Here is a 72,089-nt window from a genome sequence, read left to right on the forward strand (position 1 = left end):
CATACAATATGCTAACAGTAACAAAGTTTCCCCGTTCGCAGAATTCCTATTTTGTTTGAGTGCAAGCTGAGATTACGGATACATTCTGAAATTGATTTTTCTCTTGTTTTGCGAGGTTTGAATATGAAACTGAACGACGAATAAAAGCAACACTGCAATAGCTAATATTGTTATTGAATATGAAATCATGAATTCATTAATTTTACATACTATTGTTTACGCTGTCATATTATTATATGTTATTATTATTTTTTAAAGTCTATTTTCTTTGTCTAATTCGTGTTGCACAACATATTTGAAAGAAGAGCCAATTTATATATTTTCTAATTTTTCATGAATCGCAAAGGGTAAAAGGTGTTGAAAAATAATGATAGTAGGTATATAATATTAAACGAGACATACATTTTATTATTTAAAATTTTATAGTGACATATCTGGTACTCCAATCATTCTCCACCCTGCATTACGTGCATATTATGCATAATTTGCACGATATAACTGTTATAATTGGTGATGAAGTAGTACTTGTTACTATGTTGTTTGTGCATAACTGGTGTAACTGATCAAGGCAATATCTTATTTTTTTCAATTGAATGTATAATATTATCATTGTTATATAATATTATAAAAATATTTATATAAATCTCAATTGTTTAAGTTTTGATATCTGAATCTTTTTGGGTTCACTATTACTATACTTAGGCTTACCATTTTTTTTCCAAACCTAGATAAAATAAATTAAAAATGCTTACAAATATAGAAATATTTTTTAAATAAAAAAAGACAAAATCAAAATTGGATACGACGATGAATGGTCTAAATCAGAAATTAATCATTTTATTTTGACCATTTATTAAAAAAATCAGTATAAGATAGTTATATTTTGATTTTACAACAAACGTTGACTGTTAATTAACTATTCAACTTTCTATCTTCACACCAAAAATATTGCTATGATTTATAATCCACGTTGTTTATTTATTATTGTCCACGTGTTACATTTCGAAGATCAGAATTCCTTCGCATACATGACTTTATCAAACAATTCATCGATATTATTTATTTCTTCCTCATTGAGAATCCTTCGAGAATCTTATATGGAATGCGGGAGTCCGTCAACTGTTGCAGGCTTCAGCATTTTTTATATATGAAGTGTAACTGATTCTGATATAGGTTATACCATGGTCCTCACATCCTGAAGCAGACCCCCAGGCTAGGATCTTTGACGGGCCCCCTACCTATCGCTAAAGATAAAGGCAGTGTGACGCTCTACAGTAGCGTTTTCCAAATGGTGTACGCGGTAAAATTAATGTGTATATTTAGTGTTTTTTTTAATATTTGAATTTTGGAGTAGTCGAGTATCGATGCAAAATTAAAAATTGTATCGGAATTCTTTTTACGAGAGAATTTGTGATGTGTTTAAATCACTTATCTGCTCGATTCCTTTCTGAGGCCGGGCCCCCAGGCTAGATCCCTGTCAGCCCACCCTTTGTGGGGGCCATGGGTTATACAGTTCATCATTGAGCCAAATCCTTAATATTAATTTATCATCTACTCCTTCATATGTGCGTCATTTGATTTTACTTTCGAATCTTACCTGATTCGAATTACTCGAGTATTCGGTATTCGAATTACCCGAGGTCGGCATTCGACATCAATATGGTCTAGGATTAATCTTAAGAGGGGGCTGAAGAGGCGATGTTCAATTATAATTTAGTATAAAAAGGACCTCGGTGTCGTTACCACGTTAATTTAAATCGAACTTTTCGCAAAAATCACTAATCATCGGAGATTTTATTTCAAGAAACATTATTATTATTATTATTGATATTGTCGGCCGCCAAACATTATTATTATTTGATAAACACCAGCACGTTGTCTGCCGATCAAAAAACAGGGAATGTCAAAATATTATAAGTAATATTTTTAAAATGTTAATTTCGTCATAGTTTTTAATAAAACCTGTGCAAGTACATACTGATAACTTGGGTGGATTTTGTAGCAAACATACTATTGATATATCTACGGGTATATTATTATTATAACCAAATTCAAATTAATCTAAAATTAATCAATTTATTGACACAAACAACTTTGACGCGACCTTTTTATATTAACCAGATATTATGGACCACATGTAAAAAAATCATATTTTCAATTCTCAAGGCCAATTCTGTAGAACGTCCCTTAATGTGGTACTATTTTTTTCTTATTATTAAGTTACGAAGTCTCAGCTATGGCTTATTTAGCACTGTTGTTACATTTATATGAGATAAATGATTGTAAAAACAAAAACAAATATAATTCACAGTGGGTAGGTACATAACATAAGTAATACTTTATTCTTGCAGGTACATAACTGAAACAGAAAATACGTTAAAAAAACAGGGTATATAAGGAAAGGTGAAATCAATATTATTCAATCATATTAAAGTAGTAAAACCAAACCTTGGTACTCCAATAAAAAGCTCAATATGGAAACAATTATTGTAATAATATTTATCGCCGCAGAGTTGATTTGATCACTACAATGTTGCAGCATCGCCTAGGTAAAATAAATGATCCTAAATGTCCATGCGGAAGCATCAAGGCTATACCTCAGTTGAGGCATGGTCTAAAAAGATCGTGGCTAGGCGATGCGCGGATTGCGGGTCGCGGGTGCAAATGACGCATACCGACTGAAATATAATTTGTCATATAAATCCAACATGCGTCCATTTAGTGTTATGTTTATTAGCAGATCCAGTCCAAAAAAACAAAAAAATTCTTTCTTAACTTTCTTCTTTAAGCACTACGGTGCATGGTTGCAGCATCAGTCCCGTGCGGCTCCGTCTCGGGACGGAATGAGCACTTAAAATCACTTCTTTCAGACACGTTTAAAGCGTCATAGAAAGCGGCCGTGCATATCCACGGCTGTGCATATATGACGGGTGGTGGTGGGCACTTTAACGTATGTTCTATTAGTAACAATAATAATATATTCATCGACATGTTTTCTTTTTCAAGTAAATAGGTAACGTTTTTAGTCATCTTTACACGATTTAAGAATTAATACCCCCGTCGCCATCACGAAACAAATTGACGTATTCACACCTCGACGTTCGTTCTCCGAATGCCAGTGAGTCCAAAATTTCGTCGCGCCTATAGTTGAAAATTATTTGCCGTTTCACTGATGTATCGTCTTAATGAAAATATAGATCACGTTTGTTTGGCAATGTCCGCTTCGACAAAGGCGTTTTTGTGTATCCAAATGTTTCTGAGAGAATTTTATCTACAAATATATGATACTACTGTTTGTAAATCGGTAGGTACCTTAGTTTTCTGTGTATATTTCTATATAGTATAACGGAGAAGTTGATTCTGTTTCTTGTGGCTATTCGGTTTGTGACTTCGATGGATTATTCGTTTTTTTAATAGAGGCGATTTGAATGATACCACTGCATTCACCCCATTGAAATAAATAACTACTATAATGCAAATGTTTTATTATTATAATTGAATATTTAATTCGGAATAAATTTGAAAAAATAAGTCGCTGTCAGAGCGGGCATCAAGTTAAAAATCGTTTCGCATTGGGACGCCGCGTTTAAAATGCCATTACCCCTTTAGTGAGCGAGAGAGACATCGCCTTTATTACTCCGACTATCAAACCATCTGTTACATATTAAATGCCCTGGGGGTTGATCGGGGCACTTACTCTGCACTCACTCTTTATAAAATTAACACTATGGCCGACACCTTCGCTTGGGGGTGAAAATGAGCTTGGATTGTTTATTATAATTGTCGATATTCATCAGTGGAGATGGACACTTATAAATATATTATATAATATATACTCAGCGGTCATTTATCGTTTACTTCTTCTTGGAAAAATGTCTATTATGAGAAATTGTTTAACACAAAATCATTATCATTATTGTCTCTTCTTCTTCTTTCACGGCGGTACATCCCGTTGTGGGATTTGGCCTCCTCCACAATCGCTCTCCACTCACTCCGGTCTCTCGCCACACTTCTCTTGTTACCGGGTCTTCCTATATGAAGCCAGTCCACTTCTACGGCGTCAGCCCATCTCTTTCTTGGACGGCCTCTGGGTCTCTTCCGTTGTGGTAGCCACTTCGTCATGATCCTTGGCGCTATAACTTCAGGCATTCTCTCCACATGTCCCGCCCATCGTAGTCTTTGGGACTTACAGTATCTTATAATTGTTTGCTGTTCAATCAGCTCTTCCAACTCGTGGTTCATTTTTATTTTGTAGTTCCCATTTTCCAACGTAGGTCCAAAGATTTTTCGGAGTATTTTGCGCTCGAAGACAGCTAATTTATTTTCCTCGTTTTGAGTTAAGCACCAAGTCTCACAGCCATAAGTGACCACTGGCCTTATAATTGTTTTATACATCATTGTCTCTACAATTATATATTATAGAAGCCAACTGTGAGGCATTATTCACCGTCATATGGAGAGTAAATTAAACGGGTTGATCCGATTCTGTATGCTGATATTCAGTATGCGTATATAGAGGAGAAATCAAGATGACCCAGTCGAACTCTCTTCTTTTCTCTCTAAATTCTATAATTAGGTACCATGGCGCATAGTTTTACATCAGTACTGTGCGGCTTCAGATACGTTTTATGCGTCATGTAAGGCGGCCCTGCATATCCACGGTTGTAAATGCATGGCGGGTGGAGATCGGGAATCTACAATCAATCCTATATTGTAATAAAAATATTTCTTGATGTATCTCTGTTAAGTTTTTATAATTATAATAAACCTATACAAAATATACCTATATTATTTCACTATCCGTGCAGCCCAATGACAGTAGTGTAATAATAGAAGTGAAGTATCCACAAACACCCAAGATTTGAGAAAATCATATATTTATATTATTATTATACAAAATATATTGTGACCACAGAACAGATTAATAAATAAATATACCTAATTCCGATAGCCTATTCCTCAATCCACTACATTTTGATGCAAGGGTTTGAATGTGTCCTACGAAAATGAATCACACATTATAGACATGCCATAGTGTGTGTTGCAACTTTTAAATACAACAATAATGAATGAATGTCAGTGCATAAAACGAAAGCAGTTGTCAGAACGAAAAACAACCGTATTATTTACATATGTTTAAGTTTATCCCATATTCTTCCCCAATCGAGATCGGTTGCCCGTTTCTCCACAGCCGTTCGGTATTTCAGTTCCCATTCTTTCTGAGTTCCCTGATTGTGACCTTGCCGGAAATCGAACGCGAAACCTCCGGATGAAAGTCCAGTATCTTACGCAATAGACTATGATGGTTATATTCATACAGTCAAGCTATTAATCCAGTTTTCGTTGAAAAAATTTATTTGTCTTTGATGTTATTAATATTTTTTAAAGGTGCGTTTCCTCAATCCTTGCGACTTGTTCATCCATTGTAAGTTTTCTACTTTGATGTCGTATTGTTGGCTCTACAAACATGTAATAAAGCTTTTATGTAAGTATTGAGAAGCATACAACGCTGACGGAATGTAGGCACTCCTAGAAAAAATACCAATTCGATAAACAGCTACTCACAATTACATGACTGTACAATAATAGTTATGTTATCAATATGTTTTACACTTTTTGGATACTTTCTAACCAAACGGACGCCTTATTTTCATCAAGAAAAACCATTGACTCTGAGTGGTATCTACTCCGTTTGCCAGTCGCTATTTTCTTGTATGGCTGGAAAACATCTTCGCAAGCTTTCATATTAAATTTTATGAGTGGAACAGTCTAAGCTCTGAGAAGCTGGAATAGGTGTGTTGATGGTCTTGTATAGTCGACAAAAAAAAATTTGCAATACAGTCAACGGTTAGCAATGCTTTCATAGCACCCAAAAAACGTTATCATGAATGAAACCAATTTGCAGTAATAAAAGCAATTTAATTCTCCAATATGTCGAAGCTGATTACAATTCGAAAGAATGTTCTATTTGAAGATTCCTACCTGAGGGGTCAAAACGTCATACTATGTATTTGTTGATTTTTCATTTCTGGAGATTCGAAAATTCTTGGATCCGAGAATTTATTTTTCTCGAGAATTAATTATAATCAATTATAATCAAATAAAATTACCTCTTCTTAACGAAAATTTTTAAGCTTGTTCGGTGAAAATTTTTATTTTTATTTTATAACGACGACTTTATAAAATTTCGATTGCGATTGGCATAGTTTTCCGTTTCAATTTTTCCCTTTGTTATTTTTACAATAGTCAGTAACAATTGGACATACAGATTTTTCGATCACAACCTCTAATTATTGCTTACTGAAAACGATCGTTTTTAAATGCTAACATATCCATATTCGGTGTAAAAACATTATATTATTCAATACAATAAAATAAATAGGTATAGGGTTTTTAAATATACACAAAATACATTTTTACTACTATTTCTAGATAACTTAATTATTCAAAGGGTACGGTACGGTTACTATCCTTTTTTGAACAGATTTAAACGCTCGTTATATTAAAGGTGTACATCGACTAATATTCATTTATTCCATTTTTTAATTTTTATATTATACTTGCTTATATAATATTATTTAAATATTACTGTAGGTATGGTGTAATCAACATATCAGCGTAATATGACAAATTATTAATCATTGAATCAATAGTTTATTAATAATGCTCTTGAGCAGAGACTACGCATTGCGTCCCAGCCACGACCGACGCGACGGTCGTCCGTTAGAACCCCCCTTGTTGTGCAAACTTATGTAGCTTTTTTTTAATAAATTTCAAATTAATTCATTAATTTTAATTCAAGGCATAAATTTAGCAAAATATTAAGAACAATTCGTTGCGTAAGAGTCTGTGTAGTTCGTCTTTGAGCGGATATGATGATTTGTCTACCTATTTAAATACATAAACGTAAACAAATAATTAATTCTTAACTAACAATTAGTAATGCACGCTCATTCTGCTAAGACACGAAGTCATTGTAGTATAATGAGTTAAAATTTATGTAAATCACATACAGTTTGATTGTTCTCCCAAAACAAAATTTTAATCCGATGTATTTTGCCGAAACTTGAATATTCTGGTATTCCATTGCGTCGATTATGAAAACAAGCCTGGTTTCAGTTTGAAAACAAATCTTTCCAAGAGTTTCAAAGAAGGGTGTGGAAAGAGGGGGCTTAACGGGGGGGACTTCTCAAAGAGAAGAGAGAAAGGGGGGAACAAACTGCCGGTACAAACTCAACTCATAAATAAACAATAATTTCCAACATCCTCAAGAATATTCCGACTTATTAAACTTAAACACATTTCTGATTTGCTTTTGAGATTTCGCCCCGCCTATAAAGTGCCAGCATTTTGGCGCGTCGGCAGAGGAAACGGAAATCGGCGACTTTTTGCGGCCACCAAACTTGATTATTTCTCCCGCCAGATGTCACCGCGCGATGCAAGCTCAGTTCACAGTTTTCATTGTAAAATTAGGAATTTTGAATTGTTAGTTTAATGAATCTCGCCACCGTTATATCATATATTGCCGTCTTCGGGATATAAGGGGTTATTTCAGTGATATTGCATTAATATTTGTTTTTAAATCACGGGTTTATTCATATAAATTAATATCAAATGCCTAACGTAGATACCATAATCATTAATCGTGTAATATAGTTGACTGATAAAAAAATCAGACAGGCAATTATGGTGTCGATAATATATCATGCAAATAAATATCGACACTCAGGTGCCGCTGGATTTCAAAATCAGCCAAGTCCACCTTCAGGAATTTTTTAAAAACTTTTTTGTGAATTTCTGAAGAACTAGGTACCTACTTCTTTCTAACAATTCTGGATTATCGAAATGTGAAACTTATTTATTTAAAATATTCTTTAATCGAAATAATATAAACTTTCACCCTCGTGACTGTGTACCTACTTGAGAAAACAAAAATCTTTTTTTCTCCTGGTTATCCATTATTGACTTGGCTGATTTTGAAATCCAGCGACACTGATAATATTATCAGATGTTCAATGACCATATAAAATCTCCAAAAATATTACATGCCCTATTTTTTCTCGTAAAATATTTATACCTAATCAATATGTATACATTTACTATTTCAAACTTAATTGCCATTGACCCTTGCCTAAATTTAGCGTAAATCCAGCCGTGGATGAATATTGAAATTGACAGTCATATTGATTTTATAACAAAATATGTTCATTTGGATGACTTCTTTAAAGATGATGTAAGTGGTGGAATTATCTAGGACTTGCTTACATAGGTACGACTATTGTGTTTTGGTCTTTTTCATTATTCAGATTTAGGCTGTATTTATCACATGCTTCCGTTAACATATTTCTGAGTACATTCTTGCAAACCTTTTCGACTTGTGAAATATTATAATACACGTAAAAAACGAGGTAGGTATATTAAGAATAATACTTTTTTGAATTGTTGTTAGTAACCGCGCACTGTCAAATTCCCGTGTATTTTCTAAAAATGCTAATGATCCTTATTATTACAGAGAATCACTTTTAAGAAAACAGCGTTTCGATAAAAATATGAGATCTGATATTACACGTTTCTCGGTTTAAGTAAAGATCGGCATATTTCAAATCTCTGTGAGAATATTCCGAACAATGTTATAAGTTGTACCTGTTGTAAGTAAAACGTTCAAAAAGCAAAGGAAAACACTTGGACTGGAATAATTATCACAGATAACATGATACTATTTTTACAGACATATAACGCCACTTTTTATACTCGCGATTGAAATAAAACCACCATGTTAGATTCACATAGGTTTATGTTAATTTTAAATGGTGTGATACAGATCTCGCTTTCCAAAAAACAGAATAATATTTAAATTCGATTCTTATCCGTACAAAGAACAGCATAAATTAATTTTTAATTAAAATTAAATCTATTAACTGGTGCAAATAACAAACGCACTGTAGTTCTCTTACAATATATTTGCAATTAAACAACATATTTTCAATAGGTATGTATGTACCTATATATGATTTTCGAGCTAATAAATATTAATACGCTATATCTAATTATTCACTTATTTGTTTTCTACAAAATTTGTGTGTTAATTATTTTTATCAACGATAGTATTATACTGCCTACTTCAAAATATTGCCCACGGTGGCCTGGTTGGTAGAACGGCCAAAGGCCCACCTATCTATCGCTAGGGTTAAAAGAAGTGTGACGCTATGTGACGCGTTATCCAAATGGTGTTCCAGGTAAAATTGAAGATATTCAGTGTATTTTTAGCGATGTTTTGTATTTTTGTATAAATCTACTTGAATTATGGAGTTTTTTGAATATCAATAATATGAATTTATCATTAAAGCGAATTTTTGTGCAAATCTCACTTGTTAGGTCGACCCGCCACGCCGGGCCTCCCTAGACCTCCTGGCCCGCAGGCTAGAGTCCTGTTAGCCCCCCTTGTGGGGGCCATGGATAAAGTTATATATTTGACGAAAATAGTCAATGTCTCGAGGGCGCGAAGACTCCGAAGGGCCGGTCACGTTGTCAGATGTGTCGAATCCAGAGCTCTCTATAAAGTTTATGAAGGAATCCCTATAGGCACTCGGTCCAAGGGCTACTCCCGGAGGAGATGGGCGGATAACGTGAGGAGGGATGCAGAGTGACCAACTGGAAAGACAGAGAGCTCGGGATAAAGCAGTCAGCCATAGACCTGAATGGGTTGTAGCGGCAGCTTAAGTAAGTATAATAATACTAAAGTCTGTAAGATATCATCTCTACTTATTATAATATTTTTATTCCATGATTAATATCATCAACAAAAGTCAGTTCAATTATATTCTAGAATAATCATAGACTTACACACGGAACGTACCTACTAACATGTAGTAATTCATATTTTGAGCATTTACGTCCATTATTCCAGTCTCATGTACTTACATATTTCATCTGTGAGTGCCAACCCATACGGCGCTGCAAATTGCGGTGCCACAGCGCAGTTTGCATCAAATTTCGGTACCGTGTGACTTTCCCCTAAGACCTGAGATTATTAATTCAATCTTGAAATAATTTGAAATGAAACTAGAAAAGACATGCTAATGAAAATGAAAGCAACAAAAAAGTACAATCAAACGTCAAAACGATAAATTCGAAATTTTAAAATATTATATTTCGATTTATGAACATATGAGTGTTCCATTCTAATGCTGCAATTACATACGTAGTAATTAGTACGGCGGAAAATTTAGCCTATAGTTTCGTCATTATGCAGAATATTTTGAATGATCACCATATTTATAAATCCAATGATGAAGAGTGCCAACTCTAATGTATTGGTATTTTGAATTATTATTCATTATTCGTGCTAATTTCAATTAGTTTGCGTACGTGTGCGTACATTAAAATTACTTGCGATATTGCATCCATAGATAATATTTTGAACATAAACCAACCTGCAGACCATAGATAATAGATAATAATTTAATAGAAAATCCATAGCGAAAACCACTAAAAACAAAGATCACGCGATTTTGACATGAGTCGAAAATAATAAAAAACGTTCATTGAGTTATGCGGATGTCGATGCAGCACGGTACGCGTGAGGTGACCTCATTGTTGTTCTGGTGATTTCAGCAGATTTTGCTAACTGACAATGTTCGTTTAAAGTTTAAATGTTCAAAATGTGCTACGGGGTGGGAGGGAGCACCAGTCTGATGATATTTTAAATACCAAGAGAAACGACATTACACACTTTTTTCTCGAAGCGGAATCATATTGTGACAGCACGTGACTGCACATAACGTGATCATAATAGTATATTTGAACCTTTATTGGTAAACATCTCACATGAGTCATCGCTCTAACATAACAATCTCTCTATGGAAATAGCGCAATGTTCGTTCAATAAAAAAGTTTCTGTCACAATAAACGATGTGAGTCCTTTACGACATTGAATGGAACATTTTTAATACAGAAATGGCGCTCGCACCGCAAAATAGGCATTACAAACCAAAAACAACCTACCGCACCGCATGTGAAAATGACCAGACGTCGCATCCTTTTCTACTTATTTAATTGAAATTAGATAGATGCCAGTGCCGTACGAAAAATATAACATAAATACAGTTAAACTTGGTTATTACGAAGAAGATGGGACTGACTGAATTTGCTCGTTATAAGCGTTACTCGTTATATCAGAGAATAGGTATTTTTAAATGAGCGGTCACATAACACAAAAAGTCGAAAATAAGAAATCTGAAAACCATCGTAAAAATCCCCGAAAAAAGCATGGTATTCATAAACTACAAATAAAAAAAGTTATTTATTGTAATGAACGCTGATACCTAGGTACCAACTGACTTGACACAAACCTTGGATTTTTTACTTATTTTAACCATATGCGTGGATACTTATATTGGAAACACCAATTAGGTAAGTACTTAGACACTAAACATAATGCGATCCCGGCGGCATCCTGCCTGGTCGGATTTTATTGCTTGGGTTCAAAATGTTTTTAAACGATCAACACATTAACAGATTTAAGAAAATTTTTGACGATATTTTAGCTCGATATATCCGACAAAATGTCGTTATAGCAGTGAATAAATGTATAGAGAAAATCATAAACTAAAATCACAACGAATGTTTCCTCATTATATCCGAGATATCACAATATCCGTGATCGTAATAACTGAGTTTGACTGTATTGATAAAATAATTAAAAATTAGACACATGGTTTTGTCGCAGATGACAGTCCATTATGTAGCAATCATACCATGTCTATGTCAGCATGACAGGCGTGACACACTTCTTTGTTCATGTTTTGTTATCACAACAAATCGTAGTTGCGATGAGCAGTTGTCAGCAGATTTCTCAATCATAACCTAGATCAACAATGACTTTTTTTATGATTTATAAAATTCCAACCTAGATATCTATGAATGTATTAGATATTCATGTGTATATACTAATATAGCGAAGCACGGTGATAGTCACTTCACTCATGATTCTTCACTCGGCACTCGATCTCAGTACATTGCTGTCCTTTCGATTCCTTTCGATTGAGGTCAGTAATACCAGTATACTATCAGTCATAACTTCGTCACTGTCATTTTAACCATTGAATTCTTTTATTATTGTATCAGTAAATAAACTCTCTCCTCGATTTATCCGAGAAACTCCGAACAGACTTTCTCTCTACACTCATCATGCCCTCACATAATAATTATGTTAAAACATGGCAATGCATACTGAAGGTGATACTGAAACTACACATATTTTTTGACTAAAAATGAGAATTCAAAAATGTACTGTTTTCACCCCGAAAATGTTAAAAACCTGACGAATATTATGTGTAAGTATGTAATATTAAAAATACGAACGAGAACACACCGAATTAACATTAATTGTTACCCAAGTAAATGATTTTAATTGTCTGTCAAGTACACCGGGTTCCAATTTTATTTCGAACTCAGCCATTTCAAAATAATTTAATGTTTGAATAATACGCTAAGTAACTATTTTTGAATTAAAAACAAATCTAAATGATAAAGCGCTTATATAAATGACGTATGGTCACCATATCGTTAAGAGAAGAGCAGTTTATATTATTTAACGACTGGAAAAAACAACCGTCACTGAGGCATATGAATCAATCACTGTGATCGTGCATCAGTGCATTGAATTAAGATTGTTTAGAATTGTTGCTTCCAACAGCCTGCGGCCATCCAATAGAACATAGGCACATACTTTTAATACTACTGACCTACAGAGACGGGCTTAGGAACGTGGGTGCCCGAGGTAGGTACTGGCCAATTTTGGGGCCCTCGACGATGAAAAATAATAAATTCAAAATACCAATGTAGCTAGTAAAACTGTCAATGTATCTATTTGCTAGAAACAAATCCTGTAGGTAACTAAAAATGAGTATTATTGAAGATGACATTAGTGTATTGACATTATTAATGGACAACGCACTCAATACAGTAGCTAGCAAGTAAATTCGCGCATAGCGACATTCGCACATGTATAGGTAGACGTCACGCAATTTCCATTATGCGATATCACGTATCGGGAATTTATTGAAAGATCACCTTTATTGTAATGGCGTTAGAACAGTGTTTCTAGTGCCAATGTTCATTTGAGCGAACCCGTTTGAACCGATCCATTCGGCAGACCCGACAAAAAGCATCGGGAATTTATAGCAATATCACCTTTATTGTAATGGCGTTAGAACAGATTATGCCATTCGGCAGATCCCACAAAAAAGTGAGTGTCATTTTTTTCCAGATGCTTCGTCCATATTAATGTCATTGCATTGGTGTCATAAAAGTGTGTATTGTGTACATATACATGTGTGTTTATATGCTATATAGATAGACCTCTTCAGTGTTAGTTGTAGGGATATTGTTATGTTTTGTTAAATGTTTTATACTCAATCTGTGAGAGCTAGGTACGCATCTTTTTAATAATATGGTCGTATAATTTAATATTTGTATCGGTGGTTTGAACTGTTTCGACCTATAGAATTCTTTGTCAGACACTAAAAAATGAATAACAACGTAATAATTGATATAAGCACACCACTGCCAGCCAACCCTTTAAAATTAAACCGTCAGAGATGCAGGGACACTTTTGCAATATTCTTTCATCCCCCCGGGCCAAGGGTTCAATTAAAAACTTTTCAATAAAAAAATAACTGAAATGCGGAGGGCTCGCACTTCCTCCGTTTTGTTTTATCCATTTTAAACTTTTAACATTGATATTTTTCGCCGCTGTTACAAGTATTTTAAAAGAACTTCTTTCACCCCTTTTGGACGATTCTTCATTAAAAGATTTAAATTACCCTACCTACCCTTTATTAATGGATATTATTGAACACTTATTTATTATCGCTTTTTCAATATATCGAAACCAATCAGGACAAAGGTGCTTTATAACTAGGCTTAGGATTTTTAGGTGCTAAAAAATGAACAACAGGTACCTAAAATATGTAGATATAATTGGAAAATATGTAATTGGAAAAAAATTCATATCTATGTGCTAAAAAACAAAAAAATCGGTGTGTGCACTTATGTAAGCGTGTTAGAAGTTATACTTCTTTGGCGTAACAAAACAAAAATAAAACTTGTGATAAACTAGATTCTTCGTCTAGCTCTTAATTATCTTGTTAAATTACACACTCAAGAAAAAGGACGGCTTATTGGAACGCCGTTGGTTTATTTCTATATAGGTACTTTAATTTATATTACTAAATTATATAATGGTTTCTCGTTGTCTTTATTTTTATAGTACCAACTGTCACTATGACGTTTAATAGTTTGTTTTAGTAAGGAATTGCAAATGGCCGACAATAATAAATTCGCTGCCTAGGCAACAAAACAATTCTAAACTATAATATTATACTGTATAATCGTCACGATTGTAGTATGATACTGTGGCGTAATGGCAGTGCGTTCGGCTGATAACCGAACAATCGGTGGTTCGAATACAATCGAGTGCATTTATTTTTGTGTGAAAAAATAAATTATGTGTCACATGTCACACGCCAAAAATACACTCCGATCTGATTTTCCAAACAGGCTTAAAGAAGTATAACTTCAAAAATAGGTGCTAAAATTTTAAGCAAGTATTACTTACATCATATATACCTATTTCAACAGTTTAATTTATTATTTATTCACAAACAGAAAATGCTTTATTACAATAAATAATAAAATAATGCTTCAAATTTTCGAAAGTGAATCTTTGACAATTTGTTCTTAGCAATTTTTTATACAATATGGAAATACTTCTTTCCAATTCTATCGATGTTATTATTGCTTATGTAAATGAAACTATTTCTGAAGTAGAAAAAAATTGAAACATTCGAGGCATCTGATGGATTTTCCAAAACAGCTTTAATATTCTGCAGCATTTGAAGTCCAGTATTTTTTATTTAAAACACTATTTAATTTTGTACTTATTTTTATTCCAATTGGTCCAGGAACATTTTCTTATTTTAGCAGCAGTATTCTTTAAAATATTAATTTGCTCAACTAGTGACTTTGTAGATGATTTTAGCATTTCAATTGTGTTTACTAGTGTTATTGTGTTAATGAATTTTGTGTTTATTGTGAAAATATGTGCTTAAACCTAAAATATGTAATTATCTAAAAATATTTAAAAACAGGTGCTAACAAATAGGGCTTAAACCGCTTAAATGTTTCAAAATTGTCTGAAACAGATATATATTTTGTTGTGGGGCCACTCAAAAAAAAAAATTAAATATCTAACTTATAATATATAAGAATCCTAAGTCTATTTATAACTCAACGACTGTGAAAAAATCTATTTGTACGTGATTGGTAAATAATAATATATCATCGTTTAGCTGTTAAAACCTCCGATGGTATCAGCGCCAATTTTATTTAGTGCAAATGGCGCAATCGAGTCGTTAGAATGTTTAAAAGTAGGATTCGAAACAGTTCAAACCAGTCATATAACAATTAAATTGTAATAACATCTTAAAATATGCGTTTATATCATCATTAGCCCAACGGATTGATTAGTAAACATATATATATAGAGGGTTATACTAAAAAAGCGTTCTGATATAAATAAACAGGAAATTAAAATATGATTTTTGAGGACCATTAGTCCCATTGTCTTCCCATTACGGATCTCTGGTGCTTTCAGTTACGGGTTGGAAGCATTGCCGTATACTAGGACAGGGGTCGGCAAACCGCGGCTCGCGAGCCGCATGTGGCTCTTTGGGTATTGGCGTGCGGCTCTTTGCCAAATTCCCAATTTTTACAAAAACTTATGCAAAATTCAAAATTTTTATTTTTTGTCATTTTGTCAATATATAATGACTTTATCGAGAGAGTAATTTTTCCTCCGTGATGGTCGATGCCAAAAGGTATGATTGTTGTTGTTTTAATATGGCTCTTGAAATTTTTTTAACCGTTGTGCTACTGATATTTGGCTCTTTTGGTTCAAGAGTTTGCCGACCCCTGTACTAGGACACTCTCTCTGTTAGTAAATCGAATACGTTCGGAATTCACACGTGAATGTGAATTCCCAAATCTAGATACAAAACTATTAATTTTTCAACTACTAATAATATATTGTATGTATCTAAAAAAACTAAGTGGAGATCTATGGAGTTTTGTCAAACAGTAAAAAAGTGTTGTATGTATACGTATCCGGAAACTTGGACGTATGCAGTTCGCCGTATCATACTTCACCGTCAAATGTTGTATCGGAAGTATATGGCCTTATATTAAAGACTGTCCAACCTCTTTGGGTCGTATAGAACTGACATAAATTTCATATCTAAATAAAATACGGTTCTTGTTGGTTTACAGTTTACAGGAAGCCAGCAGCAAACGAATTTTGAAAATAGCCGATATATTGGATTATTTATTAAGTTAGGTTAGGTTTTCATTCTTGAATAATTCATGAATTTTTCCAAAATCAGCTATGAAAATTGAATTAATGTTCATATTGAGACCGTATAGTATAGTATAGGGGGAAGGAGGGGAGTAGTAAGTAATTAAATTAATAATTAATCCCCTCCAAACCCATTTTTTGTGTGCGCGACTGATAATCAAAATGTTAGCATGGCATTATCGGTTTATTGGAATTCGCTCATACATATTGACGAAATTTGCGGTAACGCGGGGTATTATTTGTAGCTCGAGTAAACATTGAATCGATATGAACGAAACCGTCATCGACACAACAGGCTTTTGTTGTACAATATTCGCTTATCCGCAATAACTATGATTTAACACTTACCGGGTGTGTCCACACGCTGCTGACTCCACCCTAGCGTGGGTGGGTGGAACGAATATTGCATCTGTTCGAAAATAGACTTACAACTAACACTAACTATTTTAATATTGTGACCATATAAAAATTACCTTTGATAGAATATATAAAAAAGATATCAAGTTACATTTAATATATATATATATATATTTTTTAAATAATATTAAAAAAAAACATGACCATAAAATAATATGTACTTATATAATATAATACAATGGGATCCATTAACAAATTCACAATTTATAACTTTTTTTTTATTGTCTAAGTTTATCTTTGACTTTATTAATTAAAATACCTTACGTAATAAATGTTTCAATTTGCTAGCTTCGTATTTTTTCGCTAGGTGCCTCTGGTAGGTGAAGTATTTATTGACCTTTACACGTGAGTCCCAAAAAAGTGAAACTGAGAAAAAAAGGTTTTTGAGTAAGTTAAAATTTTTCCAATTTATTTTAAAACAAAAATTGTAATTGATTGGTTGGCAACGATCACAGCTCTCAATGAATCGACTTTCGCCATCAGCCATTATCATACAGACCCTTGTTGTGATGGGGCACAACATAGTACTTTCAATAAAAAAAAACAACACATATGTACTGAACTTGAAGAACGATCTCGTCAATAATATTTTTATGTCCGTTGGTCCCAGGCATTTTTATGGCATATTGAAAATATCTAAATTAATTTGACGTTTGATTTTCGATTTTGTTCAGGTACTTATTCAAGTCGTCATCATCGATTCGATTCATTATTGGATGAAAGCCTCCCTTTCCTATCTCCTCCCACTCGTCTCGGTCTCTAGTTTTTCGCTGCCACGTAAGTGCATCAACCAGACTTGATGAGATCGTCGACGCAGCGGGTTTTGAATGCCATACATTTATGAACGTTATAATATTAAATTATATAGTGATTAACGCTATCTGACGTGCCATTAGATCTGGAGAAGAGCAGCGGTCTCAGGAAGTACGTATTGGTCCACATAGTTTTCTTTCACCGTCTGCCACGTCTACATGCTATTTGGGCATATATATCGGAGTAACAAACGACATGTTGTGCTGGAAGTTTATCACAAACTGCAATAATCACACTTGTGAATGGATGAAATTAGAGTAAGTATGTAGAAATCTATGTTTTTGTAAATATTCCCAATGTGGTCTAGCCTATATGAGAAGACACTTTATCTTGAGACCTATTAATAATTTTATTGTTCTAGGAAGTGAATTCGCATGTTTTTGCGGTACTATTTCGATCGTTGTGCGGATGGTTTCACAATAATTAATTAAATGAAACTCAATAGTCAGCGTGTAGTTTTATTGACGTATAAGCGTGACATGTCTGACAGGAAATATCCGCCAGTATTCGAGAGCCGTGAGTTGTTGGGACTTTGATTGAGAGTCCGATTTTCTTGTCAGTTTTTGTGTTACACTGAATCCGCATTCACTCTATATCTCGTGACATAGTTTCGCTTAAAAATAGGTAGGTACTGCATATAAGTATAATTTAATATTATCATGGTGGCGGTGCCCTTAATATTCGGATCGTTTTTAAAGAGTTCTTAATAAATGGGTGTCATAAATTAAGTATCAAAAACATTTTTTTTACCAATGATTAAATTATTCAATAACTGAATTGACCCACCTTCCCCTATTGAGTTGCCATATTGATCGTGGTTACAGAGCAAGACAAAGACATTGTGTTGTGCGTGTGTATGACACGTGTACATGCATATTGTAGTACAATCAATGAAAAGTGTGCGATTTCGAAAAAAAATATTATATATACAATATAATTATCAATAATTATAAAAGTCATGAAATCCGTGTCAAAAATTTATCATGTTGTGAGTATACGTCTTCACCAGTGACGTCCCTAGACAAAATTCCGCCCCTAGGCAGCGGCAAAATGCCGCCCCATTTTTTTATACAGTATTTTTTATCATACTTTCATGACTCCAATATCTAAAAAAAATGTTGAATGGATACATTACTAACAAAACATATACCACTAAATCTAATTTACAATATTGCGAGTCCACGGTTTCAGATACATTTAAAAATACACCTGACAACTTTCAAAACTCGCGAGTGACTGGCAAAAATAATTGGATAAATTAATTAGGTAAGTATGTATCTACCTATAATTCAAATATAATTCGGCCATGTGCAATGGAAGTAAACTAGACATCGCGAAACCGTCATTAAAATTACAGTCCTGTTAAACTTTTTATGTTATATAATACATTTTGTTTCCAACCAGTGAGCTGGTGGAAAGATATTTCAGTTATTACTAAGTTTAGGTACATATTTCTATATATACCAAATGATTCTCCTCGATTTGCCGCCCTTCCAGTAAGTGCCGCCCCCAAGCGACGCTCAATCTGCCTACCCCCACGGGACGTCACTGGTCTTCACTATCGTCAATATGGATCAAACTACTGCTGAATGAAAGGCTCTCCTGCCTGTTTCATTTTCTTTTTGTGCTGGGCCTTGCATTGCTACTTCCTTCAGCAGAAGTTAATTATTACAACCAGCGTTCTCTAGGTTAATCTTTTGAAAGTTTTTTACTTAGATGATCTAAATTTATCAATTTGAAGAAAACTTAGCTATATTATGTAATTGCAACAATACTCTTGCAAAATAAACTATTGTGCACCGATCGTATTATGAATAGCGATGCATGTTCGTGTTCAGGATTGACGAGTTAAGAACTACAGGACAACAAGTACCTACTCCTCATGATATCTGTTTATGGACGGCAGAGGATAAAGCGAGATTTCAATGTGGGAGTTTGGTTTATTTAATAAATATAAGTTTACATGTGGCAATGACATTAATATGGAAAAAGCATCTGGAAAAAAAAATGACACTCACTTTTTTGTCGGGTCTGCCGAATGGCATAATCTGTTCTAACGCCATTACAATAAAGGTGATATTGCTACAAATTCCCAATGATTTTTGTCGGGTCTGCCGAATGCTTCGGTTTGAACGGGTTTGCTTAAATGAACATTGACACTAGAAACACTGTTCTAACGCTATTATAATAAAGGTGATATTGCTATAAATCCCTGATGCATGATATCGCATAGACACGCATAGAATTGCGTGATGTCTACCTATGCATGTACGAATGTTGCAATGCGCGAATTTACTTGCTAGCTAATGTATTGAGTGCGTTGTTTATTAATAATGTCATTGTCATGTGGTCACATTTTTTTGTATTTTGGCAAATAATATATACTAACGTAATTAGTACAGAAACATTATACAAACAAATAGGTTTTTTTTAAACTTAATTACGAAAGGCGAGATTGGGTCATAAGTATGGTCATGTTATATTACTTTGCCTCAGGATATCAAAATTAGTGTTTGTTATATTTAAAAATATTATATATATATATCTCATAGGCGAAAGTGTTCTAAGCAAGAGTGTGACTAACTAATAAATGTTTAGTCCGATTGAGAAAGCGTCCGTTGGCAGTATTTTGAGCCTGGTCAAAATCACAATCAGTGTTGGCATATTCTTCTATGCTAATTATAGTACAAAGGCGTAAAAATTATTGTATTTCTGTAAAAAGTATAGTACAGGAACATTTTTCGGCTCGAATCCTTTAAAATTGTAGTATTTTAGCATATTTGGCGTAAAATTATAGTATTTTACATTTTTTGCAGAATCAAAATTAAAGTACGGTTGGCAACACTGATCACAATACTATATTGTATCACACGCCTTGATGATCTATTATTGTGTTGTTAATAGTAGATATAAGGTATAATATGTGTATATAAATATATAGCTTAAATATATATATATCGTGGGATTACTTACTTTTCCCTCCACACTCGTAATACACTGTGGCGTAACGAACGTTAGGCGATCTTCAAAGTTGTGCCGAAAGTGTCCCAGGAGCAACTTTCCAAGACCTTAGTTGGCGTGTGCGTGATTCCTACTTCGATTTCTATTCTCGATGAGAAAAGATCTTCTCGCTTTACCGTAACTTTTGGCAGCAACACGAATTATGTAGATGCGAAATCTGAAAAGCTAAATCCACATTGAATTTATGGAAAACGTACATGGTTTAGTAAAATCGAATTTAAATGAATGTGTGTGAAATTAACTAATACAAATATAAAGTCAGATGGGCATACTAAATAAAAAAAACTTTTTTCATTGCATAAAACATACTACAATAGCTCATTTTATTGATTCTACTCTACACACATACAATTGAATGCAATAGAGGTACATGCGTAAATTGAATAAGTGGTAAGTGGTAGGTACGCCAACTGTTTTACTCTGCCCCTTTCTCCCCTTCGATTCGGTCTAACGCTCCACCATGATTTATTGGGCAATTCACTTTCCATTTATTGATAAAATAATTTTATAGCCCAGATATAGATTTATTAAAGGATTTATGCTACCGTTAGGGAAAGGGGACATGCCTATGGGAAACATGAATGTATTGCCATATAAAAAGTTGACCGAATAAGTGAAATGATAAGAAATTCATTGATAATATTATTATAGCCATTTAACCACCAAAGCGTTAACTTCATACTAATTAATATCAATATTATCTGTTAGTAGTGCTAAATAAACTGTATTATTATAGTAATTAAATTATATTTTACTGAGTCATCCACAGTTTCAACATTTTTCACGCATAAATAGACACGTTTTAATATTATGAATACAGTCCACTATGCCGCGCGTCTTAAGCGCCGGCCTACAACGTCGAGGGTCCCAGGTTTGAATCCTGGGTCTGGCAAATACACATATTTTTTATTTAACTATTTCTTATATTCAAACGAATAATTCACAAGATTTAAGAATATATCATTCTGATTATTGAACATTATATAATTTAGAAAAACACTAACTGAGAGAGTATATCACAACCAATAGAAAAAACTTTTTTTGAAAAAAGTAAGCCAACCGGTCGGGAATCGAACCCGGCATCTCCAACGGGTAAACGCCCCAAACTCGTCGCATTCAGCCATTATGCTACGGAAGACATACTAATGACGACCAATATTTAAGCTATTGGCTATTAAATACCTACCACTCAGCGCTCTTCGAAATCATGTTACTTCGGCAATCGATTTTTGTTTATTAAATCAAAGTAGGTAGTTATTAAATTAAATAAAAATTATTAGCAAGTACAAGAAGTTGCTTAAAAAGATTGGAGAAATTCCTAGACGTCGGTTAGTAATCGTTGTAATAGTAAAATAACTACCTACTTTGATTTAATAAACAAAAATCGATTGCCGAAGTAACATGATTTCAAAGAGCGCTGAGTGGTAGGTATTTAATAGCCAATAGCTTAAATATTGGTCGTCATTAGTATGTCTTCCGTAGCATAATGGCTGAATGCGACGAGTTTGGGGCGTTTACCGGTTGGAGATGCCGGGTTCGATTCCCGACCGGTTGGCTTACTTTTTTCAAAAAAAGTTTTTTCTATTGGTTGTGATATACTCTCTCAGTTAGTGTTTTTCTAAATTATATAATGTTCAAATACACATATATTGTTTTTTAAATTGTGTTTGAATCAGATTATGGACCTAATAAGTTGAGCAAGTGGATAACATCCAATATTGCTCCCAATTGATTTATTTACATTTTTTATAACTTAATAATAACAATGTATAAGTGTTTTAATTTTAACGACAGTCATCATTCCACTGCTGCTATATTATGACTACGTTAACTACTCGTTGCAAGTAACTTGACGTGTGAATTAAGACGCACGCCCCTCTACCCGCACAACTACTTACTATATAACCACTTTATTTATTCGTGGTGGTGATGCAGTATTGCATGTGTGTTATTCGACAACGGTTGGATACAGTCACGTGAACTTCTACCCACACCCTACCTTAACACTTCACCGCTGCTATTTAAACACTTTACATAGTTCAAAAATTTCAAAAGGTGTTGAGATAATATCTAGGTTAACATATTTTAAATATGTACATAGGTACGAATAATGTATTCGACGTATAAGCTATTCAAGTTTCATCAATATTGGTCAGTTTTGTGTTATATCCGACTATATTCAGACCGTGTCACTGAATTGAAACTTACGATGGTAGTGCTAGTTATTGATCTTCTTCGAATGCAATGCGATAACTTGTTCGCAATAATTGAAGATTTTCGATATTATTATTATTTCGTTCAAAGTATTACCATTTATTTCAATATGCGACAATTATCATTTTTAATCAACATTATACCGTATTGAATTCGAAGTATGAGAATTTACTAGCACTACAGCCAAAGTTAACAGACGGCCTGACTATAGTAGGCCATGGGGAATGAAAAGACACAATAGTACAATTTTAGTAGTAGTTGTACCTATTTGTATACCTAAATGGTTTCATGATATTAAAATATATATTATTTAACATTGTATTGTAATCATAATATTATTTAATATAAAATATACTCCCTAGGTGAACGATATGAGTATAAATGGATCAATAGTGGCACACAATTATTAATATTATGATTGACGCTTGTACAAAACTGTCATCGTCATTGCGTAGCTGTACAAGTAACTTTACTACTTCATACTCCTGCCCATAAAAATCAGTGGCATGCAAGCAATTGGTATATCTCTAGGTATATTAAACAATTTATTTAATCATCCGCATGACGGCCAGCTATCGATGGCAAAATAAATATCATGATTAGAATACTCTAGCAAAAAAAATCAATACACATAACATAACACAAATAAAACTCGTGATGTAAAACCCACCACACTATATAATTTTATTCTGTTATGATGTGTAAAGAAATTAGTCCATTTTTAACAATATTTAGAATCAAGAAAAACGCGCGATGGTCAATTATCAGAATATAATTTTCGGCATAATTAATATTCTGCATGTCTCATAATTGGTAGAGTTATAAAGGTTGACCGGAATACAATGAATGCAGGTTCGTGTCTCGCTTGGTATAAATAGGTTTTTATCAAAGATATGTTTTTGATATTATGATGTGTTCGATACAAGTATTAACCGGCGACTTAATTTGCGTGATATACGGAAAAACAATGCAGACAGATATAGATGATGGAAAAATAGATTGATTCGATTTGATTTTTTTTTGAAGTCACTGATATATACAACGGTTGGATCTAACCACATATCATTCTACCTTCACCTCATCACTTCACCGCTACTATCTGATCACTTTATCTACTCCTGATGAATTGTTACAAGTGCGTTATTTTCGTATTTTATCTTAACTTTTTTAGATAACAAGATGAAACTTTACTAAATTTTGACAAAAATGTGGAAGTGTGATCAATATTGGTCTATTTAAAAAAAATATATAATGGACCATACAGACTAACAGATAAAATTTAAAAAAAGCTATATTTTGTTATTAGGAATCTTGGAAATAGAAAAACATTGATTAAAATGCAAAATAAAATGTAAATTTTAATTCTAATAATAATATAGATTTGTTGGTTAATAAAAATAATTAAAAAAATGGTATTGTTTAAAAGACTTATCTATGCACGCTACTGAAATCATCTTCGTATAGCATATTAGGAGATTACGATTATTTTGCACTCACTCGCCTTTTCTACTGTGTTATTTGTTTTGTATGAATTGCAAACACTTACTTAATATTATACAACCCTATGTGGATATGCGACAAACTCTTTTATCAAATAATAATAATGATGCTGGGGTGTTCTGAGCAAAACTATAATCCATGGGAAAGGTAAACAAATCATGCTTGCAATGTTACACAAGCACGGTTGACATTTTGTTGTTTACTTGGCATTTAATGAGAATATTATTATTATTTTTATCACTGGTAAAAAAATAACGGATGGATACATATATTGATAAAGATTAATAATACATCATGTATTATCTAACTAAAATATGGTTTAACAATATCTAATATGGAAATGGTATTATATAAAAAAGTGTGATTATTACTTTGAATTAAAGAATATAAAATTTGTTTTCAACTATAATACAATGGAATCGCTGTAGTGTTAAAATCAATATTTTTGAAGAAAATTTAAGTAGGTAAATATGTTTAGTTTATTTAACAGGGATTCTTAGCTATGTCCTCACGGATCAGCATTGTCAGCTTAGCATTTTTTCCCACCAGTTCTAAAATTTTGATCATTATTTCATCTAGCTTGCATAATTCACTTCTAGCGTATGGTATTTATCATCTTTGGACACCGAAAATTGTTTAAAATTTCTCATAATATAGCTGAACTAACAACATGCTGATCTTTTCAACCTTGTATTTTATAAATTAAATAAATGTTACATACAAAATGATGACTAAAGTCCCTATCTGCATCATTTTATTAGTGCCCTGACTGTTCCAGTTCATCTGATATTAGCCATCATATAAAAACTGAATTAGGAAAAAATTTAATTCCTAATCAACTCACCAGTCGATTTTTATAAGATAGGTACCTATAACATATAATTTGATAGCACTGGGTTACTATATCCAGCGATTGTCACTTATTTTAGCCATGCTATAGGATATAAGTAATTTCTATTTGAGGACTCCATTACATTGCATATCCTTATTTATTCCTTTATAAAATTATTCCGTTTTTGTCCTTTCGCATTACGCGTTCCTTCATAATAAAATGCGCTACTATCAGTGAATCCATGTTTCGCATGAGTACGAATTTATATATACCTAATTATAATAATTATGGGTGAGTTAATATATGAAGTAGTTAATAGTATTACATTATTTATATAGATAGAGATAAACATGTCGAAGACGTCAGGTTTAGGGTGAAATAGACTGCCTGTTACAGTCAAATAATTGATTAATGCAAACGCCCATACGAAATTTATTAGCGGGAAATAAGGAAACACAAAAAACCGTTTACTATAAATGACATTATTTATCAATACAAAGCTAACGAGACGAAAAACAGATGTCACTTTTAACGCACTCGAACAGGGGTTCTTAGCCACGGGGTAATCTATTATTTTCCAATCGTAATTATTACCATGGGTCATTTGTCAATGTAGAGCAGTGGCGAAGAGTGCTTGTTGGATGAATATTAGCGGCGATTAATGATTTAAATAATGGTTTTCTCATAGTTATGCATAAATAATGCGAGCATGTGTGAGTATAATACTAATATAAACACCATTTTATCAATAATGAAAAATGACATTCTCCAGTATTAAGATAGAATGTAAATTTGTGTGTTTATAACTAGGGAGAAGGGTTTCGTGCCACACTAAATAAAAAATCCTAAATATTGATACTTTAAAAAATAATATGAGTAACAAAATCTTAGTATAGGTTAGAATTAAATACATAATATTGTTTTGTTATATGTACGTACTATAATATATAATAATTATTGTAATAATTGATTTTTGGAAAAAATTATGTCAATGTTCAAAAGTAGATAAACAGATAGGTAACTTCTCATCTACAATCTGTAACCGTCCCGGTTTTTATTTCATCACCATGAGCGCTGACTAAACTAAACGGTAACCAAAATTTAGTCTATAGAATATTGTCTCCAAATCAAAATGCAAAATGCTGATAAGTCCGAACGAAAGCATTGATGACTCACTCATACATTTGATAATCATGGGATGGAAAATATTTTGAAAATGATGCAGTGAGGTTTACCGCCGTCTTTGAACTTCTCACAAAAATTACAGATTCATAGACTTTTTCTTTCATGGCACACCTGAAACCTCTCGTGGCACACAGTTTTGCAGACACTATACTAAAATATGCAAAATTTCAAGTATCAAAAAGTACGAAAAATCTCGGAATCATAATTTATAATTCAGATATTCCGGGATTGCAAATCCTATTACTAATAACTTGTTTAAAACAACTGCCAAAAATTGGTAAGTCTCGAAATCATGTTATTTATAATTGCAATTTGCAGGCATAATGCTTATCTATTTGTGATTTATGTGCATGTTTTATAACATACTGGATGGTCGTGCATTTTTTCTAGCATACCTAGGTATATATTTATACATAGACATATATTAAAAGCTTCAAATGGAGATGGGCTGAACATATAGCTCGAAGAATAGACAATCGTTGGAGAAATTTAGTTATCCAGTGGTATCCAAGAGGTAAAAAACGTCCGCAAGGTAGACCTAGAGGCCGCTGGATCGATACAATGATAAAGTTCTGCGGAAGTACGTGGCAACGCAACCGAGAGAAGTGGAAGCAGCTTGAAGAGGCCTTCATCCAGCAGTGGATAGATTCAAGCTGATGAAGATGATAGATACATAATGCGATAATTCTAAATACCTAAATTATCGACTTAACAACTTTTAGCAGCAATCCCACGATATAAATAGGTATATAGAAAAAAAACATTTTTAATTAGTTGAATGCTGTGGCATACTGAATGTAGTTAAGTGCTCCTGCTCTGGAAGAAGAATTAACTGGGGTGGGTCAATAATAAGGTAAAGATAAATAGGTTAAGCGCCCTCGACATATTGTTTAGTAAGCTTTGTGTAAGCAGGCAGTGCCCACTGCCCACTGCCCACTGAAAGGAGCATCGGCAATAATTGCCAATTTCCCTTTATCGTTTATTTTTGCTTACACAGAGAGAAACACATCTCTATACCAACTACTTGCTGTGTATTGTACGAATCTAATAATATTTTTGTATTACGTTCAGTGAAAAAATTGTATTTTCTTTTATTTGAATACTTCTCAGTTAATTATTATATTATAGTAAGTAAATTGAAATGAAAGTAAAATCTTCATTACACAGTTAAAAATTAAATTATTTGCTTGGCGTTAAGAATAATACCAAAAAAAAGAGTCAAAAACTGACATCTGAAATAGGACCATTGGAAAATATATAATTTAAGAATAGTTAAATACTTTGTTTTTCACAATGGAGTAATGGTAACATATTATAGAACCCATCATTACAATATTTTTTTTGCCTTTGTTATATTCGGTTTTGTTAGGAACTAAACTCATACTTTGACTCTGACTAAACAGAGAAATTTCTCCGTTAGATATCTTGGAAGTCCTGACATTCGGCGATTCTGTAATCTCTATCAAAATGTTGTGTTATAGGTAGGTATTATACGTTACTTTAAATCTGTATCAGTTATTATATAAAATAAAAATATATCGTACCTACCTGCAACGTAGATAATTTGCTTTTCGTTTAAGTAGTGACTTGTTAGCAGGTTATACTTTCTATATTTACATTACTTGAAGAACTAACTCCTTCCTTATTTTGACGTCGAGAACAGAATCCACTCCAACACATTGCAAGAATCGCGGAATAAACTCATACTATCGCACTCTAAGGTATTTAAACTGGTATAAGAATCCAGACCAATGATACATACTATGGATTTGTCTCCTTATATTATTTGGTGTCAACAAAGTTGGATGCGAGAGATACCAGATATAACCCGTTCCGTAATTATTATAACTCATGACTCGATTAAAAAGGCTCTATGTGCCACAAGTCTTCATAATTCGATACCACAGTTCAATAGGGGAAACAACTCAAAATTTAAAGGTTTTGAGTTAAGAATCCCATTCGATGTAGAAAGGTCTTCTCTTTATAATTCAGCAAAAAAAATAATCAAAAATTTCTTCAATGTGTCATAAAATCGAATAACCCTTTCTGAGATTAATCAGCAATTCCGTTATATAATCAAATTTATTGGTTAATTTCTTATTAAAATGTACAATTTCATTGTGCATTGATGAATTCCACTAAATTAAATATAAAAAAACATACACTTTGATCGAAATCAAGGCTTTAAAATTAAAATGAGAATTACTGCAAAAAATTCAAACGCCATTATCTTGGAACAAGGTTTTATGAGTTTTTCCCCTTTTGAACTGGAGTATCGAATTATTATATCCAAATTGCTGATGGCTCAATAAGCCTTAAAATTATATCATTGATACTAACATTTCAGTAAAGCATGTATTCAAAGCATTGACGGAGACCCATAATACATTATTACATACTATTTTGGCTATTTTCTCTTTTACATATTATACAAATATATCAGGAAGACTATATAATATTATAACTGATGAGTTATATGATGATTATACTGATAATGTTAGTGGAAGTGAATGAAACACTGACAAACATCCAGGATTTGAGAAAATTATATAAATGTATTGTGACCCTACTGGAAATTGATCCTGGAGTCTCTGAATGAGAAACCAATGCCTTACGCACTAGACTATGATGTGGTGGTTTACAGTGAAGTTGCAATAATATTGCACCATTTTCATCATCTTTTGAATAGAAAATAATTATAGTTATTGACAATTTCAACTCACCCTGTTCAATCAGTAACCAGCCACCCCGTAGTGCACCCAGTACTTACTTAAAGTAATAGCGAGTAAAGCAAATATAGAGGAATCCAATGCAATTTATGAGTCGGGCCAAGCGACGGAAGTCGGTTGACCGTATCACTTAACTTAACAAATGAGGTTTGCCGTATTATTGTCTGAACCTAGATATTATTAGTACACGTGTTTTTGGGCTTTGCCAAATTATAAACTTGCTATCTAAATATATGAGACCAAAGCTGAAAAGGGTAATCTATTATAGTAATAATATGTATATATCACTAAATTAACTGCAAGTCATTTCGAAATGTAGATACAGATGTATCTGTATCATCATCGTCATCATCATCAGCCTGAATCTATCCACTGCTGTATGTTCCAAGCTCTCTCCAAGCTGATTCCACTTCTCTCAGTCCTGTGCATTACATTGCCATGTACTTCCGCAGAACTTAATCATTTCATCGATCCAGCGGTCTACCTTGCGGACGTTTTGTACCTCTTGTATACCACTGTCCAACGATTGTCCCTTATTCGAGCTATATGTCTAGCCCATTTCCATTTGAGGTTTTTAGCGAACTTTATTACGTCGCAGACCCTTGTCTGTTTCCTTATCCACTCATTTCTTTTTTTATCCTTTCGCGTTATTCCGAACCTCTCCATACCACGTTGTGCTACTCTAAGTTTCTGGATCTCTCTTTTACTTAGGGTTCATGTTTCACACGCATATGTGATTACGGGAAGTACCTACACACTAGATGAATATTTTGCGCTTTGGGCACAGTGGGAGGTCACTTTTGAAGACATTATTCAGACCACGAACAGGTGAAAAACTACATCTATCTGGGACAACAAGTGTCTATAGATGGATGTATTTGATGACATTGTTCGTAGAGTAAATCTAGGCTCGAGTGCTTTTGGCCACCTGGATAATGTATATGTACCTATAATATGTGAAATATATATAGAAAACTTCACATTGTTATCGTCTGAATCTGAAAAAACTAATAGTTTAAAAAAAAGTAGTATTGAATAATAACATATTGTGTCGATATTACCAAGAAAAATTTTGAAACACAATTTTTACGAATGGATGGTATTACATTATGTTAGACTAGCACCAAAACCCTAGCATTACAACACAACTGTAGCTTATATAGCTATAACTTACTCTCTGTTAAAGAAAAGGCTGTCAACAATAATAATTACGGTACGTAGGCAACGACATTTACCACACCTTACGCTACAAAAAGTTATAAGGATAAATGTTATAACGAAATGTGAATACAGGGAACATTGGACTTTTTGGGCTTATCTAAAACAATGTTATTCATAATTTATTACCTAAATAAATAATTCACTCTTATTTGTAACATATTACGCACAATCAGCGATAATCAACTTCGTGACAGTGTTGTTAAAAAAATGGCGGAATATTTTCAGATTTGATGGCTGCTACCAAACCTTATATTAAGATGATACTTATATAATATTTACTTACTTATGTCTTTACCTCTACTGCATTCAGTCTAGTAACACGTCTCTTTGTCAATACTGAACGCGTAGATCAGTGGTTCTTAACCGGTGCACCGCGAAAAAAATGATAAAAGCAGAAAAATCCGCGAAATAGTGAAAACCGAAAGAGTCCTTCGCGAAATTATGAAAATTTACCAAGAAGAAGAAGAATTGGTCACCTTGTCAAGAGACCGTAAAATCGAAATTTTTTTCTGAAATAACTATGGAGAATTTTGGATTTCTGTCCAGCTATCTACATGAGCCCACTGAAAATCTTGTTGCAGTTTTTAACATCATATAAATTTATTTATATGAGCTTTGTTTCTCAATAATAACTAATATAAAAACTAAAAAACGAGAAAGACTTAAAGATGAATTTAGAACGTAGCTAAATCAAATATTCGACCTAATATTTCTGAAATCTGCAAAATCCAACAAGCTCAGGTATTACATCATGTAATTGATTTTCACATCAAATAAATTCCATTTTGTTAAGGGTAATTTTAGTTAGGTACAGTTTTTTTTCCATATATGTGTATAATATCTTTTCTTTAATATTTTTTTCTATAACTGTTAAGTAATCTGTTTAATTTGTAATATAAGTTATGTCCGCATATTTTTCTTTGTTTTCTGACCGTTCGATTTTGGTGCACACTTTTTTCTTATGATAAAAAGTGCATCGTGACTTCGAAAAGGTTAAGAACCACTGGCCGTAGATTATTCATGTATTATGATGTGGGGTGCAGGAGCTCTGAGCAGTTGACTAATAAGCGAGCGAACTTTCTTGGGGAGTCTTTTACTTTCGTGTAAAAATTATATTTATTAGTAGAAACTTGTTACACACTGGACAAATGGTAATTGATTTTATGTGTAAGTCAGCTTTGCCTGATAATTATTTTACCAAATCGGGATTTTTACCATGTGAACTAAAAAAAATCGGGATTTAGGAGCAAAAAGTGAAACAACCTAAAAATGGCATAGTTTATGGCATATTTCTAATGTTTATTTTTATAATATCAATCATAAGTGACACAACACAAACTAGAAAACTCTTTAACTGTCAAAATAGTAATATTAAACAATATTTTTTCCCGACACTCGCCTCTTGGCTGAAGATTATAATTATTTCCTGAAGAGTTTCTTTTTGCTGCTTAATGTATTGGTAAAATTCAGCACATACATTATGTATATCATGTTGAATTGAACAATAGTAATTGCTTATCATAAATGTCTTATTTGTATTTGTTGAATAATCGTGAATTTAGCTGTCCCGTGCACGGATGTTTTTGATAGGCCATGGTAAATTTGCTGCCAAAGCTCTATGAGCTTGAACATGTCCATGTGACGGAGAACTACAGGATGCAAGTCGCATCCTCTGGAATGAGAGAGAAAAGGTCCGAGAGAGAAGATATGCTTAAGTCGGTCCAACCAGCTGTTCGGCCCATCAGGTCGTCTGACATAGTCGCCACAAAGGTGAATTATATTGCATTTAAAAAAAAATCCGACGTCTTTTTGCGGACGTGAGGATCTCTTCACTTGACCGTAGTGTTTTAGCTACGTTATAATGATATCAAAAAATCCTTTATTTCTGTTAAGTCTCCGTGCCTTTCTCTCCCATATCACTATTTATTACTTTACGTCTTTCAGTAAACTTGGACAAAGCTTACTTGAGAGCGTAACTCAAGACTTGGGTATCTGCTCCTGAGACAATTCATGGACTAAACAACTGCTGATGCTTCACATCAAAAAGTAATACGCTCGATTAAGACCGAGTTTGGTGCAGGGCGGGTTGGTTTGGAGGGGTCCATGTTTGTGTTGTCCCGCGCAGGACAATCTATTTTTGCTTAAAAGCGGGACGTCCAGCAAAAATCGGGACATATGGCAACGCTGGTGAGGGTATACATAAAAAAATATCATGTACCTACTATTAACATTGTTATTTAATTTGTAATATTTTCCGTTGAAACTTGTAATATTGAAGTATTTTTACACCTGTCTCAAGATCCACTCACTTTCATGTCAACGAACCGAGCGGTAAGCTGTGCGGCTTTAATTACGTTGTGGTAATCACATGTTTACCCAGCACCACTTAATAAGCATGTCATTATTATACAACTTGTATCAACTTAATTATAAACTCGAATAGCGATATAATTACAAACTTTTAATAATTTATTTAGTCGTAGGTACCTACCATGACCAGTTTATCGGCACCCCGCAGACTAAAATGTTATAAATAAAATAAACTTACGGGCTACTATATTTTTAGTTAAGTATATGTTTTATACTTTAACAAGCCATCGATCACGATTAACGTAAGTATTATTACAAAATATTTGTCTTTTTTTCCCTACCTATCTGTCTGTCTGTAACGCACGAGAAAAAACATAGGTAAATATATAGGACATAGGGAGAAGACGTGTTAACATGGGTAAGGTGAGAGATAACATCAAAAAAGTGGCGTTTAGATAAGAAATTGCACCTGGTATTTTTTAGTGTACATAATATTAGAACTATCTCATTCAATGAATGTTGACTTAACATACTTACATCATTTGAATTACACTTCATAACTGCCAGAAAAAATATTTGTAAAAATATTACTCTCGACGGGACTCGAACCCGCATCCACCGAATTCGCGCCAATGTACTTTAGCGTACAATATTATTTAAATTTATTCACTAGGTATATTAAATTCTAATGGATTTAATTTTTGTAGGTACTTTTCGATTTGAGTCGTTTTATGGGACCCGGGTTCTTCAGGCACTATGTACTTACACTCTTATATTAGGTAGGTATTGTGTTGTAGGTATTGTCTTATATGTACTGTGTATCGGTGTGTGTGTATTGTGTGTACAATGCGTATTAGGTTTTGACGATTTATATACGCTTTTCGAGTGTATTATTATTGATAAGGTATGGGGTTTTTTACAAATACCTTCAACTATTCATAATTTGTTTGTTATATATTATTTTTTTATTGTGATCCTTGACTTAATAGGTAGGTGATAAAGTTTTAACCTACTTTATTGTATTGATTTGTTATATAAGTTAGAGTTCATTGTATTCGTTGTCAGTGTGTATTTGCCTTTTGGTGAGTGTCCATAGTGCCTGAATATGCCGAAAAGCGAAACCCGTGTCGCAAAAAAAGACTCGAATGGAATAGTACAAAACTTAATCCATTAGAATTTAAATTCAAATTCCATCAAGTAGGGGAGCAAGGGGGAATTGGAGCCTACTAAGGAAATTGTTGAAAAAAAGTAACAAAATGTTCTAATCGTTTATTATTAAGACTTGAAATGAGTCCTTTGGTTACATAGTAATAATATTACTGCAATTTCCACTCAAAAATTCTATTACTAAGGTACAAAAAAAAACGTTTTCCCAAAAAGCACATTTGGCTCCAATTGCCCCACATGTAGGGTAATGAGAGCCAAAAATTTACCAAATATGTAATGAGAGCCCGCAAGCTCCCATTACCCCACGCTCCCCTACATTCGGTAGATAGTATTAATATTAGGTATATATTATAATATGAATGTAAATCTCATGTTGAGGACGTCCTGAATTTTGTTATGTCCACAATGTTTTGTCTTCTTAAATAAATAAATAAATGAATAGACAAATGACGTAAGTACCTAATCTTGTTTGGCGGAAGTACGTGGTAACGAATTCTACAGAGAAGATTGTGAACAGAATGAATCAAAAAAGTATCCCGACCACTGGTCTAAACATTTTGGGAAGCCTTGATCTAAATAAATTTGCTTGAGTCAAAGGTTAAAATATAACTCTGTCAAATTTTGATTAACAGCAAATTTTATGTCCGGTGTGTCCTGGCCATAATTGCTTTCCCCAAAACAGTTATGCGAATAGATTAATGTTGCTCCTTCCCTTCTCTCAAAACAAAGAGACTAATGTGAACGATTATGAACGTTGTGATGCCGGAGGAGTCCATTACTCGGCCGCTTGACCGCTGGATATTGACCGCAGCCCGCTTTCGACCGCGATGAATAAACTCGGGCCGGTAATGTACTGCCCCGGTCGCAAATAATAACATTGGCCCGGCAAGGCTAATTTATTGCGGGCCTCCTTCGGAGAGGCACTGCAGCGGTGATCAAATTATGGAAAACGTGCGTCGAGTGGGGATACTTGACACATTTAGGAGCACTATTATAATAGGAGATAAGTGAAAAATAATAGTATTCATAATGGTCGGCGGCACCCAAAACTTTTGGACAAGGTGTGAAGTGGTATTATGTAAAAAATGGACTAAGATTAATGTGAGGACACCTCACTTAAAATGATGTTATTAATATGATATCCCTTCCCACAAAATATCTTTATAGAATGCGCTGGATTATTAATTTGTCTAGCTTACGTATATTTTAACAACATGTTTAACACTAAATAATTTAAATGTAAAAATGGGATTTTAAATAAAAAATAAAAGTTATTTTAAAGTTACAGTTTTAAATCTTTTATTGTCCAGATGTCACTGTTATATTTATAAGACAAATTCTCTTTGCATCTGTGTCGACTGAATATTATAGAGCGCAGTCGTATTAATGTAGGTTAAAATCAAAACACAAATCCAGGAGAATACTTATAATAACAACAATCAAACCGAAACAGGGTTCGCTTTGTGCATGAGATTCACGAAAAGCGAATTTTTTAAAATATTCTATGAGCTGAAGAATATAGTCGTATTCATTGGAAACCCGATGCGATAATGGAGAAGAAGTCGCATTCAATTCTAACTTAACTTAAGCGAAATCGCTTCTGGAAAATTGTACGTATGCTTCACCGTGAACTGTTGTATCGGAAACATAAAATTAATGTCTAAATAAAACACATAAATATAGGCAGAAGAAAATAAGTAATTTAAAAATACAGTTAATATTAATACGTAGGTAGATATATAATAGAATTCCGATTTATTCAAAAGTAAGTGATCGTAAATTCAAATATGAAATTAATGGTCTTATTGAATCTAATAATATTGGATCATTACTGTCTGCAAAAAAGCGTGGCATCTACCTGATTGGTTTTGTACAACTTACTTCATGGTTAAATGCTCCATGATCAATGCGTTATTTTTTGATCTCAATGCTTTATGGCCATCTCTTTCCGATACAACAGGTGAATTGTGCTACGGCGAACTGCATACATACAATTTACATATTGTAAATAGACGAAGGTAGGTATAACGATTTCTAAATTATATCTATCCTATAGGTATAGAGCCAATGCAAAGTTTCGATAATTATAAAATATATTTAATAAATTTGATAAATTTTTTCCACTTTTAATTAAAAAATCTGGACCAGTGTCGTCAGCCTCAGACGGACATTTTCAACTAAATCTTTATACAACAGGCATTTATAAAAAAACAAATTCGAAAGGTGACACAAATAATCTACGTACGTTGAATTATCCATCCAATAATATTTTATCAATAACAAATAAATTAAAATAAATAAAATTGGCTATTATTATTTCATAATACTTCATCATTGGGGACACTAAACCAAAAATATTCTAAATTATTAACATATGAAGTGAATGAACACAACATATGAAGCAATAAGCACTAACAAAACATATTACATCAATATTCAATCACCAAAGAATATTTATGATTAATCATTATTAAATTAATGCAATGCATTTCCACCATGAATTGACAGTTAACACAATAAAAAAAGTTTTGATAAGCTTAACATGATAAGTGTAAACAAAAAATAAACCAAAATTACTTTAACTAAACAGCCAATCGGTTTGCCATCCCAAAGAGAAATTCGGAAGTCGTTATAACTTACTTACTAAGAGAATAATGCAACGCAAGCGAGAAACAAATAATGCTGTTACTGTTATATTGCTACTATCGGAAATGAGCGGCAACGCTTCTTAGGGGATTGCAACACTACGTGATTTTTATGCCACGGCATCACCACATAACTTTTCATAAACAACAAAAACATAGACGCCTCCAAACCAACCCCTTGCACCACATCTGGCCTTAATCAGGCGTATCATGACTCACGACTAGAGCTTCTGATTTCCCAATACAGTTCTCGAGATTAGAGAGTTTTCGATATCAAGAATATTTGTTGTCTCGAGAGCTCGATTTCTCGAGATTACAAATTCCTCCTTGCTATTTTTATCATTTCTTTTTTAAATTCCGTATTTTTTAAATTCCGGCTGCGGTCGGCAGTTTTAGCCTAGTGACAATTTCTCGATTTATCGAGAATTTCATTGAAGAAATGAGAATTCTCGAAATTTCGGAAAATTAATTTCTCGAGATTTGTGATTAGCCTTATTTGATTATTTCCAATGATACGTCACGGTAGGTATAGTACACGTGTTGGTATAAGTAAAATCTGCGCGATAAACCGTCTTCAGTAGAATTATTTTACCCTGAGTAGGTAGGTACCTACGTGTTTCTAAAAAAAATGTTTCACCCGGTGCAAGGATCTAATGGGTTGGACGAATGGCCAACAACTATTCCTATTCCTATTCCTCCACTCTATGGAGGCCCAAATGAATATGATAAATTTCATACTTCAACTTATATTGTGTAGATAGGTACTTTTCGAATTGAGACTACAGGGCAATTCCCCTGTTTACGATATTTTAAAATAAGTTTCCCGCAGCTTTTGCATGGTTGTTAGTTACCTACCTATGCTAACGTGACAGAAAACTGGCTCTTCATGGGGCTATGACTATTTTATTTATTTCGAAATAGGTATAAAGGGAGGCGGGATGGGCTGGCGTGGCTACCATGTAGGGCGCAGTGATCGACTGTCGCGCTATCAATCTCCGGCGTGCATTTCGTGAATTTGCGGCCTCTACTTTTTTACACTTATTTTGACTTACGCACACACCATTAATTTAAACCAGCTCCTCGTGGGAGAGTGGTGATATCGGGGGCCATAGTGTCGTACCAGAGGTAACTCGCTTAATATATTTTGTATTTTTAAATTTAAAACATTTCGATTGGTAGGGTGTTAGAAAAATATTTTTAGGTTATTGTCTATCTATAAAATAATGGAAGCCAGCGGCAAACAAATTTTAAAAATAGTTAATATAGGAACTGGATTATTTGTTAGGTCGAGTTAGGTTAGGTTATCTTGAATTCATGAATTTTCCGAAATCGGGTATGACAATAAATATTGTTGTTCCCGCCTGGCTTTTACTAACAACTTTACTAATAACTTTTAACAGACTTGTACCCATTTTTATTATAGGACTTTCGTATGCGAGGTGAGACATGCCGTCAGTAAAATAATTTGGCAATTCTGTTTTCTTTCTGTGGCAGTTCATACATCATTGGCATTAAAAATAAAATTAGTCTTTTCGACCTACAGAAAACGTCTTCACTCCGTTCTATCTGGCGAAAGTTCCTTTCACCATCTTAGAATCAGAGATGCTGTACTTATTTCTACACAGTCCAGGCACCGTAGTCGTGGATCTTCGACCCTCTTTTTCCATTCTGATCTTTTTAGGAGGAGCCTCTTTAGTGGTTGAGTGCAAGCATGTACACAGAAAATGTATTGGGGCCATTGGGGGGGTCCATTTTTACAACGTTTCTATTAGCTCGTATTCTTATTTGTCCGGTGGTTGTTTATCCAGTACAAATCTTGCAATCGATTTTTAACTAACTTCTGGACTAGCTAGATATTTGAAACTTTTAGAATATATCAGAACACGATGCCAATGCATTTTTTTAATACTTTTAGCCATCTTTAAGTAGAATTCAGTTCAATTTATATTCAGTTAATTCTGTTTTGTATGAAAAGTTATTTAGGAAGAAATCCGTAATCCAATCCACTATTATTGGTTGCTAAGTGGGTGGCCCTAGCAACTAAATTATTAATATATACGTGCGTTACTATGGAAATCAAAATGACATTTCAGTATTCTATATTTGTTTGTTTTTTATTTACTTCTTATCAAGTACAAGTTTGAGCATATTGAGCATAATAATTCAACAGAAAATTTAAAAACGTTGTATATAAAAAGTTCTTTTTATCTTGTAATTATTATTATACTTATATTATCATTGATATTTTCAGGTAGCGGGAGGGGGCAGAGTTTAGAAAATCGCATTTACCCCGCCAACTACCTATAGCTTCTCATCGCTTCAATCACAGTCACCTGCACTTTTCCGGGTACGTTCCCCATATCCAAATACATTGACTTGATTAGAGAGTTTTAGACTTGACCTGCAGCTATAACTAGGGGCGTGGGTATATTTTGTTTTTGATTCTTAGACCTGGAGATAAATGCATCTTTTAGGGGTGTTCTTCTACCTTATACTAAATGTATCTATATCACCGGTATATTCGAGGAGTTATATAAAACATTATTGTATTATCAGCAGAGCTAGCCGAGGATAGTCAAATGCCTCCCTGGATCTAACAGGTTTCTTGGTATCCTAATAAAATAGTGGTAGATTTCAATATACTTAATAAGTTATGAAATAAATTTATTGAAATGGGATGCCTGATTTCTTTATATAGTTTGGATGGCGTAAATTTTAGATTTGTTTTAAACTTATAATTTTTTTATTATTATACCTACTACTTTCAAACCAGTGTCACCTTTAAATACTATCAAATTATTGAGTATGCAATTGTAGCTAATAGTTGATTGTACCTTCACAGGTTATCGGCACTGTATTTCGAAGAAATATGAAAAATCATTTTCTATACAAAATTAACATTAACAATATGCATCGTTGATGCTGTAATTTTATTTGCCACTGATCGATATTATCTAAAACCTTGTAAATAATACTCGACTCGAGCAGGCCGGGAAATTACGAATATATTTGAGAAAATATTATATATATATTAGGATGGAGATTTTTTTTAGTAACTAATGCAAATTGATTTAGTTGTCTGTATTTAAATTAGTCACATAGCGAGAAAACTAGCATATTTTTTACGAGATCATTAAAGACAATCATTTCTATAAGATTTGACTACGATTATCAAATTTAAAATTCACGAAACCCCGTAGCGCCATCCAGTAAAAATAAAAAAATCGGTGTGTGTACTTATTTATGTACGCACGTTAGAAGTTATACTTCTTTGGCGTAACAAAACAAAAAAACTCATCTTTGGTTATAATCGATTGAGAAGTGCCTATGATTAATTAATAAAAAATATAATTTTATTAGCATGTTTTTTATAATTATATTCATTTCGGTCTCAAGGGTATTTTATTGATATATGTACCGTCAGCAATAATATTATGTATGCGAATAAATAATATTATTGCAAAATGTACCTACTTTGGAAGAAAAAAATCTCAAAACCTGTATTTGAAAAAATTAGCAACGTTAGGTAACAATAATAATTTATTACAAATCAAAAGTAAAACATAGCCTATTTAATGGTTTAACTGAAACGTGATATTGGTTTTTATGATGAAACATAATAATTATTATTGTCTTAAATTATTATAAACCGCTTATAAATAAATTGACATGGGAAATGCGACAAATATTACCCTAAATTGTAAAGATATTATGTATTTTTGTGTATGAAGTGTCTAAAAATTGTAAATTTACAACATATTACCATTGTTTGATTTATTTACCAACTCAACATTCAGAAAATTTATTTATTTATTGATATATAATTTTACTCATAAATAATACTTACATAAACATAGCCTCAAATCTTAATGAATAATCATAATAATAAATTGTGTTGAATCGGCACGCGCAACTTCCGTCACACGCCAAAGGCGTTACATCGGCGTCACACGCCAAAAATACACTCTGATCTGTTTTCCCAAACGCGCCAAAACTATAACTTCAAAAAACATAAATCAAACCTTTTTCAAAGCCACATTACGACTTGATTTCGAGTTTACGTCACGTGTAATTATTAATTTTAAATACAACACAAACACGCCCTCTAAACCAAACCACACTCGGTCTTAATCACGAGGCACTACGTTTGATGTAAAGCATCTGTACAGTTGTTTACTCCTGGTAATGTTCCAAGAGTAGTTACCAGAGACTGAGGTCGCCACGCTCTCAAGTGATCTTTGACTGAGTTTACTGATTTTACTCTAATGTAAAGTGCCGAAGAGAGAAAGGCACAAGGAAATTAACAAGAAAGAAAGGAATTTAATACATATAACAAAAAACGAAGATCTTCACGCCCGCAGTAAGACGCTGTATTTTTTTTAATTCAAGATAATTGGCCTTCGTGGCGACCAGATCGGACAGCCCGATGGGTCCAACTACCTCTATGGGTCCAAACAGCTGGTTGGACCGAGTCGAGTAACTCTTCGCTCTCAGATTCCCTCACATTTCAAATATAGACATATTTTTATAATCTGTGATATTTCGAGTGAACGTATCCGCGAGCAGTGTGTCTCTCACGTATGCAGCCCGTGGATGTTCGCGCTGGCCACTTTGCAAAAAACACACCCGGTCGTTCGTCGCCGGACGGATCGGCACTTTTTGGCGGTCATAGAATTCTATGGTGGCCACTTTTTTTCCGGCGCACTTCCGCCGCGATGAATAAATATTTCAGCGTGCCCCCTAGCGCCGGCCATCTCTACGTAACGCACATTTTTAATTCAAACTTATGGCGGTAAAGCGGCCTGAGCATAAAAAAATCGACTTGACTGACGTGCGCGTTATTTATTTTTACAGGATTTCGGGGGTAGAAAAAAACGGAATATTGTATCGATTGGTAATTTGCGGTTTGGTCAAACTTATCCAACGGTGCCCATTAATATAATAGCTCCATGAAATTTCCATTTTGCTTTATTTAAAGGTGACTTTGAATGAATTTGTTACTTGGTGGCTGTAGAAATGAAAAGTTTAAATTTGTTGATTAAAATTAAATTAATTCACATTTTTCTATTAGTATATTCAATAAAAATAATGTTACATTCTTCTCATTCTTGTGAATTATTCGTTGAATAAAAATGGTTAATTAAATTATTAGCAAGTTCAAGTAAGTTACAACAAAAAAATCTTGGAATGATACGTGACGTCGGTTAGTTATTAAAGTAAAAACTTAATACCTACTTTGATTTAAAAATAAAAAAGTCAATCGCCAATAGTAACTTAATTTGGAACGCGCTTCAAAGACTATTGTAAGAGCCATAAAATTTGTCGCAATTAGATAGGATACCTATAGTATTGTGGTCAATGTGCGTGGGCGCGAAACCCGAGAGACGCAGGTTTGATTTCTGCTGGGTGTCGTATTTAAAAAAATATATTGTTTCTATTGGTTATATATTTTCTCAGAAGTGTTTTCAAAATTATGTGGGATGTTTAATAAATTTTCCTGTGATGGGAATCTATCGTCATGCTTTTGCACATTTTATTATATAATTATTCCAAAGCTAATGACGGTCAAGGAGTGGTTAGATGCTTGCGGGAACAGAGAATCAAACATAAAATCTCAAACTGTTTCCGGTTTACTTACTGCGCATGAGCATTGCGTCAAATCAGTGCTAATTTTCAGTGACTCATCACTTATAGGTAATTCTTCCAATTTACCACTGTCCAGCACTGGATCAACTCTGACTATGATGACTATTGTCCAAACAATAAAATATCATTGCATTAGCAAACGTGTGTAGACGGAATAAGTGTGTGTACTATTCAGAAAATGAATATTATGATAGGAAAGTGTACCGAGGGCCAGGCAATAAAGCTATAAGCCGGCGCACGCGTTTCAGATGATCATTTATTGCTACGGAGCGATCGCCTGGGAGGGGCCGTGTGGGAATCCGCACTGCCATTTCAATTTCATAATCTAGTTGATTGATGACATAAATGCACGTACTACTGTTTATGCATCATATTTATACTGTGCGAATTTTTGAAAGTCATCGTGTAATCTATTGCAGAGCGGAAGTGTATTTGCATCCATTTCGTGTCACACACGACGCCAACATACAATATATTAAATGTATATTTACTAAACTTATATGAATTTAAAATATCACTCTATATTTATAAATATTATAAACTTTTCGGTTTTGCTGTACCACATTGAATGAAAAAGAATTGTCTTAGACCTCACATAATAATAATATGTGCATTCATATAGTAATGTAAATGTATAAATTCTATTGAACATACAAAATTTGAAAACTTAAATATTAATATTATGTCTCCTGGGTGTTGTATTTTTTTCAATCTATTTTTCTAGTTTTTTTTTTTTTTAATAATTAAGAACCATGTCCATGCTTTTTCGTACAAGGTGGTTGTTAGTAATTTTGAACAATCACAAACACCCAGGCTTTAAGAAAAACACATAAATATTGTGTCCTCACTGGGAATCGAACCCAGAACTCTCGGGCGGAAGGCCAGCGCCTTACCCACTGCACCACGAGAGCCGCCTAAATTTTCCTAGTAGGTATACATTTATTATATCTGAGGTGTTTTCAAATTGTGTATGTTCTTATAAAGAATTTTACATTTTTATGTGTATTCTAATAATTTAGTATCTACCTATAAATTTTTATTATAAAAATAAATAAATAAAAGTATGAAGCATTAAATGTCACAATGAATATTAATCATTTTTTCAAAAATTTTAAGGGCTACATATTTTTTATTGTTCACTTAGTTGACCTGCATCCGGCCCGCGGGCCGCTACCAGGACTCATTTGTTTTATACATTCGACAATTTTTTATTCGTATAAATTTATTTAAAATTAAAATTTAATACAGAGGTGATAATGCGGTGATAATACAGTATATTAAAAATCGGGCTGGTTTAGTGTTTTAACGGCCCACGTGCTCGTCGTAGGTCAAAATTGAGTTTTTATTGTATTTTCAAACCATGATCCTGGACACTCCTTAAACGTTGTAGATAATCTATTTATATAATTTTGAAGCCTTATTATCCTTTATAGTTATTTTAAACATTTGATGACTGCATAAAGTATTTTTGTTACATAAAATAGTATTCTTTTAAACCTCTCGCTCTAATGTTTTAGAATATAGTCATATTTCGGTACATAACTGTGCAGTGGTGTTAAGATTTTTTTCATTTATTAATTTTTAAACGCATTTATAAAACCATTAGTATAATTTATTACGAGATATTTTTTGTAAAATATTCACGATAAAAAATTATATTGATAATCTCTGTGATCCCAAATTTGACAAGAATTAGGCATTTTATTATTCAAGAAATCGGCAAAATTAACACATTTGAAGATGATTCTAAAGATACTTATTATAAGCTATGTCTTTGACCATTCAAGTGTAATAAACATCCTACGAATAATGATTGCTTTATAATAATTATTGACCTAAGAATAAGGTAGTGTTTTTTTGAAATACGCTATTTCTTTTGTCATTCCCTAGTGGTTAAGCTACAACATACGGCCGTAGCCATAAATTGACAAACTATAATTAAAATAGGGAGTAAAATTATGTTAACGCGCGTGTTTGAACATGTACCTAACCGATTTTTTTTCATTTCTTTTTAAACGGTACATGTTCAAACACGCGCGTTTATATCGTTTTACTCCCTACTTCAATTATAGTTTGTCAATTTATGGCTACGGCCGTATGTTGTAGCTTAACCACTGGGGAATGACAAAAGAAATGGCGTATTTCAAAAAAACACTACCTTATTCTTAGGTCAATAATTATTATAAAGCAATCATTATTCATAAGATGTTTATCACACTTGAATGGTCAAGGACATAGCTTATAATAAATATCTTTAGAATCATCTTCAAATGTGTTAATCTTGCCGATTTTTTGAATAATAAAATGCCTAATTCTTGTCAAATTTGGGATCACAGAGATTATCAATATAATTTTTTATCGTGAATATTTTACAAAAATTATCTCGTAATAAATTATACTAATGGTTTTATAAATGCGTTTAAAAATTAATAAATGTAAAAAATCTTAACACCACTGCACAGTTATGTACCGAAATATGACCATATTCTAAAACATTAGAGCGAGCGGTTTAAAAGAATACTATTTTATGTAACAAAAATACTTTATGCAGTCATCAAATGTTTAAAATAACTATAAAGGATAATAAGGCTTCAAAATTATATAAATAGATTATCTACAACGTTTAAGGAGTGTCCAGGATCATGGTTTGAAAATACAATAAAAACTCAATTTTGACCTTCGACGAGGATGTCCCCCCTTAATGCAGTCTCCATGGAACATCATCATCATAAGTGGCCTAAAGACCCAGGGCGGGTCCTTGACACTTCCAAGAACTTTCTTCATCTTCCCATATCCTCCGCTCTAACACCTTTGTTGACACTGTACAACCATCGGAGACTGGGGCTATCAATCGAGCACCGATTGTTTTTCTGGTATCCAGGAATTCCTTCAGTGATTGAACACTGTCCATTATTGCTACATGCTTAATTAAATCGTAAATGTAACTCGACAGTTGTCCAATTTGCAAAAAGAAAATTGTAAACGAAATGAAAAGGGATATTAACCATAATAGATATATGCATAAATGAAGGAAAAACGAGTGAAATCAAAGCATTTTAATTACTTACTTTCACATAGAAACATGGGAGTACCCATACAAAGTTTTCTAAAATATTTTTTTTTCTGTCATGTAATATGTAAAACGATTTATTTTTTTTACAAAATCACCGCTCACTTACAATAGATTTATAAACATATTTATAAATAGTTTCTATAAAATGTATTTTATTTATACATATTATTATGTATGTTAGTTTGAACTAGGCTTAATGTAACCACTATCGTAGTACTAACAGTAGTAACGTACAGTAGTATTATTTAGGATGCATTACGAAGAGTGTTGTTTCTCACACCAAACCAAGAAGTGCAACAAGCAGTGATGTCATTTAATTGTTCGCCCGAACCAGTTGATAGAACATGGATGTTACGGACGTTGGAAACTCATAATTTCTTATTTATTTTTCCACCAAAATTTCAACCCTTACGGCCACTGTGTAATTTTAGTTTTATAGTCTGCTACCTGGAACAGTTTCGAGGACTTGCACTCATACAGGTTTTTAATCCACGAGAAGTGGTGTCATTCACTGCTACATTTACCGTCAATATTTACCTTGGGAAATACCATACTTCTGTTTTCTAATAATGTGGCCGAGGTACTGTACTTCTCTAATTTTCATATTACGCAGAACGTTTAACGACATTAATATTTCTTGCCCTGTATGATTATGTTTTTCAATTTGTATTTGGAATCATAGTATAGAGTTAATAGGTTGACCAAGTGGCTGACATCCATTTCTCGTAAAAACAAAAATTTGTTAATTCTGTTAATCCTTTCCCTCTGTGGAGGCCCATATGATCTTATTAGAATCGGACATGGTCAAAAGAAAAAATGTCTAAGGAATGGTAAGTAGGTACCTACCTATATACGCCTACACAGTTCCAACTCGAAAGCCACAACAATTTGTGATATATCTTGGTTAATGTCATATAAAAGGATTGTGTAGTCAAAATCGTGAATTATAAGTTCAGGTCCTCTCTACATGTTATCTGAATAATTATTGTTTTGGAAAGTGTAATAATGAAATTAAAATATATATATTGTAAATTGAGCTCTTTAGTATGTAGTTACACAAAAGTCGAATTCAAATCAAAGAAACCGGTGAATGAACTACATGTTGTAAATTTAATTAGGTACAACTAAAAATAAATAAACATAAAATTCAATTCATTCGGATATTTTTCGTTTAATTTTTTGCTTGGTTGAAAGCTCAGCATTACGAAAAATCACGATTAGATTATTAAATGTGACTATTTTTTTGACCATCTCCGATCTTAATAAGATCATATGCGCCTATACAGAAAGGAGGTTTGTATTAATATAATTTTGTTTTTACGAGAAATTGATGTTAACCATTTGCTTAACCTAATAGGTCCATACTCTGACTCAAAAACAAATTGAAAACAATATGTGTATTTGCCAGATCCAGGATTCGAGCCTGGGATCCATAACACTATAATCCAATGCTTAAGCCGCTCGGCAATCATGGGAAAAAATAAATGGCGTAGTATTCAGTGAAAAATGCACAGCGGGATAAAAAGATTAAAAAAGCGTTGAAAATAATGATATTGTTACACAAGAGAATCAAATTGTTTTACTATGAAAAATCATAATTTAAAATAAATTTGCCTAACTAGTGTATTATCACATAGTGAGATAGGTACACCATAATAATAAGGTGAGATACCTACACAATATTTAATAATTGAAAATTATAAAGTGTTTGAAACGGTTAACATTGTTACACTAGCGAACTAGTTGTTAGAAATTTATGACGCCACTGGCTACAAGTCAAAACCGTGGCGAGGCTTATCATTTCTGTCAAATATATTGGCGTCTGTATCGGCAAACAAACGCGCGTGCGCTGTCAAAAGATAGAGCAGTCCCTCAATACAAAGCATCGCAATAACACCCCACCCTCGTTTTCCACCCCAGCGCAAATTTAACATATTATTATCTGTACCCGGCTTCTTATGCAAATAAAGTGCAATTGTGTGCGGTGGATACTTTCCCAACACTAACTACCACCGGGCACTGCACTGGGTTTATATAATGATCGTATGAGTAATCGTTCTCTGATAATACATAATATTATAATATTTAAAGTTACATATATATTATTTATTAGATTATAAATTTTAATATTTCCCCTTGACCACTATATTTACTAGTATTTTTTATGTAATCATGTTTGATCATAAAAAGATCATTTGACCCTTTGCCGATTGGAGGTTGTTTTGGTTTTTACGAGAAATGGATGTTAGCCACTCGCTCAACGTACTGCAACCTATTGCAACTCTTTTCCGCGCACCAAGCTATCAGATAAACCACGTTGAGACAGTGACATCACACGTCTAGCCAAAACGAATGAAAAATAAGCTCTGCACACGCGCCAATGAAACTGGGTGAGTATTATTTTTTTTTACTAAAAAATGTGCGTATAGTACTTAAATATACTTATTAGTCTTATTACATGTTTTTTGTAAATTACAACAAAATCATACGAACAAATTTGACGTGTTGCAGTCGAGACGAGTTTCTATGTGCGACAGGTTTAGGTCCATACTCTGGTTCCAAACACAGATTGAAAAACAATATGTAAATTTGCCAGACCCGTGATTTAAGCACGGGACCCACGATATTATAAGCCTGACGTGAAACCACTCGGTCATCGTGGGTGCCGTATGGCGTATTTGATACTAAAATGATCAACATGGGCCAGTGGCGACGGGGTGGAGGGAAGCTGTTAAGATTAAACATAAATTGTGTACACTAAACTTTGTCTGTCATTCTTATTTGTTTTCATTGAATTAAGAATTCAATTCGCAGATGGTGCTGGTTAGTTTTTAAAATTCAATTAAACTAAACCTAAGCCTAAACCTTGCCTAAACCAAACTATAATAGTTCAGGTATGCTATGGGTGTTCCGATAAAAATAGTTTTCAGTAGGTAATACATATTGGTTTTCGTAGCATTATGAATTTATATTACAGGTGAGTTTTTAAAATTCATTAAGCCATGACTATAGTAAACCGTAATCGATAAAAATTATATAAAATATTTATAAAATGTTTGTTCACTATTATCTACTATGGTTTGGATTGAGTAGGGTTTAATTGAATTTTAAAAACTGACAAACACTGTCTACACATTGTAGCTTTAGTTCAATGAAAACAAACACCTACGTTTGAGTGTCAAAGTTTAGTGTGGACTATATATGTCGGATCTTAACAGCATACCTCCAAACTTCGCCACTGGAGTGTGGCATATTCGACACAATTACTAATTCTACGAAGATTTTGGTAAACCAAAAATAATTCAAATCATACAAATATCATGAAGTGGTCATGTCCAATAAATAGACTTGGATCAATCAGTCTGAGTTGGATTATTGGCAGGCCCAGGTTGCGGTTGATGGATGCCGTATTTCAGAATCCACACGCCATCACCATGCCATAGTGGAGGTGGACAAGTTGTGGCACTTAGAGGAGGACTTACTTGAGCTGTTGAGCAACGAATGATGATGATAGCTTCATATTTTGGTTTTATTGTCCGATTTAAAATTCAAATAAAAACATTCAAAGTTCCCATTATTCATTAGGCATTCATTAAGCCTAATAAAATTTAATACGTTTTTCGCATAAAAATATAAATCTTTAAAATTCGCCTTTTTATTCCGAAGTTAAGTATTTTTTTACTTCCAAATAAACAACATAAAATTGCCAACGGTTCTATGTTGAACGCGTTTGAATATTTTCATAATTTCAACTTTTGCCCTTGTCAAATAAACGCAGTAGTGTTAATTTAACGATCGCCAGACAGTTGATGTCCATCTGAAATAATATGCAACACTTATGGGTTTTATTTTTATTTAATTCAGTAGATACCTACCTCTACCTATCTAGATCTCTAACATTTTCTGTGCTCGGTATCTTAACAAAATTATTTTAGAAGGTATGGTAAGTAAGACAAGGCCGATTATAATATTCAGGACGTGGAACTGAATTACAGATTACGATTGTAGTGCTAGTTATTCATAATTAACTTCAAATTCAATGCGGTGCGGGTAACCTGTTTGGAATAATTTCGGTTTTTTGTATGTCCGTATTGTTTTAGTTTTGTTTTTTGTATGTGCAATATATTATTATTAAGTAATTAGAATCTTTTATTTTTGTTAATTCACCGTGCTCCTTTCACCCATAGGAACTTTTCATTACAAAGTCTCTATTGTAAACTCAGTCAAAGCACACTTTAGTGCATGGTAACGCCAGTCTTGGGTATCTGATACTGAGACATTCCCATGTAAATAAACTGCCAATGCTTCACCCAAACGTAGGGCCTCGTGATACTTTTGATTAATACTGACTGTAGTACGGGGCGGGTTGGTTTGGAGGGGTTTATGTTTGTGTTGTTCGGAATAAATAAAGATTTTCGGTTACACATTTCGTGCAAATTATTACTATTTTATTTAAATATGCAAAAAATATAATTTGCTACAAATAGTTTACCATAATATAGTATTCGAAGTATGAAAAATAACTAGCACTGCCGTAAGTGTACAGTTTTGTGTTAGGGTTTGACTACATAGTTCCCTGGGTATGGATGTTAGTTGTAATAAAATAAAGGTTATATTTACATATTTTTTCTCCACCTATACCTACCAATCTAAAAAAAATTGGCTATCTTAAACAGACAAATGAAGCTACTGACGACTAGATAGGTATAGCATTTCCATAAAAAATATTCCCAATCAACTGTGGTTTTAGGTATTTGTGAAAATTTTGGACGTGCGATAAACTGTCATAGGCATGGCATGTCATAGGATATTACAATAATAGTGAATACATATTATGTTTCCAGAGTTTTTATGCTTCGGTTATTTTTTTTTTAACTGAGATATCGGTATTTTCTAACGAAACGATCGCATTGTCCGTTTTATAGAAAACCGTCACTGCTTTCAAAAGTTTAATACAATATATTTGTTCCTTTATTAAATGCCGCCCCTAAACAACGCATTGCCTTTATATCCCTTTTTCTGCTCAATAAACAGGATGAGTGAAATGGATAGAATGATAGTGTAGGGAGTATGATTGGTGGGTGGAGTATTACCCCAAAAGTGAAAGATGTGAGTTCAAATCCCAGTCGGTTCAATTTTTTTCCAAATATTACATACATACGTTTATAAGTATGTATTTTTATTAATAAGAATCTATTACTTATTATGGTATATTTAGTATTGATTAAAAAAATAATATTGTTGAAAAACACGAATTCTTTGGAGATCAGTGAACGTCTGAAATTCGTAATAGCAGGCAAGCACCCTCTGCTGTAGTTATAAACAAAAGTGTATTATCACACTGCTAGATGGCGGTAGGTACACTTTCCCTTTTCGCTGCCTGCCTTTGATATTTCGATTATGGATTAATAAATGCAAGTCACGTGTTGTGGATTGTATTTTTATTTAATTTATGTGTTGTGAATGTTTATTAGCTCGGGTGAGTAGGTTAACTGACGCTCCCTACCCTCTCCGAAGGGGTGATGCCCCGCAAGGGTCGAAGCCTGGTGCACCCTTACAAGCAAACCGAGAGAGATGAGGGTAACTGAAAATACAATGGAAGAATCACAGCGGAATAGGAGAGTTAACTTTTTAAAACTTTGATGCACCCAATGTGATGGGTGACGAAACCTGGCAGAGATAATTTATTTTATTATCAATTACTCAAGGGTTGTACACTATTCGTAAGAACATCCTTTAACCCCTAACGATGCAAATTTACGAATATAAGAAGGCATACTTTTATGTAATCATAATATTATGATGATGTCTGGTTGCGCCAATAATTGTGAGCGATTGTCATCCTTATTTCCCCACCCACCTCCTAATTCCTTGGTATTGTTACAACAAAAAACGATAAGCAATTACGGGTCATGAGAGACCGTGTTGCAAAGAACATTCAGTTACATCTACATAGCGGACGTGAGCGGGCTTCTGATAGCTTACCGTCGCTAGTAATTCAATTGAAAATACGGACAAATTCAAGAGCAACTTCAAGTAATCCGTTGCGTATCAATCAGCTCGAGAGAACAGCGGTGTGTGTTGTCGCACCGCGTTATACAGAGTGATTGAAAGTTAACTCAAAACATATCTGTAAGACATTTGTACATACAAATCATCATCGTTTATCATATATCATTATCACCCATAGACTGTGTACCCAGTGCCGCGAACAGGGTGACCCAAAACAAACTAGTGTGAGTGTATGACCCGGGACCCATGCCAGTACGCGTCAGCCCTCATCATATAAAGGTCAGTGTTTGGCATTCTGTACAATTGCCCCCGCCCCTAGATCCGAACTCCTCTTCATCCTTCAAAAATAATTACAGTCCTCTTGCAAAAAGCTCAACCAATGTTCTTATACAACATGTTTATCCAACTCGCAGTCTGAATTTCAATGTCGTGTCATTTGTTACCTGTCAGTAGAAAGTCTACTATTCTAACACCGTGGAATTCTCGGTACTGTTCGGTTATCAGGAATACAGCGGAAAATACATTTTTAAAATAGCCGATAAACTGGATTATTTGTTAGTTTGGGTTAGTTTAGGTTATGTTAGGTTGGGTTAGGTTAGGTTAGGTTATGTTTGGTTTTGTTTTCCGCTGTATTCCTGATAACCGAACAGTACCGAATTCTCACAGCACTACGCATAAAAATCATACAATCTGCAAAAATTATGTTCAGAGTTCGTTCAGAACAAATCATCACCCATCTGAAGGCTTATAATAAGAAGAAACTTATAATTAATTTTAATCGCTTGACACTAATAATAGGAACGCGTTCTTCCAGCCCGATCACGTGTGAAAACATTGCTTCTGTACCTACACGGAAATGTGGCTGATATCCATAATTGTCAATTCCAAGAAGATTGCAGCAACTTGACCTCTCATACGGCTATTTATGGTGAATTTTGCATTTTTTTAAAGCTACAAAGTCAAGAAAGAAAAACTATCGATGTTTACTCGAAAGAATCGGTATCAACTGATACTTACTTATCCGCAAGAGATTTATCGTCATTGAAATAAAGTATTGGTACTTTATTCAGTGGGTTAATGGCCAGAGAGACTAGCGAGCACTAGGAGTGATCGACTAGCGAAGGAGAGCGGAGGACAAGTCATAGTGGAGGAGTCTGCTTAACTCGAGTGATACCAATGATGAAGGTGTTTTATTTAGTTAATACCAGTGACGAGGGGTGAAGTTAGGCTGGTAAGATTCGACATAAATAGTGCACACAAAATTTTGATCAATCACCTGTATCTGACAATCTGTAGATGGTGCTGATAAGTATTTAAAATTCAATTAAGCCTTGTCTAAACCAAACCATAATAGTTTATTTATGCTATCGGCAAACGAACAAAATAGTGCATATTTTTTCATTCATAATTATTTATTTATTTTAAATGAATTAAGAATACATAACAACATCTGTAACAGATGGTGATGCTTAGGTTTTTTTAAATTCATTAACCCTGCCTAAATCAAACTATAATAGATACAAACACATTTTATAGATAGATGAATATTTTTTGACTATTACATATTATGGCTGGGATGCAGGGTTTAATTTAATTTAAAAACTAACCAAAATTAACTAAAATTTGTAGTATTAGTTCAATGAAAGTAAACATATATGACTGAAAAAGTTTCATGTGCACTATTCCAGTGTTATTCAACCGGTGATCTGCGGATCGTCGCCGGTCCGCGAAAGTTTTATCATACTTTCAGCTGACTAATACGGCTACAGGATTCGGAGAATTCCCATTAGATAAATAATTGCTGGCCGCTAAATCAGCGTTGCTGTCTACTGATATTTTTCCAATAAAACTAGAGCCAGAAAAGCTGATAAAGCTATCTTCTGATGTAACTCTGGTGTCTGACATAAAATGCAATCATTGTCTCAATTTTGGTTACCTCTCGATAAAAAAATATCCATCTCTGAGTTATAAAGCTTCATTATCAATCAGATTACTAATAATTTGTTCGAGTTCTTATTTGTTAGAAATTTTTCATCTATTTTAGTAATACAAAGCAAACAGAGAAATTGAATGGAGCAACATTGCAACCACGTAGGTATATCAAATTTGCTTACAAAGAAGCAGCAGCAGCTACCCTAAAATTGTACGTTTATAACATCGTTGATACCGGTCCGCGAAATATTTCTCCTTTGGTCGCCGGGCCGTGGGTGTTAAAAGGTTGAAGAACACTGCACTATTTCACCTACACCCTTCGTCAATGATTAATACAATATCTTTCCATCATGAACTGAAAGTAAACTGCCGTATTTATTGAATAAAATTGAAAGTCTTTTCTAAACTGTGGCCAATAATACTATAATACATAATAATGAAGTAGATAAATGTAAGATTGCGATGCGGATGTAGCATGTAACGTCTCAGAATACAATTTGAAGTTGACATTTTGGTTTCCGTGACCGGATATCGTGTATTACTTGCGGCTTATCCACTTAACAAAATTTCAAAAAGACATTGCATTATTATGCGCATTATACCGTATGTACACATCTGAGCCAAACATTTGAATTCTACGGCGCATACCTGCGGTCGGCTTGACGATACGTTATTTACCGCAGAAGCTAGTGAACATAAATCTTCAGTGAACTTTGCGGGAAGTATGTGAAAAATGTCAACGGCAAATTTAATTGTCACAGTTAGGTACCATCAATCGATTTTTAGTAATATATTTTGTAGTAGTCAGTTAAAATAATTTTACCACGTTTTCTTAGCTCGTATTCTTGTTTGTCCGGTGGTTGTTTATCCAGTACAAATCTTGAAATCGCTTTTAACTAACTTTCCGACTAGCTAGACATTGAAACTTTTAGAATATATCAGAACACGATGCCAATGTATTCTTTTAATACTCTTAGCCATTTCTAAGTAGAATTGAATTCATTTTCAGTTAATTCTGTTTTGTATGAAAAGTTATTTCGGAAGAAATCCGTAGTCAAATCCACTATTATTGGTTGCTAAGGGGGTGGTCCTAGCAACTAAATTATTAATATATACGTGCGTTACTATGGAAATCAAAATGACATTTCAGTATTCTATATTTGTTTGTTTGTCTGTTGCAAAATAGCAAAAAAATGACCGTTGAAATGTTGACAACTGCCTTATATGTCCTAAATTATTTATACATAGAATTGTCAAGTTTATATGATTCAACAGAAAATTTAAAAACGTGGTATATGAAAAGTTCTTTTTATCTTGTAATTATTCTAACATATGATTCTCAGTTAAATTTATTTGTTTAAAAGGCATGCGGTGTTTTAACTTTAGATTAAAAATCATACATATTTAATGAAAAGTAATTCTAGGAAAATTAAAAATAGTACATTTAAAAAAGATATTTTTTTTCCAAAAATACTGACTCTACTGAATACTTGTCTTATACATAATTTGAAAACACATAAAAAATACGACACCCTTGGAGTTATAGCACATTGGCGCGAATTCAGTGGTTACGGGTTCAAGTCTCGTCGAGCATCGTATTTTTTTCAAAACATATTTTTTCCATTATATATTTATATCTGAGGTGTTGAATTATGTATTGTAAATATATAGAATGTTACATTCTCACATCATGTAAATAAAATTATTCGTTGAATAAATTAAATGGTTTATTAAACCAACTGTATTAACAGTGGCGTATTTGGAGGCCCCCTTGGGAAATTGACCTATGCGATAAAGCGCCACTTAGTGTTAAAATATTATAGCAATATCAGTGAAAAATACGCATCTTTTTAATAAATATTGATACTTTCTGACGAATCGAAATCTGCGTCATCCACTAATTGGATAATCAATCACAAGTGTTTATAAATGTACAAAGCTTCAAAAAAACTATGTACTAAAACTAAGGGCATAGAGTAGATAACAATTATTGCTTATCGAATCAATAGGTATTGTTATAATCGAAGGATATGTGAAAAAGTTTGTTCTTCATTGCGAGATACACGTTTTCATCAAGGCAGTGAAAAAACATAGGCAGTTGTGATCTTGCTTTTACTTATTCTGTGATAATAATGTTTTAAAGAATAATTATCTCCAAATTAATTGCATTAACATTATATGTGTCGCTAGATTTCAAAATCAGCCTAGTCCATAATAGATGAATAGGAGAATAACAGCTTTTTGTTTTCTCAAATACAGTCACAAGAGTGAAAGTTTATATTATTATGTCGAGTATAGAATATTTAAAATTAATAAATTCCACATTTTGATAATGCAGAAATGTTAGAAAGCAGTAGTTCTTCAGCAATTCATAAAAAAGTAAAAAACACCTAAAGATGGACTTGGCTGATTTTTAAATGTAGCGACACATATATTGCCGTTTGTACAATTTTAGTCACAGGTATCTAAATTCTAGGGAATAGGTTGATCATATCTGTTATGATCAGACGTGATTAATATGGTAGGAAAATCATGGTAAACTAATCGCGGGGATTGTTCCAGTATGGTAGACGAACGTCACAATAGTTATAGCGAGATATTGGATAAAAGGAACTGGATACATTAAAAAGACGTCCGGTAATTTGGACGAAAACTATTGTACAACTAAAAATTTACCAAAATCATGAGCCCGAGTCACACATGGCAAAAATCATTCAAACCAAATGAAAGTGTCATTAAACTTTCCTAATTTAATCTAAGTTTTCAAATAAATGTATTTTAAAACGTAATTCTACTTATTCCGGTAAAGGGCTCGTCGGCGAAAGTTCTGTTCGTCTTGAATGCCTTTTGCCACATGTAAATTGGTCTGATGGTTTTGACCAATTTTATTTCGTACAAATGTTTTCGTAGAAAGTTGAATTAAGGTTCTTACACAAAGGGGTGCCACATATAAATACGTAGGTGATATCCCTATGCCTCTTAGGTTGCATGATATAAGAATTTAACCACCTTTCATATTATTACAAGTTATAAATATCTACATTTCTTTAAATTATTGCTAATACATAATACTATGCAAATGCAATAAAATAAAAGTTCTACTAATTAACTGCATTTACTTGTCACATTAATCCGCAATAATAAGATAGTTGTGTGCAAACTTTTCGCAGATGGGATTAGTATCAGGTATTTATACGGCTCTTTAAAAACAAATTACTTTAACTTTAGGAAAAATAGATACGTTAAAAATCATTACTAATTGTCAAGAGAGACAAAAGAAGATTGATTTTTGATAAAATTTTGAATTATGAGCTTTTATGTTCGTGTGAAATATACTAATTATGTGGCGTTGATGCGATTAGTCGTTTATCTTCTTAATACATAACATCAATTATGATCAATTTGGCATACCTATTAATCTAATTTTTAAATTTGTTGACTTCTAATGATTATATTATCACAGAACAAATTAATAAATAGAATTCAGATAAGCTATGCCCCAATACACTAAATTTTGAAGCAGGGTTTTGAATATGTTAGTGTCCGACGAAAATTAATCACACATTATGGACGTGCAATAGTATGTGTTGCAACCTTCAAATAGACTAATATTGAACCGAGAGCAGTTGTCAGACAAGCTAGTATGATATATTCTTGACACGTGTTTAAGTTTTTTTTCCATATTATCCCACACTCGAGATCGGTTGCCTCTTACTCCACACCAGTTACGTATTTCAGTTCCCATTAATTCTGTGTTCCCTGGATTCTATGGTATTTGACATAAAACTACTGGTATCAAATTTCTGCGAATATATTAAGAAAGTGATGGAATACAATATTATATAAGTAAAGGTAATTAAATTATTTATCGATTAAAATATAATAAGTTTGATCAAGGCTTGTTTCTTTGGCTTAGAGAAAATTTCCAAGAATAGTACAACAATATTTTGAAAAAAAAAATCGTGAAAACCTTCTTAATATTAATATTTTTGATTCAAATTCAAAAGGAAGAACATAAACTGGCCATATTCGAAAGAAAAATCCTCAGGAGAATTTTTGGGCCCACATTGGAAAATGGAAGTTACGGGATAAAAATGAACCATGAGTTAGAAGAGTTAATAAAACATGAAACGGTGGTGAAATTCTGTCGATCCCAAAGACTAAGGTGGGCTGGACACGTTGAGAGAATGCCTGAGCACAGGACGCCAAAAATCATGACCAAGTGGATCCTACAGTGGAAACGGTCTAGGGGCAGACCAAAGAAGAGGTGGGCTGACTGTATCGAGGAGGACTGGAGAAAGATGGGGAGGGCTGGAGACTGGAGAAGAGCAGCCAGGGAAAGGAGCGTGTGGAGGACAATTGTAGAGGAGGCCAAATCCCGACCCGGGATGTAGTGCCGAGAAAGAAGAGAAGATAAGAAATATTGTGTAATTACAATCAGTAAAGAATCCAACATTAACTTCAGTTTGAAAATTTTAATATGTGCTAAAGCTTTTAGTCTAAGGATACTAGTATATAATATTGGCATTGTGACGTTTGTAAAACTGCACTGTGGAAGGTCATGAAAATTCACCGTAATAAAAAAAACATAGTAATAATTTTGATTTTGTCAATGACGCTTAATAATATATCTAATGATAAGATAATGGGTAATGATTTGCACCGATATTAAATTTGGATATTTTTTTTGGTTTCTCGATTTTTGAGTCCAAAGTGACACTATCATAACACATCAGACGGATTCACTCTACCACTGATACCAAATTTTGAAAATAGCCGATATAGATTATTTGTTTGGTTAGGTTACGTTATCATTCTTCAATTCACGAATTTTGCAAAAATTGGCTATGAAAATTGCCGCTGTTCTCGCCTGGCTTCCAGTAAACAGACTTGTGCCAAAAGACTAACTTCTAGAATTATTATTAATTAATAATATTAAGAAATACGTTTTGTTAGTTAAGTTTTATATCACTGCTGACAGAAAATGCAGACTTTAAAGTGCATTCTTGCAGTAAATAAATGCACGAACTAATAATAAACATAGAATTTAAAACTCGCCAAGCATTAATTTTGACATGAACGGTTATAACATGTCAAACAAAGGCCCTTCGAGAAATGCAGGTTCGTGTAATACATAATTTATTAGTGGAGCTGCCTAATTAGGTATGTTGGATATTTAGCTACTTACTTTTAAAATGTTTTACTTACCTGTAACATGCTTTAAAGTGCAATAATGTAAAGTTATACGTTTTATTTACAAATATCAGATAAATTTATCTATTATAAAATATTTTTTTCCCATCATATTATACATTTCAGACGAATTAGTTGTTGGGGAAAATTTTGTGAAACTATTTCAAGAATCGAAAATTGAAGAGGGAGGAAAGTAGGTACCTATAAGAAAAATATATAGATTTTATACAACATGTTCGGTTACTAGTAATACAAATAATATATTTTTATTAAATTGTTTTTTCTAGTAAATAATGTAATCTTAGTTCATTGAGCTATTTATGGGAATATTTAAATGAAACTTTCAGGAACAATAGAAAACAGTTTAATAATTTTGAAGAGTGTGATATTTATGTCAAAAACATACTCTGTGCAGAGGAAGATTACACTCTTTACATATGAACCGAGTCTCGCCTTTCTTTTTAATTTTTGCACACACTTTACTCTTGATGGGTATGTCTTCTTATGTGTAACTGGAATTGCCTTTAAGATATCTCTAGGATAGATATATCTTCAGATAATTTGCCAGTCGAATATAGCGTCACATGATGCCTCAAAGCCGGAGAAGACGAGATATCGGCACCAGAGGATATTAAAAAATCGAATAATCTAAAAAATCTTTGTATACTACCCTACGACAAGGGTTATATTTTTTAAATATTGGGGGATGATGAGGTTTGAAGATAACGTCGTAGTTGCTTGGATGTTGTGTGGTGAAAATTTATTCATCGTTATAAGAATCAATAAATATATTGATAAAGATGACATAGTGATGTTATAACCGCGGGTACGGATGTACTGATTAGATTGACTATATTATGATTGAACTGACTAGCAACGTACTGAGATATTAATATTAACTGAGAGACTGGACTCAACTGTGTCGAGTGACCGGACTCCATGTGAGAGTGAGGATTTATAGATTGTCCTTGGTTGTTATATAAATGCAGTTCATACATTACAAGAGATATTATAGCAACTAAACAAATCATAATATACCCTACTGATCTAGTTATGATTGAGGAAATGCTGACTTCGTTTTCGCCACGTTGTTTTGTTTTGACAACACCTACATAATAAAGTGTGTCACCCTTGAAATGCCGAGTGGTATGATTTCTAGAAATATTTTATGCTACAAACGTCTTCCGATGAAGGTTATAGTATGAGAGAAACCGGTCCGCTTGATCAACCCCTCACATATATTTGTTTACACATAGTTTTAAAAATGTTTGATTCTGTATTATAGAAATAACCTCACTAGAACACCGTATGATAAAACTACGCATTTTATTCGGTTTAGAAAAAGTAACATTAATACTTGATATTTTAAAAGATAGTTTCTGATCGAAAATAATACTTAGGTCACGAGTATCAGTGACTGATGATAGAGGGATTCCATTTATAGAATAATTAAATACGATCGGGTTTATTTTACGGTGAAAGCTAAAGAAATAAATTATTTGTTGATATTAAGATACAACCTTTGTTAAAAGTACACAATTCTTGGAATCTTTTGAGATTTTCTTGGATAACATGAGTATCTTCAAGACTGGCAACACAGATTAAAATCTTCATCTATTGACATTAAACATAACAATGCACGTACGTGTAGGACATGTTAAAAAACATTATTATTATATTGTATTGATTATATAATAATTAAGTAAACTTTGTAATTTAATTGTAATTTACTTTTAATTTATATTTAATTAATATTAAATTCCTTTGTAATAACTCTAATGTTTAAAATTTAATAAAAATCAATGTGATTCATTTATAATTAAATATTAATTCATTTGTAATTTACGTTTAATACGTTTGTAATTTGGACATCGCATTAATGCAGAGTAGTTGTACTGCACCCTGTTTAAAGTTTGCGTGCTCTGTTTCCTTCATGGCTGTAGTAAATGCTATCGGAGTGTCTCTGCTACCAATTTGAACATAGAAAATGCAAATAAGGCAGAATGCTAATTTAAAAGCCTCAGATGTACGTTAGTTGTTTAACATAACGAAGAACCAAGTCAACATTGTGTGTCCAATGACTAAAATCGGCCATTACTTATAGCTGCTATTTAATTATATCATAAAGAAACTTTATAAGAAACCTGAACTATAACTTAATTATTTAAACATATTTCTATGTCTAGATAAACCTAGTATATATTTAAATTTTAATATGATTTATCTGTGAAACTTAACAAGCCCAATTACGTGTCAATTACAAACTACGATCAAGAGTTTTAATTACAGTAGAACCTCGATATAACGGGCAAAATATCCGGTTGTAAAAATTGGTAAAAACATCCTGTCAATATTATACATGTTTAAATACAAGTGTCATCTCTTGTCTGCTTCCTTATCCATTGGTTTTTTGTGATCTTTATAGGTGATGCTCAACATGCACCTTTCCATGCCATGACGAGCTACTTATAATTTTTGGATTACATGTTACATGCATACGTAAGCGTTGGTAGCACACATTGGTTGAACACTTTACGTTCAAGGCATAATAGTGAGGTCACTGTTGATGCCTGTACTATTCAGGTGCCCAAATGCACTATCTACCAGTTTGTTTCTGCAAGCAATCTCGTCATACCTACATACCGATGGTATGTAGATACCTACATTAATATATTATTATTTCCCTGGCATATTATTTTCCATTCAATAATTTATATAAATAATGTAATATATATTTATATATATATATATATATATATATATATATATATCCTACAACACGTACAGATTATTCAGGATTAGTTCCAAAAGATACCCTCAATTCTTTATTATTGATTTTTATACGGTAAGTGGGTTAAGGTAATAATTATTGAAAATGTTACCAAAACCACATTTTATTGGAGAATAAGATAAACACACGATAAAATAGTAGGTATTTTTTTTTTTAAATTTCTGTTTGAAACATAATATTATTAGCGGGGAATTTTAAAACAACCTTTGTGTTTGTATAGCAACATCAGTGACGGCAAAACCACTCGCGATATTTCTTTGTGATGAGGGCGTTATACCGAAGCTCAGGTGTTTATGTACCTGTGCCCGATAATCAGATGGTCTGGGCTAATGCCATGATATTATATATTTTGGTGATTAGGTCAGCGTTTCACTGAGCCGGATAAAAAGCCCAGGGGCAGAAAATTCCTTATGAAACGAAATCGCATTCGATCAGAGGCAGCCAAACATGTTAAAATTGATATTATTATATTAAAAAAAAAAAAAATAGAAAAAAGATGCAGGGCTAGTTACATAGAGTTAGTTATTTATTAAAATACAAAACAATATTACGAGTATCATGTATGTATAACTTATTCCACATAATTCCAGTGATCGAGATCAGTTTCATTCGCTTCAAAAGAGATACTCAGCTGATACAAAATATACGATATCATAGAAATTTATACTTAGTAAGATAATAATTTAATTAGATGCGTAATCAATATGCAACAAAAACTTGATAATATAATATTTAGGTGGATACGTAACCATTTTTTAAACATTTAAACATTTTTTTAAAATTTGAAAAACATTAAATTTTCTAGAAAATATAAATATGTAGATATAACTTGAAAATCGTTTTTATGGGTAGGTAGGTAGGTATATAATATTCTTTCGAATTTTTGTATTGTGACCACATTAAAGCTCAATTCGATATAAGTAACTATATTTTGGAAAAAGTCGAAATTTTTTGAATTAAGTAAGTAAATAAAAATACATTAAAACTATTTTTGTTGATTGTTATAAGTAGGTATTACATTTTAAAGAATCAAATCACATTTTACTTATAAAAAAAAATCATAAAATACGACGTACTAATTGAAAATATGCGTTTTACATAGTTTCGTATTATTGTAAGTTTATTATTTATTTATAGACTTGACTTAAATGAGATTATTCATTTTCAAAGTAATAATAATTATGATGCCATTAAATGTGTATTATTTTTTGCCATATTTCTTATAATTGGTAGACATCAATGGGCAGGTCACAGGGCAAAAATGGACAGTGATCTACCGCCGATGAGTATCGCAGGTTGACTGGCAGGCCCAAACATCGATGATTGGACGATACCAACAAGGATACTAGGGGCCGTATGTATGAGATTCCCAAATTCTTTATAAGCTATTTAACCGATTTTTCATCGAATAGCGTATAACACTGTTTGTGACGTAAGCGATCTGACGTCACGCGCCATTAAAAATGGCTGCCTCAGCTGTCACTTTCAAATGTCATTTTAATTTTGCATTCATTGCAACAAACGTTTGCTTGAGGCCCTTGTTCGTTTTGTAGATTCTGTAAAACATTTGCGAACTTTAAAAACAGTTCCTAGTCGTGCTGTATACAAAATACGTATAATTTTGATCCCTAGTCTATAATCTAGATAGTAGGTAACTGATAAAATGCCTCGTACCTATTTCGCTTGCAATATTTCTCATGGAGACATAAGATAGACTTACGTAAGATTACGATAAAATATCTCCGCTAAACCACCGCAAAAATATGTACCTACTGCTGTATCTGGCATTAAAATATGCAATTGGAAGCATTCTGCGTTCTTCAAAATATTATGGTACCTACCTACCTAGTTAATTATTGTAAGATAACTGTAATAAACAAGGCACAACTCTCAAATACACTGAAAACATCAATAGTGTCATACGGTGATTGGTATAAATGATAATATTATACAGAGATCATTACATATTATTATCTAAATCATTTGCATTTTCTGTCATTTATTCTTATTCTGTTTTGACATCTCATAATAATTGAAGTGAAGTTAGTCATAATAATATTCAGTATTGCCACCAAATGTATTCAGTGTTGCCACCAAATGGAAAAGTTTACTGGCAATACTTTATCCTTTCGTACAGTAGAATAATTATAAAATACATGTGATAAAATAGCTGATAAATTATTTAAAGTTCATAATAATTATTCATGTATAATTATTAAATTTATATGGTACCGTTCGCACACTTTCAGACACATTTACAATTTCAAAATTTTGAATTATTTATCGGGGAATGAAATTTTATAATACGAACACCATGACACATGAGATGTCACATTCGTGACGTCACTTAACAGCTAAATAAGTTTGTACTCATGCATACAAACGTGCAGTATATAGCCTATAAGGTTTTTGGGAATCTCATGCATACGACCCTAGGTCAACAACGGTGCAGCTGACGCTGGATGACACTGGCGCAGAATAGGGAGAGATGAAGCAAACCAGGAAATACCTGCATTGTTAATCCAACGGTGGTGTATTTATTATTTATAATTATTTTCTTTACATAAGTTAAGTTTAAAAAAAATTAAAATATTTATATGAATTCTTGAGAATCTCTGTAGTATGGTTTCCGATCATGCAATATTGTTTGTCAAACCGATTAAGAAAGCCAGTACAAACACTGGTCACTTATTAAATATCCCGGGAACAAATATTTGAGACTTTTTATGCTGTTAAGAGTGTTTATAGTGTATTTACGTCAAAAACTTGTACCAGCGTGATATTAAATAACTATTAAACACTTTATGAACAAATATGGTTGCAAAGAAACGAAAAAATTATAGATGAATTTTATTACTTTAGTTGAACGGAATAATTTATTAGATTGTAGTGATGTTAGGGGTGGTAGTAACTTTTTTTAGCAAAATCTGAAATTTAATATATTTTTTCTGATAATTTTTCATTTTCAATTATCAACACGTACCTATCCGAAAACAATTATAAAAGAAAATTCAAAATTAAACTAACAATTACAGTAAACTACCTTAAAATGGTATTTTCTGTGAAAATCTGTTTTCTTTAAATTTAGAAAATTATTAAAAAAAATTACAACTCTTTTAAAAGTTAATAAATTACGACGTACCTACTAATAAAAAATTCAGACTTTCAGTGAACGCACAATGAATTCAAAAATATATAAGTATTATTATATACCTACTGATAACTTAAAATTAAAATAATCAGTAAAATGTATTAGAATTTGCTCACAGAAGCATTACGGTCACATGACATTCGCAGATAATGATCAGTACAGTATTGACGACACAAATGGACACAAACGAGTATAATATTTAATATCATTAGGTCACCGTAGGGCGCAGATTAGGACCCACGGGTGTCAAAAATGCATGCTGTTTATTTCAATTATTATTATTTTGATCTAGTTCAAGAACCCTATGGGTAACAAATTATTCCTCGTATAAGCCAGTAAATCTAACCACCACATTTACTTTGTTGAAGCCCATATTGTTCTTCAATCAAGAGCATACACGGAACGTAATTTATTTAATTAAGCTACTATTATATTACTAGAAAAAATGCAAGACGGCGGTGCAACCTGCCAAATTCTTAGATATAGTGATATGCTAGTAATACACTGTATGCATTTGTCAAATTTTTATGAAAGTATCCTGCAATTTGTTTTCTCTCACGCGTCGATTAAAATATACGATTCGTTTTTTATGATATTTTCAAATTTAGAATTTTCATTCACGTATTCTACACGTTTCTTTCACTATTCTCCAATTAATAAATTTTTCCTCAGTCTCGCTCTTTAAAACATATTTATATATTATGTTTTCTCTCATGCGTTACAGATAAATCATGTTCTGTATACATATCCTAATTAGGTACTTACATACGAATATTTATTCGAAATGGATCCTCCAATATATTTTAATATTTTAATGCATCTTATTCCAAGATCTAGCCAGGCCATCATTGTAGGTTCATGTGAGTTCCATAAGTAAAAGTTTATCCAAATTATCAGGTGTTGCCGATAGTGGTTGTTGTAAATACTTATGTTTGTGACAAAAAGATTTAAAATTGACTTTTAATTATTTATCAAAAGCAGTTTTCTTATATTATGTTAACCGAAGCATTTCTGAACAGTTTTGTTCTAAAAATAAACTCACTCGTGTTTCAGAGTAATTACAGTTCGTTTATGTTATCGATCCTCTGTTGGTGTATTTTGTGTTGTTTGTTAACATAGTGAACGATTTAATGCCTCGAATGTTAACTTCGTATAAAAAAAATAAAGATTAAGATCTTATACATAACGTATTTTTCAAATACTACATACAACTAGGAAAAGAAAATTATGCGTTAGATACACATTAAGAAACTTATGTATGTCTTAAGCTTGCGCAATAATACTTAGGTAATGTACTAATCAGTGGCGAAGGGTGACTTTTGGAAAGAGGTAGGCTGTGGAGATCGGGAAATAAAACGATAATACCATATTACTACTGATGAATAAGTACACACTAATGTCAACGTCACACTAAGACTAAATCGATAAAATTTCAATAGCTCACTGATGATATATAATTGAGCAATGGATATAAATTATGTATTTTTTATATATATATAATATATCATCGGTAAATATAGTGGTATCAACAGCCCGATATGAATGACAAACAACTAAACAAAAAATAATATACTAATTATATATTAGTTTATGACTGAATTAAATTATAAGTAATAATCACGAAATAAAATTATTAATTATTTTTGTCATGATTGAACAAATAGAAACTTTTTTTTTTAATTAACGCATTATTAATTATTATTTGAATAAAGCGCCGAAGCGACAGTCCTCGACACAAATATATAAGCTTTGCCTTTTCAGCTTAGAGATTCATATGAATAAAACCAGACAACCCCGATATCCTTGAGATGCAGTTCATACAATAAGCTCAGCGAATTCATCTCGTGTGAATCGATATTTCAATATTCTTCGTTAGAGGCGCTGTTTTGTCACTTATTATTTATTTATTCTACATTATTCTGACGATAGATGGCTCTCGTTTATATATTTTTTAAATATTAATTATTATACCGAAGACATATTCATTTGGTTCCAGCACATATTTTTATTTAAGTATTTAAATTTAAATACTTTCTATCTATTTTTCTTAGAAGGTAGGCTTCAAATAATCGCCTACTATGAAGCTTTCGCCACTGGTTTTGGTAGACTAATATATAGGTATAATAATTTTTACTTTATTTATATAATTAAGTATTGACAATACGTCAGTGGCGAAGGATGAAGGGAGGCTGTTAAGATCCAACATAATATATAGTGCACACTAAACTTTGCCAGTCAAACGTATTTGTTTTCATAGTCCTGTTGCCTACCTTCAAAAGACACATAAGTTTCAAATTTGGTTACTTCCATATTTCGCCATTTTAAGATAATCGCAAAACAACCATCAAACACATTTAAGATTGCAAATAAAATATTTTCTTTTTGCAAAACATAATAGTAAACAATTAGAAAAAAAAGAAAGTAGTGAAGTAAAAATGTCCTTAACGTCATTAAAATCAGTCATTCCCAGTTTTAAACTACCTTTTTTCTTATATTATGTATATATATTATTATTGTTTTCACATAATCTCAAAGCAGGTGTGTCTATTTAGAAATTATGTCAAAACAATTCAATAATTATTTTACATAGTGTAAGATAAAAAGTAAGTATTTTAAAACTTGGGTTCTATAGCTTCACTAAAATTAAGGCACTGTATTTTTACTCAGCAGGGCAGTATTTAAAACAATTCTACTTTGCTATAAAACGGGGCTGGATTTGATATTTTATGAATGTACATATATTATTGTGATGGCAAAGTATTTAAAAAAAATCAGAATCAAGAAAAATATTTAAAAAAAAAAATGGTGGTTTCCGACTTTGAAATTAATAGCGTCAATTATCTGATACAGGATTTAAATTATGTATGTTAAAGCACGTAAACGTGACGTCAAAAAGTCTAGCGATTCCCAAGATATTTTTGAACTGGTTTTTCATTTTCCAGAAAAGTATGCTAGAAGAACGATATATTATTAAAAAGAAAAGAAACGATTTCCACTTGTTCTTATAGGGAAAACGTCTTTCAAATAGAATAAGAGAAATGTAATAGTGTAATATTATTCAGTGTTCCCCTGGTTGTAAATCACGAGTTTCATTTCTGTCGTGCGTGCGATTGTACGTGTTACATTATTCACTTTATAACGTCAGTTTCATGTTTATTTTTTTTTGCTTTTTCGCTTTTTTGAATTCACATTTGAAATGTCAACGTCACATTCTTGTGTGAACATTCCGAGCATGTCAAATTCAGAAATTAACACTTAGAGATTGTCACATAATAATAAAATTGTAAAGTATGCCAGTTATGATTTACGTTTTAACCTTTTTTGGGGAAAAAAAATATAGCAATCATATTCACCTCTTTTTACCATGCCACTCATTCATTTTTTTTACCATATCTGTTTTCCAGATGGAGCATATAAAATTCAGCGCTCGAAATGAAAAAAAAATCAAACCGGAGCGCTTGATAATTATCCGAAAATATTATTAAAATGTGTTAAATTTTTCTGTTGTATGACACTTTAAGAAAAAAATATGTGATGTAAATGAATTTAATATTTTAATAATTATTTACGAACCAGAACGCACTTTATAAATTTTCGCTGCTAAAGAGCAGCGTTCCGGTCTATTTAGAGCTTTGGCTAAAGTCCCGTAAAATATTGGCAAAATAAAAAATATATTATTGTGTGATAAATATTTTTTTAAATATACAAATGAACCACAGTGACATAATTATTACCAGAATTAATTTAAAAAAATTATATTTCTCTTGATTAACGTAACAAATCCACGAATAGAAAAACATTTACAATAGTTATAAAAAAAAACCCTACTAAATACATTCTTCTTCGTAAAGTGAGGTAATGCAGCTTTAAATAGCAGTATAAGTTGGTAAAATAATACTATATTAAAATATGTAGTAGGTTCTTGATATATTATATTTATAAAAGAGGACAATGAAGCGGAAGGCAATTGATGCCTTCGAAAAATGGTATTGACGCCGAATGCTTCGTATTTCTTGGGCTATGTACAGAACGAACCAGTCAATTATCCAGAGACTCAGATAAAAGAACCGCTCTCGACAATATGTCAGTGAGGACCGGATAAGCTGGAGAGACTGGTGGTTTTGGGTAGGCGAAAAATAGCGTTGACCCGTTGGAACGATCAAGTTAGTGAATGAGCTTTCGGGGGCAGCTTTCACTCTGTGCTGAGAGAAGAAGAGGACCGAATGAGGTGGACAGTCTTGATTGCTCAGGAGATGAGTGAATTTCAAGGTGGTCACGATATTCATGTATGACGGAACAACAAAGAAGAAGATAATATACACACAATTGGTTATTTTGAGCTCAGATATAATACGTTTTATGAGCGATTTTGATTGATTAATTTAAACTATTGAAATGATGATTGTATTTATTAATACTTTTGCACATTCTATTCTCGGAGTGAGAAATAATGGTTCAAAGCCTTCTTAAGTTTATATGTGTACATATTGATACCTACGGCGGTCATTGTTGTCCAGGGGCTCAAGGTACGATTCTCAGCCAGTTTTGGTGATCGTTTTACTTATATTACTATACTATTGTCATTGTGCCTCATGGCATGTTGTAGTGATAAGAATACATTATATTAATATAATATATTATAAATTAAATAAAACTATAGAAATATCGAACAATGCAATTAAAACCACTTTAATCTAACGTACTTAACCATGCTAAAGTATCTTGTGTAAATTATTTTAAATAGATTCATTTCTACATTCCTTAGAATTGCCATAGACAAAAAATCCTCGAACCAAGTGAGGTTCAAATCCATATAGGAATAACGGACTAATAGGTATATTTTTGAATGTAAATTATGCATCCCATCTACTGAAACTTGTATACAAATTACGTTTATAATATGACAATTTATTCTCTAGTGTCAAAAAGTGTATTTTGTCGATGTTACGAATTTGAAAACCAGGGTTAATTGAAAAATTTGAAACATGTATTTCAGCTTAGAATTAAGATGCTAACTATATTTTATAATATAATGTATTATTTATCTAACGAAATTGCACGTACAGTGGGTAAGCTGAACAAGCTGCCCCAAAAAAAATTTAAATGTACTACAACAGCATTTTATGCCACTACATCGAAGTGATTGGACTAACATGGAGCATGTATGTGATGGAATTATTGGTTCAGCAGAATATTTTTGGTGCCATCAGAATTTTTTAAATGTATTTTCTCGGTCTGACTTATAATAAGTTTTTATTCAGGGTTTTTGCTATTTTAAAAAAATGCGTTGAGGTGAGCAAGCTAAACACGATAAACTTATTTACAGTTTAGTTTTTAATAGGTAAAACCAAAATTAGATTCTAGATTTCCCATGAACCAATTTCATTTTTCAGTACCAAATATAGCACATCTTACACCAAATTTTCTCTCACAGGGAGTAGTTTCGGGCAGTTATTATTTTAATTATCGTAGTAATATAATAGTTGCGTGATGATAATTTTGATACGCCAGTTTTGAATACGGTACTTTCCACTCTCTAGTTTGGACGTTTAAAAGTGATATCAACTTTTATGTCTGACAAATTACAGCTGTAATAATAAAGTGACAATTGGTAGTGAATACGTTGACGAGTTTGACACGCGATACGAAATTAAAACTATTCTCCTGCGATACCAAACAATGCCATTTTATGGTGAGTAAGCCAGTTTGTTATACTTTTTAAGCCTAGATTTTTCAGATTGATTAACACTCCGTAAAACACAAGATAAGCAATTGGATATTAAATTATATTATACGTACTTGATATGTGTGAGTTTTATACTTAGTCAATGTTATACAACGTATTATAGACTCAACAGTGGGGTCCTAGGTATATGAATACTGTGATTTAGTATTGTTTTGAGAAGAATCGTTCTTTATCCAGCTGTTAAACTAATATTCATAATATGTACAGTATCACAGTTTATCGTGAGCTTATTGTATAAGAAAAAGACCGTGTAGTATTGAGATCAAACTAATGTCTGAATATAAACTGTACCTAGGCAAGTAAGTTAGAGATTATATATTAAATTAGTAAATTAAGTAAGTAAGTGAAATAAATAAAAAACAACAATAATTCAATAAAATACAAATTTAACAATAAAATAGAATTTTAAAAACAAAATACATGGTGCATCACGAAAAATGTCTACGTTTCTAGGGAGTGCATTGACCAGTCCCACAGTTATCATTCGGACACGAGGAAACAATTTTCATTCAAAAGAGATCATGGCTGTGACTTCACATTGCAATTGACAATAAGTTAGTATTAACAGCACCTCTTTTGGCTGTGGCAAATTTTAGATCGAGATATACCAGGGTGGCGAACTTATGACATACATGCCACTGGTGGCATGCGAGATGATTTTGCGTGGCACGCGTTTGAAGAGAAAAAAAATTATAATAATAATAAATGACAGATCGCATTGTATAAAAAATAGCAGACAGATACTCTTGAAGAATAAGCATTACGTTTAATGTGAATATATAATTGCATGGGTTGGTCCTTTATGCGTCACATATAATATTATCACACTAACCTTATCAGGCAGCGGAGGATACCGTGCCGCGAACCTATAACTTCGATCGATTTACGATGTTTGAGACCACTGCAGCGAGAGAATGCCTCATCTGATCGGAGCAATTCTCACGTCAATTTGTGCGATAAGAACCAGACTAATTAATACATTAACAAAAGTTCATTTATACCCACAAAAAACGACTGCACCAAATAAGAAACAAAAACTTGGTGAAGCTAGTAGTAGTAATTCCGGCACAGTTTCAAAATTGGTCGACCGAAATGTGTGGCGTATTTATTGAAAAAAGTGATAAAGCTATTATACGTATGCTATGCTCTGTAAGTGGTATCTAGAACATCATTATTTTTTAAATAGGATTTTTAAAAACTATTTTTCCCCATGAAAAAATGCTCGGCACGTCAGTCAGAAATAATATTAGGGATATTTTGGCACGCGTACATAAAACGATTCGCCAACACTGAGATAGACAGTTTTGACGGCTAACTTACTGTAATTGTTACAATAAGTGCTAATATTTCGATAAAAAAAATAAAAAAACTATCCTCGATAGCTGCCAATAGGGGCCAATATTGTCAATTTTATGATATACATAAAATATACTGCGGACAGTTGCCAACTGACATGGTTACATAATATAGTTCACAAAATCACAGTAAGTCGCAGTAATTGAATAAAAATTGAATTGAACTTCTGTTGGCATGGGTGTTTATTATATTCTGTACCTTTGAGTCATTTTCTCGAGATATTGCGTTACCTATGTACAATATAATATTTTTAGGATCAAGAACAAAATTTTTCAAGTTAATACTTTGTTAAAAATACAAACAAATACAAAAAAAAATAATGACAAACTATGTCACTCTGATTTGATTGTCAAACAAACATTCGAAAAATATTTAAATGAGTTAAATATCGTTAAACATACTGTATTTTCAATCAATATCATAAGCATTTATCATCAATAAATGTTATTTTAGGCGAAGACTCAACGTTTTCGTAAAATTATATATACTGTTTACGAAAGTTTGAGGTTCCATATATGAAAAAGCATTTCGTAACTATCACTAAATTCACCTTAAATAAAACACGTTGTTTGAATGAAATATGTTTAAAATTAAGTAGGTAAAATAATTTATTGAAGTTATACTGGAATATAGTGGAAATGAAGTCAGCCGCCGCGTGATCGAGGTATACCAGCATACCAATATAACAGTCATTGTCGGCCATTTGCAATACTTTACGTCA

The sequence above is a fragment of the Rhyacophila brunnea genome, unplaced genomic scaffold (genome assembly GCF_057557595.1).
Source record: "Rhyacophila brunnea isolate RB1 unplaced genomic scaffold, BYU_Rbru_1.0 scaffold_1, whole genome shotgun sequence".
NCBI lineage: Eukaryota > Metazoa > Arthropoda > Insecta > Trichoptera > Rhyacophilidae > Rhyacophila > Rhyacophila brunnea.